At 43.5% G+C, this 72,089-nt stretch overlaps 1 protein-coding gene across 2 annotated transcripts; it reads right to left on the reverse strand.

Annotated features, from left to right (window-relative positions):
- Window positions 1-16,960: 16,960 nt before the first annotated feature.
- CTTNBP2NL (CTTNBP2 N-terminal like) lies at window positions 16,961-56,557 on the reverse strand. Of its 2 annotated transcripts, none has more exons than XM_005303552.5 (5): window positions 56,408-56,557; window positions 43,000-43,107; window positions 25,561-25,791; window positions 22,439-22,546; window positions 16,961-21,512 (listed from the first exon to the last, which is right to left on the reverse strand). In XM_005303552.5, exons 1-5 carry the CDS (start codon window positions 56,507-56,509, stop codon window positions 20,040-20,042), a joined length of 2,022 nt encoding a protein of 673 aa, XP_005303609.3. In that variant the 5' UTR covers window positions 56,510-56,557; the 3' UTR covers window positions 16,961-20,039. The 2 variants fall into 2 exon arrangements, with proteins under 2 accessions (XP_005303609.3, XP_005303608.1); XM_005303551.5 differs by lacking the exon at window positions 56,408-56,557 and adding an exon at window positions 52,178-52,429.
- Window positions 56,558-72,089: the final 15,532 nt, after the last annotated feature.

Here is a 72,089-nt window from a genome sequence, read left to right on the forward strand (position 1 = left end):
GCTGGGGGTTTATTAATTGCTGCTTTAGCCTGTTCTTGTGTGACAAAAGATTAATCACCTAGCAGAACATGTGCTGCCTGTGAGGCTCCTGCAGATGAGAGACAGCTGTGGTGAGAGCAACGTTACGGGGCTGGCTCAGCTGCTGATCTGTTTTTCTAACCACTGTGCCTGGGAAGTAGTTGGCCGCAGGGCTGGGTTTGCTGCGCCAGGGATATTAAGCGCAGGGGTGGCGAGCGTTGCCAGGGCTCTGAGGAGCGACAAAGAGTGGACCCTAGTCATTAGGGCCACAATGTTCAGAAGGGCTCAGAGTCAGCACCCGTCATTGGAGCCAGATTTTCAGGGGAGCTCAGCGTGTTAACAAGATGGCCTCTAAGGGGAATGGTTCTTAATTCAGCATGTCCCCTTTCCCCAGGGGGCCAGTCCAGGATCATCCCTCCCGGAACATTCTCCAGTCGGTGCTGTCCAGCCTCAGATGAAATGGTGCCGGCATGTCTGTTTCCAGTGGGAGATGCAGGCCCCCCCACAACAGAGAAGTTGAGAAATAGGGGTTTGCCAGTACTCGCGAGTGTCTTAACGACTGCACTAAGGGATATTCTGATGCAAGTTGCTCTTTATCTCTGATTGAAGTGGTTCCACTTTAACTAAATATTAATTGAGCCAAAGATAGCATCTGGGTAATGCTATTGCCCAGTCAATTGGGTATTCAAACAGCCTCCTGCCTGCGAGCAAGGGATTTGGGCAATGAATTGCTACCAGTCAAGACTAAGTGCTGGCCTAGGAAGTAGTCTGAGGGGGTGCTCCCTTACTCTTGTCGTAGCTCTACTGTAATTCACTATTAAGTGGGCCAAGGCAAGACTCCCTTCTGAGAAGCTGCCTGTGGTCTGGTGGTTGGGTTAGACCACCTGGGATGGTAGAGACCCTATTTCAAGTCCCCTGTCTGCTTTTCCTGTTGGGAGCTGTTCCACTTTACTTAACTAGGAATTGGGGCAGGCAAAGGGTTAGGATCACGCTATAGTCCACCGGTTGGGTACTTGTTTAAGGAGGTGGGAGATCCTTGGATTTCCTGGTTCAAATCCTGCCTCTGCCCCTTTAGATGGGGTTTGAATGGGGAAATCCCATCTTCCAGGTGACCAGGGAGGTGGCAGACGCCTGTTTAGATCCCTTCTCCTTCACGGGAGCCATTGTCTTCCTGGGAAAAGGAGGGGGGCCCCACCTCCGGTGGGGGGCTGGGTGGGTAGGGGTGGTGAGGGGTCCCTGGGAGGTGGGAGAGCCCTGTTCCAATCCCTTCACAGAAGAGGGACTGGAACTGGGATCTCCTACTGCCTGGGCGGATAACTGGCTGTGGGGGGCAAAAGAGTGAGTCACTTTTTAATAGTTCATTAAAAGGAAAGCTGAGTTAGCAAGATGCCTGCTCCAATATCTTCTTGCCAAGGAAGAGATGGGACTTAAACTGAGGCCTCCAACATCTCAGGCCACTTCCTAAACCACTGGACCAGAGAAAGCAACTTGCTTGAGTCACTCGCTTTCGTCCTATTAATCTTTAATTACAAGTGGACCCACTTCAAAAGTGAAGGCTGAGGGACCTCCCACCTCTTATCCCAGAGTGTAGAACTGAACTGTGGTCTTTAATATTCCAGGCCAACACCCAAACCACCAGGCTATAGGTGGTGTCTTGTAAGGGCTCTTCTCCAATTAATATGTAATTAAAGTAGAAATCCCTTCTCATTAAGCAAAAGGGGGAGTGAACCAGACTCTTTCAGAGCCTAGCTCTGAGCAAAAGAAAAGTGATTTCTTCCCATTCCAAGAACAAGCGTGAAATATCAGCTGTGGTGTTTCAGTAACCTAACTACAGGCTGTCATTTATAAGCCTACTCCCACTACCTACAGTATGAGTAATTCTGAGGGCAAAGAGCAGAAACTCTCAGTCATGGTCACACATCAAAGATGACCCAACTGTGGCTTTATAAATTAGAGCCATTCTTTTGAATTCATGGCATGGACACACCTGATCTAACCCAGGAGTTAATGAAAAACCAAGCAGTAGCTGAATCAAGTAGGACTTGTATGCCTAGCAAGATCTGCAGGTAGGTAAATGCAGGTCGACCCAACCGCAGCTTTTTCAGAGTCAGCAGCCTCTGTCTTACTGGTATCTTTATTGTACAATGGTAAAAAGCAAGTATCGCTGGGTAATGTGCATTGCAAGTTGTTTGCTAAGAATAACCAAATAAGTGAGACACTTCCACCAACACTGGCCTCCTTCAGGCAGCATCTGAAATGTGCAAATTATCAGTCTGGTCTTGGTATCGTCATGTGTCCCCTGTTAGCAATGGATGGGTGATAGATAGCACGGAACATCATGGTGATCCAGAAGCTATCCTAAGCTTGGTGCAGCAACGGCCTGAGGGAACCTGTGCAACAAGGAGATGTCACAGAGAAGATTTGGGGTGCTCCAATGGACCCCATGGCAATGAGTGTAGCAACAGAATATTGAGCACAGCGGACAGATTCTGATGCTTTAACCACCTGCAAACTACCAGGACTATTTTGGGGAGTTGGTATTGCTCAAAGGGGTGTTGTATTAGACATGCAGTAGCACCGAGTTCGATGTAGCAACTCCGTGAGAGTACAGGGTTATACTTCGTTATTCACGCAAGACATTCTACAGCCCTTCCAGTAAGAGTCATTACTGTTCTAAGTAGCTGACATGTATTGTCATTGTATTCACTGATAGTAAGAAGTTAATTACAGTTGTGCCATGTGTGCTTTAGACATGTGTCTCGGGCCGAGCAGATAACATCCAAACTATCTGTTTTATCTGCATAACTTCATAAAAAAATAGACCAACTTCTCACCTCAGTCCATTCTACAACTAATGACTAGTATTTTGCTGTATAGCTGGGTAGCCAACAAGCTCATACTGTCACGTGCCTACAGACTTCTGCTTTAGCCAAAGGCAAAACAAGTACAGGAAAACGCATTAAAATACATCACCGGGGGCTATATATTTCCCAGACTGCCCAAAGCAGTACAATTACACAGTTGCCTTACCAAGTGTATTTAGAAGCTTTCTGCTGAATTTGGTCAAAATTAAACTGTGTTTCTATGAGTCCTGGCCCTTCCTGTGATTTTATTTATTAATTTTTGACTGGATGCCTGATAATGTTTAAACATGACATAATATAGAGAAACTGCAACACTTCCAGCATCTCCATCCACCCTGGGGATGACACCAGGTATGTGTCTACTCCAATCTGTGGGGGCAATGAATTTTTTCTAGCTGATGGGTATATGTGGGCCTGAGCCAATAGAAGGGACCACTATGATCATCTAGACAGACCTTCTGCATGACACAAGCCCAGAGAATTTCCCCCTGTGATGCCTGCAGGCTGCAGCAAGTCCGCAGCTTCTGGTTGAGCAAGAGTGTATCTTTCAGAAAGGCATTTTTGAGCTGTCAATCAAAGGGAACCTGCACCCCCTGACCAACCAATCCAAAGCAGCTGTAATTCCAAGCAGACCCCCCAGATCAGTGTGGGACCTTTGTGGTCCCTAGGACTTTAGCTGTCTGAGCAACTTCTTATTGGGAGCTGTAAGGCTAGGAGGGCAGAGAAGCGACGAGGCACCCAGTCTGTTACATCCCATATACAGGACTGCAGGGGACACAGGCCAGGTGAGATGTCAGTAAATACTGATCTCCTCTGTTCCCAACGCTGGGCATGTCTGGCAATCTCCAGCAGGATGTGGTGCAGTCTAAAGGCTAGTTCATTCCCACATGCAGCTCTGCACAGCGCTTCTCAAGCTCTTTATTAGTAGCATATGGGGCTGCGTAATTAACATGTAAACAGAACTTTGGACCCCACATGAAACAAATTCCCTTTTGTTTTCAGAGCAAGATGAAAAATATCAGACTCAGCTCTTCAGCTGGATTCCTTCTCGCTCAGTCCCAGAGTGAGCCGCGCGGCCCGTGGGAATGTGGCAAAGCAAGCCAGGAGACGCTGCAGAAGGAGAGCCGCTCCAGTGGCAGGGATGGTGGTTCTAACATGCTGGAGCTCAGGGGGCAATGTTGAAGCAAAGTCAGACAGGTTTGATTCAAATCCCTGCTTTCGCCTCAGATGCACTGCTCAACAGGTGTTCAATCACAATTCATGGCCACACACACACACACCCCCACTCCGCCCCCCCCGGATTGATCAGCCTATTGCAGCTTATCTCAAACCAACTCCTAGCGCAGGGGCTGCCCCTGGCTACCATGAACCAGGCCCTCGCCTGTGCATTCACTGTCAAGAGCATGCCCAGCATTGCTCCCAGGGACTAAGGCAGCAAAGGGATGGTGGTGGGGTCTCACCTGTTCAGCCAGAGGGGTGGCATGTGGATATTTCCAAGGTCCCTATTACCTAAGAGAGGGATGTTTGGTGCAACAGGGGGCCCTGAGTCATGATGGATAGGCAAGAGTGGCATCCACAAGAAACCCAGTACAACCTTTTCCATTCTGCTTGCAAGAAATTCTCCCCCCATCCCGCTTCCCCCGTCCCTTCCCTCCTCACCACCACCCAGTCAGCACTGATTTGCTGACACCCTCCCCCACTGATTCAACCGTAGCGGGAGGTTACTTTTTTCTGGCATTGACAACTGATGATGAGGCAAGTGCGTGAAGTGACAAAAGGCCTCGGAGCGGAACATGGAACCTAGCGAAGGCCCCCTGAGAGAGGGGAGGGATTTAAGCAAAACTCGGCCTTGTGGCATGTTGCTTGTGCTAAACATCACCGCATGGAAACTTTTTACACCACCACTGGGTGTTTGCAGACTTCAAAGGGGCAACCCAGGCCTGACTCAATTGGGGGGAGGGGTGGGGGTTGCAAAAACAAGCCTGGTACACAGGCACCAAAACCTTTTCGGTGAGAGCCGGACGCTACAGAGTAGGGGGAACAAGCTCCTCCCTCTCGGCCACAGTCGCCGGCTGAACCGAGGAGCTGTTAAGACAAATGGGCTGTCTAAGGGCAGACAGCTTCTCTGCTTGTTCATCTTGAGGAGCTGCAGTTTTTCCTAAACATACATCTTAGCAAGACTGCATGCCCAGTGCACGGCCCATGCCCATGCCCAGGGATGTATGGAGGGGGAGCTGCTCTGTTGTCCTTCACACTCATTCAAGTTCTACGTGAATTTTGAATATAATGTAGTGGCAACAGCCCGTTTGTGGATGCTGTCTGTGAACGGGGCCATTGCCTGATTTGATCAGACCTGGAGGCCATCTAGCCCAGTGTCCTGTCTTCCCCACGGGCAGCCCCAGCTGCTTCCGAGGGAGACGCAAGAACCCTGCAAGAGGCACATAAGGGATAACCTGACCCCACTAGCTCGGGGCTTGTTCATGCCCTGAAGCAGGAGGGTTAGATACCCTCCAATACTCTTGTTTTCATTTACTGTGGATAATGAGAACACACACTGTAGAAGGGATCGAAAACAGTGTCCAATCCATGTTTAGCTCCAGCTAAGCTCCTGGGCTCACTCATGTCAGCGACAGGGATCTGCCTTTTGGGAGGGAGGCTCCTAGGCCAAATGGGTCATTTTGAAGTGACGGTGTCCCAGGAAACCCACGTCCAAATGACCTCAAATTTACACCCCAAACTCCACTGCCAAATTTTCCAGTCAAGCTGACGTTGTATGTGGATTTTGGAGAGGTTTGTAAAGTAAATGGAAACCCTTTTTACAACCATGATGATGGGAGTCACTAAGGCCCTTCCATAATGGGTTAGAACATGCCATCTTTATGGGACGCTAACTGTAGGGAGCTCCGCCTCCTTCAGCCCCGAGCTGCACAGAACTAGGGCGGCTCAGCTCACAGGCGGCCGGTCTCAGAATGCCCTTTGGTGCTAGCCTGGGTAGCATTTGCCTCCCCAGCACCCCAAGAATCGGACTGAGTTGTGGGTTGGAAATACAAGTTTCTCCTCACTTCTGCTGCCTCCTGTCTTCTGGGTAAGGAAACAACAAGGAGAGTCCCTTCTTCCAGCTGCTCTCCTCCCCCTGTTCCGGGAGCCCAGCCTGTGCACCACCCTCCTGCATAGCAAGGACTGAGTTATATTGGGCAATTCACCCTTCCTTAGCTGTTCACTGATCCTGGCACGAGGACCAAGGTGCATGAAACCCTAGCTGGCTACAGCAGGCCGCTGTTGGACCTGAACGAATCCGCTTCCTATTCATTGCCACAGCCCCTAATTCTCCTGCCTCCTTTTCCAGCCCACTGGGGGTGAAGTTACCGACCCCCAGCCTCATTTGGAAATATTACGGTTAGATTTTGCCTGGGCCCGTGTAATTAGTTTTGTCAATTGAGTTACTAGACAAAAGGCCCTGGCATTTGGTTAGCAGGGCTGGGCTGGGGGAGGACGTCGTTCTGCTGATTTGGTTACAGTTTCTCTTAGAATTGTAATGATTATTTTGCTGACAATAGAGTCAACTGTAGCAGCTGATTAGAGAATTCCCTTCCTCATGGAGGAAAGCTGCCATGTGTAAAGAATGGAGCAGTAACTACTCCAACACCCACTCGCCCCAGTATTTTGTAGTGCAACAGGTGTGCAGAGCACTGCCTAGAAAAAGAGAAGCATAAAGTCCCGGCCCTAATGAGATTTCACAAGCATGGTACCTAGAGGAAGATGGCATTACAGCACCTTGGAATCTACTCACAGAGAAAGTATCATGGGGAAGTAACACCGACTCTAAACACCCTGATCCTTACTCAGGAGACTTGCACTTCAACACAACCTGACCAGCGGAGATCAAAGGACAGGCCTGAACCCAGGTGCCCCTGGACTTTGGCGTTCAGATTGGGAATTGTACTCTTCAGCAATTTGGCAATTCCGGCTCCAGTCATGGTTGAAAAGGGAAAAGAGAAGATCTAAATGTTTCACCCCCCTCTGAATGGTTCAGACCAAGCCAAGTTCACTTGTACAGATGGTAGGAAGAAGGATGGGGATTAGTCGGAGTGGAGGAGCCTTCTCTCATTCCAAACCAAGAAGAGCCTAACAGAGAGAGATTGGGAAAGACAGGATAAAGAAACCAGGCTGGGGTGGGACAAGGATGCCATTCGCACCGGCAATCAATGCTGAAACTATTCCTCCAAGTGCATAGAAAGTGCTGAGCCAGGAAAGAGAAAGAGAGAGAGAGAGAGAATGTGTGTGTGTACACATACGTGTACACAGGCCAGAGCCTTGAAGGGACTTATGCAGCTGGTGGCGAGAAGTAATTGAGAGAAGCCAGCACATTTCTCTATAGAAAGGGTGCTGGGTACCAGACCTCTCAATTCTAGCCCAAGATCCGGACTCTGACTCAAATTCCAAAGCCAGAAGGAAGCCCCTGGCAAGATATTTGCTGCAAAATATCTGCTGCGTCATTTGAGTATTGCACTTTTTATACAGTAATAAATCCATCTCTGCCAGAGCTCAGGATTTCACCTTGCCCCATTGATCCATCACGCAGCATCTAACGTTTGCAGATAAATCATGGTCTGTAGTTGGTTAGCTTCCCCATAAACACAACCGCAGTAATCGCTGCCACATGGATTTGGGACCTGACACTCCTGTGAATGAAGAACAAGCCGATGTGTGTGGCTGTGCAAGTCTGCCCTCTGCTGGCCTGAAAATTTTGCACACAAGCCCACATATTCATACAGATCTAATACTCTGACTAATGTATCATTAGTGCCCTCTGTAGGGTGAGCTAACGCAGGGGCTCTCAACCTTTCCAGACTCCTGTACCCCTTTCAGCAGTCTGATTTGTCTTGCGTACCCCAAGCTTCACCTCACTTAAAAACTACTTGCTTACAAAAATCAGTCATAAAAATACAAACTGTCACAACACACTGTTACTGACAAATAGCTGACTTTCTCATTTTTACCATGTAATTATAAAATAAATCAAGTGGAATATAAATATTGTACTTACATTTCAGTGGATAGTATCTGGAGCAGTATAAACAAGTCATTGTCTGTATGAAATTTTCATTTGTACTGACTTCGCTAGTGCTTTTTATGTAGCCTGTTGTAAAACTAGACAAATATCTAGATGAGTTGATGTGCTCCCAGAAAGGCCTCTGGGTACCCCCAGGGGTACGTGTACCATTGGTTGAGCACCACGGAGCTAAAGGGACAGTTCTGTCTGTTGCCTTGTGGGAGGTGAAAGCAAGGACCTCAATTTTTGCTTCTCCACGGTGTTTGTCAATATACATTTGGAGACTGGCCTGCACAAAGCAAATGAACACAGTTCTGCTGTCATTGTTATCAGCATCTGGTGGTTTGCAGGGCACTTTGCAGAGTGGACAAGGTCCCTCTCAGAAGACGCATACACAACACAGTGAAATACTGCAGGGTCAGAGGGCAGCAAGAGTGTGAACCTATTGGGTGCTGGGAAGTGGGCCTTATGGGAAAAACCTGGGAGGTGGGCGGTTGCAAGCCCCAGGATGAGCAGAGCCTTAATCCCTGTGGATTGAGGAGAGGTTAATTAGGGCACCTGGAGCCAATTAAGGCCCTGCCAGAGACCTAATAAAACCCCCCTGCTCCAACCAAAAGGAGAGCTGACTGTAGTTTGGAGAAGTACTGTTATTGACTGGAGGAGTAGAGTACTGGGGGAAGGAAACGCTGCCTGAGCTGAGGATTGAGAGAAACCCTGCCCAAGGGGAAAGAGGGTAAGAAGACTGTGAAGCTGAAGGGGCTGGGACCTGGGTCCCTTCCCTGCTCCCCTTCTGTTCCCTACTAGAGCACTAGCAGAGCTGTTGATGCCCAAGAATAGGGGTAAGAAGCAGCACCCTGACCCACTGCACCAAGGAAAAGCATAGGACCACCCCCTCCCCCAATAGTGTCAGCCATTGGCCACAACAGCTAAGGAACAGAGGTTAGGAAGCAGCAAAAAGCCATTGCAATATAAAGCCTTAATGCAAACGTTAACAGACAGCACTGGGTTGCTTGGCTTTTTCCTCCCCAGAGCTGTGGCTGCTTTGTGCTCAGTCACTTAGCTCCTATCAGCCATTTCAATTGATGCCTTCTCCTAAAATGAGTCTGGCTGCTTTGTGCTCTGCAATGTGGCTTCCAGAGGAGACCAACAAGGAGAAGAAAGTCAGATATGTCTCCCATAGGAAGGCCAAGGGCAGCAGAACCAGGATGTCCAGCCAGGGTTTGCTGTTAGAACAGGGGTTTTCAAACTGGGAGTTGGGACCCCTCAAGGGGTCATGAGGTTATTACATGGGGGAGGGGGTTGTGAGCTTTCAGCCTCCACCCCAAGCCCTGCTTTGCCTCCAGCATTTATAATGGTGTCAAATTAAAAAAATATTTAATTTATAAGGGGGTGGGGGTTGCACTCAGGCTTGCATGTGAAAGGGGTCACCAATACAAAAGTTTGAGAACCCCTGTGTTAGAACATGGCATGATCTCCTGAAGTAGGGGAAGCTGTTTATCAAACAAGGCTGAGCAAATAACTGGGAAACAGCACTTAGGGCCCAATCCTGCACTGGGTGAGGGAGCAGGAGACCAGTCTAGCTAGAGGGGCTGGCTGCAAACTTACATTTGCAGTATTAGAGGGGAAAGGAGAGGAAGCAATTTGATCCAGGGTTGTTCATCCTCCGCAGTAGCATTTCCTATCCTACCCCAACCAGATAGCGTTGGGGATGCACAGCCTGGGCCGGCCGGCGTCAATAGCAGTCAGGCTGGGAGCAGTCCGCTCTGTGCACCACTTGGTATCAAACACCACGGTGGCAGCTCATCCCAGCCTAGAACTAAGGCTTGGTGTAACAAGAGCCTCTTTTTAAGTTTAAGCTCCTCCAACCTCTTTGGTCTTTTTGTCCCCAAAGCGCACGGTGCAGTTTGTGCTGCAGGATTCCATCCTGACCAGGCATCCTTCCCAGGGAGGATGGCCAATTAGCCTCAGGACTGTTATTTATGGAAAAGCTGCTCTCTAGTGGAGGCTCTAGGGAACATGTCAGGACAAAATAAAAATAAACTAACTGCCGTATCTAAGTTCCACTTGGGGTTTCAGTTGGGTCTGGTATGTGGCACTTCCTGTCGTGAATGAACTGTGGGGTGTGTTCTGGGATAATGCCACCTACAAACCTGTGGGAAGTGCTGTGAGATGCAGGGATGAAATGTGGTATTAACAGTGTATACGCTGGGCAGGATTAGTTATGTCTACACTGAGAGACACAAATCCAAAGAAGGTGCTAGAAAATAGATTTGGCTGGGAGTGGCCTACTTGACTTGCCTACAGCCCTATGCTGGCTGACAAACCTTTGATCTCACCCCAGAATGACCTGTCTATGTGGGAAGGTTTGGGGAGTTTTGAAAGCAAACTTGTCTTGATGTGGTGGTTTCTCTCATTGTAAAGAGTCCATTGATGGAACCAGTCCAGGCCTCCTAGAGGGAGGGAAAGACGCTGCATTACCGAAACCTCACTGTCACACTCATGGGGTCTGATGCCTTGGACCCCTAGCAGTGCACCAAGCTTGTGCTCTGTCCCCAGAGGAGAAAATGGGAATAGTCCTCAAGATTTGAAACCTTAGAAGTGGGGCCAGAACTGATGGATTAGGGCAGAGTGCAAGTGAGGTGGTCAAAGGTGCCCGATAAATTACATTAATCTCACTGCTCTCCCATTCCCTGCTTGGATAACATAACCCTGCAAGCACAGAGCTCAATGGAGACGTCTGTGGTACCTTCCTGAAATGGCACCTGCCTGGGAGACTGGAGGGCAGCCTCCACACTGAGCACATGGACACTCCTGAAGGTCTGGCAGGGTGGGAGGGAGCTCTTTCCATGGCCACTCAAGCCTGGCCTTCTGAAAAAGTCCTATTAGAGAACAGTCACTTTCCCTAGGCAGCCTAACCAGCCCTGCTGTAGCATCCTGTCAGAGACCAGCGGATCCTCAGTCTCCTCTTACACTCCATGGGTTTCATTGCTATAGGGCTTTCCAGAGTGGTGATCTCACTGACAGGGCTGTTAAAGCAACCAATTACAAAGCCACTTACTCGCAGGCCCACACGCACTCCCAGTGGGTCCAAACCATCTCCTATTAAAGATAGGGGAAGGGCTCCCATTGCCTTCAGTGGTGGGTAGAGGAGGCCCTCAGGGGAGCTGCCCTTTGTTCCTCCCTGTGCTCCCAGAGCACACCCCCTCTTGTACCATGCCACTCGGCAGCTTTGCAACAGCACAACACTGGCACATACAAGTGACATGAGGCCAGCAAAGCCACTCCTATGTGGTTTCAGAGTAGCAGCCGTGTTAGGCTGTATCCGCAAAAAGAACAGGAGTACTTGTGGCACCTTAGAGACTCTCAAATATATTAGATCATAAGCTTTCGTGGACTGCAGCCCACTTCTTTGGACGCATAACTCCTATGTGGGAGAGGGTACAGGCAATGGTGGCTGGACATGCAGAGATGATCTGAGAGAATCTGGAGCTGCTCCTCTCCCCACCCACCCCCAGTTGGTGGGAGCAGTTGCTAAGCATAGGAGCACAACCTGCATGAGGAAATCTAGGGGTAACCACCAATAGCTGGAGGAGAAATCTGTTTCCCTTTAGCTTTTTGGATGGGAAGGGGTAATCTCATCTTTCCGGATAGTCAGCACCCATGTTCCAAGCCTCTTTGCCTCACCCATCATCTCCCTGCCACGGGCCTGTTGTATTTCTCACTTCTCCTCCTCCACTGATGGCTTGACATACCTGGCACAAAATATTCTAACCCCTGTGTCCTGCCCACTGACCTGCTGCAGCCAGCCACAAGGGATTGATGCGGGCAATCAACATTCACCCTCTAATTCCTAGTCCTAGACTGGCAAAGGAGGAGAGCAAAGCAGCCATGGGTCATACTACACATCCCTTTTAAGTAACCCAATTAAACACTGGATCAGACCACTTAAAAAAAATTTAAGCCTCAAAACTCAAATCACTGATTATCTCACTCAATCCCACTTTATAAACCCAGGTTCATTCTGTAGATTATGCATCAATAAGTAACTTTAAGATTGAAAGCTTTGCAACTGTGAAGAGTTTGGGTGGGGGAGAGGGATAGCTCAGTGGTTTGAGCATTGGCCTGCTAAACCCAGGGTTGTGAGTTCAATCCTTAAGGGGGCCACTTAGGGATCTGGGGCAAAAATCAGTACTTGGTCCTGCTAGCAAAGGCAGGGGGCTGGACTTGATGACCTTTCAAGGTCCCTTCCAGTTCTAGGAGATAGGATATCTCCATTAATTTAGTTCAGACTTGCATTTGGTAACAATTATTGTGTTCTAGTAGAAGGTCAGGGCCCCATTGCGCTAACTCCTACAACGACTCCATGTCCTAAAAAGCCTAAACTCTAAATAGACAAGTCAGACCAAGAAAAAAGCACATATTGTCAGTTTTCAGATAGGTTCTCTGTGTTGCAGCTCCCCGAGTGACCCACACAGAGTCAGTGGCAGAATTGGAAATGGAACCCAGATCTTGAGTTCCAGGCCTGTACTGAAGCAGAAGAGCACCTTTTTCCTAGTAACATGACATGTGTAGCTGGAGGAGGAGCAATGAGAGACCGGACAATACCTCTTAAAAGGTAAACTGCTACCCCATTTAGTGCTGTTGCTTGCTGTGTAAGGTATATTAACCTACCTCATTTCACCACAAGGTGGTACAAGTGAGCTGCTCTTCTGCTGGCACTAGCTAGTTACCTATATAGAGGAAAGAAAAAAGTTATTGTGAAACTATTTGCAGACATGCAACAAGTTGCAAATTCATACTGGAGACATGTTAAACTTGATACAAACGCTGCTACAAGCCGGAAGGTTTCAGGCGGGGCTGGGAGCTAAGCTAGTCTCTCATATTTAGGGAGGAATTTTGGCAGCAAAACTCACTGCTGAGCAAATCATGTTTTCCAAACTATCTAGAAAGCCTGATTTCATGTGCCACTGTAGGTCACTGACTGTCGCTGCACCTCAGCATAGCTAATGGGGCCAGATTGGTGTTCTTGGAGCCACACAGCAGGTACAGCACAGGCCATAGAAGGTCTGAATTCCCTTCTCTGATCAGAGCTCACTTGGTTGAGGCTGCCAACCACTGTCAGAATTGTGACCCTTTCTGAGGTGTGGACACTAAGAATTCCTTCCCAGGTAGTGCACCAACTAGCAGGGTGTCTGCTTGTTTACTTGTAGATGTATAAGGGAGTGGAGCAAAACCCTGACACCCCTTGCCCTCTCTGCTGTGCAGTCAGTGCACTCAGTATGTGCTAGCAGCAGAATGCTCATCTCCTCCTACGCTGCGAGGGCAAACAAACAAGACCCATCCCCTAACTCTAAGCAGCCAGGCTAGAGGGGGTTCTCTCAATTTTTTTTTTCTGGTGGCCTCAGAGTGCCACCACCACCTCTTCCTGGTAGCCTCTCTAACAATTTTTTCCCTAAAATTCCTAATTAACTTTAGGAAACAAATAAATATGCACAGACATGTCCAAATCAGTGTGATTTATTTAGATTCTTGCAGACTTGATAATAAAAATGTGCAGTTGCCTCTATTCTTTACTGCTCCTAAACAGACACACACATAAGGTGCTTTGCATGGGCTTTTTTGTTGTCTTTTTAAAGACTTGCTAGCTAGCAAATCTGCTACTGTGAAAAGTGAGTAACAAATATACAAGTATCACTTTTCCTAGATTTAAGCAGCCCTGGCAAGCTAGGGGACAAATTAAGCCCTGGAGGGGAGGTGGGTAGGGAGAGGGGGGGTGGGGGGTGGGAGAGAGAGATGGATGCTGGAGGAGGCAGCAGGGGCCAGGGATGACATGTGGGGGAGGTGACTGAGCCTGGGGCCAGAGCCCCAAACCCTTGTGGCTGGGGGATGGAGCCTGTTGTCACATGGCCAGAGCCTGCACACCCCGCCCACCTGCTCTCGAAGGTGGGGATTCGGGAACTCTCCTGCAGTGTTTGTAGCTCATGAAGGGGGCAGGGCCCAGGCTCTGCTGGCAGCCCTGGGGGAGGGCTGCTGCTTCAAACCCGCTCTAATCACCACCCAGGAGACTGTGGCTGCAAGATTAGCCCCTGGTGGCTGCGATGGCTGCAGTTGAGAAACTGCCAGTGCCACTCAGAGCTACCAGGGGTGAGTTAAAATGGGAGATGAATAGGAGCCTTGTCTGTCAGAGAAACTGACTCATTGCTTCTCACTGGCGGAAAATGCTGCAAGCAGGAACCAAGGGCTGGGTCTGGATCCTGGGAGCCACACTATGTTGCAGCAGGAGAGGTAGGTTGGGTTAAAGCCACATGTCAGGAGGTGGATGAAACTCGCTCCCTTTTGATACTTAAAGGGTTTGTGGGCATTCCAGGCTTGGGTGAGGGCCCTGAGCATCCCAGCCCCACCCCCACTAGGGAGTGTGTCAAACACTCGTTTAGCAACTCCCACTGGGGAATGGGCAGGGCTCTCCCCTCCCAGGCCTTGGCACCAAGGACAGGGCTCTTGACAGGGAGGAAATAGCATTGGTTGAGTGGCTGCTATCCTAACTATACTAGGGTGGGGCCAATGTGGGGAGACTCCTTATGAGCAACTCTTTCCCAAGCCTATAAAGAGAGCAGAGCATGTGCTGCTTCCCAGGCTGCAAAACCTGCTCACTAGGGCCTGATGCAAAGATAAGAAAAGTGACTAAGTAAACATGAGCATCTCTAGAGCGCTCCTGGAGGCTGGGCACAACTATAGCAGGAAAGGCCCAAACACACAAGCTCTTTGGAGCAGAGGCCATCTTTTTGTTGTGCTGGGCTCTTTACATATGCCGTAGAGCCCAATCTCTGTTTGGGGATAGGTACTACTGCCTCACTGTCACCAGGTTAAATGAAACTAAAGGGGGCGGGAGGAGAGGAGTTTGCACTGCAGCTTTGAGGGAGAAATCTCCCCATTTGCTCAGTACAGCCTCCAACTTACTTGCATAAGAAGTGCTTCTCGCTAACATCTGTGAACTGTAAATATCAATTAAAAGGTTACCTGGAACGGGAGCTTTCAGTCCAAAGGAGAGCAAAGTGTGTCATAAACACAGCTAAACAGACATTGGTGAGGAGTGTTGCTATAATATCACTTCAGTGTGTTGCTCTGGAGGGGGCTGTATTTCAGTGCATCAAAGAATCATTCATCCAGTGGAAGCTGCAGAGGGAATTTCGGTCAGCAGAATGCAAATATGTGGTCTAGAACCTTACCCCAGGCTGCTGGGTTCACACCCTGTTCATGCTACAAGACGCAGGAGCATTAGTGCAGCAGCACTTGGATAGATCTGAGTATTTCTAGGGCTTCTTGCTCGCTGAAATGCTAGAGGGCTATTGAAAGGGACAGGGTATGTGGATTTACTTTTAAATCTCACCTGAAAGACACCACCTCCAGGAGCAGAGGGTGTCCTAATGTAGCACACGGCAATAGTACAGTGGAAGGGCTGCCTGCAGAATTCCTGCTGCTTCCCAGCTGTGTTTCTACCAGGCCTGTCCAGCCACCTGGATCATTCCCAAGTACTCTCCAGCCAGAGGCTGCTGAATTGATGGGATCATGAGTGACCTAACAGAGCTGGGGCCCGCTGGTCAATGGTGCTAATGCTACTGTGGCCATCTTGCACCCGTGAGACACTAGTAACTGGAGAGTCCAGCTCACGGGATCTAGGACAACTTTCCATTTTACACAATGGTACGCTTTGTAAGAGCAATACTGGAGTTGAGGCAGAACAGCAGCATTCCACCCATTTTGACAGCATTGTCCAGTCGAGAGGGCACTGGGCCGGCAGGTAGTCCCAGTTCTGCCTTTGACCAGCTGTGTGACCTGGGGTGAGTCACTGACCCAACGTATTGTCTCTGTATGTTGTAAGCTGTTTGGGACAGGGACTGTCTTTAGTGTGAGCTTGTCCCTAGAAGTTAATATAGAAATAACCCACCCAGAAGATGCTGTTTCTAGAGGACCTACATAACTACAATGCTTTAAAATGTCAGAATCTTGGGGGTTAGTCATGGCAGAAATAGCGATGAACCAACAGTCTGTAAGAGCGTTTAATCACTAGGCAAGTGATGGCAAAATATGGCTTTTAATACGCCAGCATAAACAAGCACTGACCGGAATGACCACTAGAGCAGCACGTGTGGTTCAGTGGCACAATTCTCACAGTGCATGTGGGAGACTCCTAGGTTCAATTCCTGGCCAATGCAGAGCTGAGTGTTTTCAGGAGAGAAGGGTTATTGTGACGTGGGCTGTGGTGTGCCGGACACAGCACACAGCTTTGCATAGACTGCTTGTTTAGACAACACTGAACAGCTGACTACCCTCTAATTCCTGCTCTTTATTTTACACACAAGAAGTTGCCCTCCAAGCCAACGGTAAGTGTATATAATGATGTAAAAGCCCATTATTAAATAATGCCTGGCATCTCTCCAGCCTTTTGAATAAGGTCATATTTACAACTTGCCATTTCAAAAGGCACTTGCAACTTCATGTAAAACTTAGATGGACTCCAAAGCATCTAAATCCTGCAGAGCAGACTTAGGAATATTTTCCCCCAGGTGTAACTTTCCAAAATGACCTAAGAGAAACCATGGATTTCATACCCATGTCTAATTAGCATAGCTCACAGTAACTTTTGTATTGAAGGCAAACAGTAAGTATAGAGATATTCAATATGCTGGTCGTTTAATAGAATTGAACAGAAATGAAACCCATATAGATCAAGCCATCCTATTAGATGCAAAGATGACATGGTAAGTGTCTTCAGGAGAGCTAAAATTGCTGTAGTGTGTACTTTAGGCAACAAGATACCTTTAGTTTGGGGAGCCACAATCTTCCAAGTGTCCCTGCTGCACAAGCAGGAGGCTCCAGGACATCTTCCTTTTGATACTGTGTAACACGTTAAAAAAAACAAGCATTAATGATCAGAGACAGCTCGATTATCCCCAGGTGGCATTTACAGGTACACATCAGGCCATGAGAGCTTAGAATAAATTTTAAAAATTTTCTTGCACAATAGTCAGATCTTAAAAATAAAATACTTTATTGATAGTATGAATGTTAAACATGTTTAATGCTGTCAGCTATAAAAATGATTAAAGACTTCCGCTTGGTACATTTGGCTTTACAAATTTACAAATGTTAATGAATACTAGTGTATGCATTTTGCACTTCATTATAACCCCATCAATGTCTGCTTATAACTCAGATGTGAATCATAGAAGAAAGTTTTAATTGCTTCCACACACAGACTCTACATCAAATTTAAATACGAACCCTAAATTTCTTATTGGATTAGCTGAATCCATTTTAATAGTTGTGCTTAGTTGAAGATAGGCTACTAGCAAAAATACACATTTTCTCTTGCATTCCCCCTCCCCATATTACATTACAGAAGAAATACAGTATTCAGTGCATTTCCTAAGAAATAAACGTCACTATAGTATATATCTCTCTCTAGAGTCGTCATAAAGAAATGGTACATCACTACTTAAGATTAGGGTAAAAGCAAGAAAACCAGTTAGAGCAGTTGTTAGAATGATACTCTAGCTAAAATCCATTCACCCACCAGTCTTCAGCTGTTACTCTTATCAGGAGAAAAATTTGCTGTGGTAAGATCACATTTTAAATGTGCTTTCCCAAGAGTTTCTACCTATTTAGCTATAGGGTGCTACTGTTTTTCTTATTCTTGGTGTATGGACAATTGAATAGGAACTATGGTACATACATCTATTTAGAAGTTTATAAAAACATATCTAACCATCTCCATTGCATTATACCAAAGACTATCATATGGGTCATTTTTCAGCTTGGAAAAGAGACAACTAAGGGGGATGGGGGGCAGAGATGTGATAGGTCTATAAAATCATGACTGGTGAACAGTCAAGTGGTGTTGACTCCTTCTTGTAATACAAGAATTAGGGGGTTACCAAATGAAATTACTAGGCAGCAGGTTTAAAACAAAGGAAGTGTTTTTTTTTTTTTTCCACACAGTCTGTGGAACTCTTTGTCAGAGGATGTTGTGAAGGCCACAACTATAACCGGGTTCAAAAAAGAACTAGGTAAGTTCATGGAGGATAGGTCCATCAATGGTTATTTGCCAGGCTGCACAGGGATGGTGTCTCTAGCCTCTGTTTGCCAGAAGCTGGGAATGGGCAACAGGGGATGGATCACTTGGTGAATACCTGTTCTGTTCATTCCCTCCTGGGGGAAACCTGACATTGGCCACTGTCAGAAGACAGGATAGTGGGCTAGATGGACCTTTGGTCTGACCCTGTATGGCTGTTATGTGTGGAGGGGTAGAAAAGGGTTGGTTAGGATACCATCTGCTAATGCAGTTCAAGAATTAAGACTCAGAGCTGGAAGAGACCTATTATATCATGTATAGGAGTGCATCCTCCCAACCACTGCAGGAATCTTTCCTAAAATAAAGTATCAAGTGCTTTGTTTAGATGTGTGCTGAATAACTAAAACAGAGGAGCAAGCACCCAACTGTGGGAAACACTACTCCAGGCTCTATGTTGCTGTAGGCAGAATGGCTAAAAATGGCCCGACATCAAGCAGCAAATCTAAGTTTAGGATCAGTCTCGTAATCTGTGCCACTTGGCATTTGGGATACACACTCATTCAGGCTAGATTCCAGACTAACCCTGATCTCTGTTCTATTTATCTTGTTACATTTAGTGTCCATTACTGTAGTGTCATCACACACTAGACTCTGCTGTCCTATTTGGATGTGAGTAGCATAGGTTTGCAGTGAGGGCTGTAGACCTAGCATTTACTTCACAGCACAGGTAAAAGTTATTGAATCTGTTGCAAACTGAACTCCAAAGTCAGGCAGACTTTCTGCCCCCCCCCCCTTTGTCTTTTTTAAAAAAAAACCTGCTCTTATTTTATAATCTTAAGAGTGTATTTCCACCTTTTCTTTATGAATTATGGAGAACTTCAATAACATAACCAGACTAAGATTAATATATGCATTGTGTGTGTAACATGTACATCGGTGCATCTATCTATACATATATGCATATTTATATATGAAAGTTAATAATTTGGTTCCACAGCTGCAGCCACTGAGGCTAGCAGGATCCTATAGCAAACTGCTCAGTCTGACATACAGTATTGTTACAAAGTAAGCAACTTAAGTTATTGCTTTTGATTATTAGTAAAGATCCCATCTTACTGTATAGAATGACTAGCGATTTCTCTTTTCAAGTAATAGCAAGATCCTTATCTCACAAGTTCGACACACACACAACAGTAGATTGCTTGAAGAAGTTTAAAATCAAAGGTGAAGCACCAGGAATGAATCCTTAGCCATTTAACCTACAGCGAGACATCAATGTGGGAAATTAATGAACTGCAGGAAACTAGCACCCTGACTGTTTAACGCTGTCACTGTTTTTGGACAACTCCAGTGGAAAAGAAAAGGGATTGGGTTGCACAGAGCTAAACAGTAGGACCAAAAATCTACCCTAACATACTCGTGTGCATCTCCTCTGATGTCAACAGGAACTACATCCTAACAGGACAGCAAAACTGGGGCCACATTGTGGTCACCTTTGAAAGATTTTCATTCTGTAGCATGTTGTTTACAAACTTGATTTAAGAACAATTGGAAAGGATTAAAAAACAGTGCTTTAAACATTCATGATTCATAGAAGAGCTGTTATTTCTGCGGTTAGATGGTCCCTTTTTTGTTTTGTACAGAAAACCACATTCATATCACAGGCTTAGTTCAGGCACTTTTTATACAGTGTTCATCTGGAATAAAAATCTGCACAAGGGATTTCTGCATAAATTAAAATGAATGCCTCAGCCCCATTATAGTTTGCTAGTCAGCTCCCAGCACATTTTCTTCCCTCCTTGTTTCATTTGACTGCTGACATGAGACACCTTTAGAGGCTAACTTACAGCTCTATAGTTAAGGTTTATACATCAACATAAAATTTCCTACCTATTTTTAAAAAAAGTACACTAAAGGAATTATACAGACCCATTCTGCTACTACCCAAATAAATAACGTGGAGTGGATAAAACAGTGTCTCTTAGCTCTAGGACGCTAAGCCATGGAATGCTACAGTCACGTTTTCTAAAGATTAGCTATTCGTTGGCAACAGTATCTCAATGTCTTTACCGTTGGCTACTACGGCATTGTTAGAGCAGCTACTTGCCAAGTCCATGGTGGCACCAAGAGAGGATGCCTGGGAAGGGGTTTTGGTTAGTGGGGTAGGAGTCGCCGGGGACTGAGCCAGGCCAGGTTTCTTTGGAGGAATAGGTGGAGGGTTCCCTCTTTCTGCTCTAGGGATTGTTGGGGATTTAATTCCAGGAGACAATGGGCTCAGCGGGCTAGAAACTTTGCCCGGGCTGGACTCGGTTTTTGGACTTGCAGCGTTGGCCAGATTCCGATAGTCTGTGCCAAAGGGCGAACTATTCGGAGAGACTGGCTTTATAGGTCCCTGCTGACTGGTGAATCTGGAAAGAACCTGAGTGACTGTGTTGCGGGCTAACTGCTTGGCAGTGGAGTTGTCTGCAAGGGTAGGAGACAAATCCCTCGATGGTGGGCTCTGCAGCCCACTCGACTGATGGTCCTGATCAGCTTGGGACTGGAATTTGTGTCTGGCAGCATGGAAACGTTGGTTGATCCCCACCTGATAGGACGACTGGTAACCAGGGCTATTTCCTGAAGCTCCTACCAAACGTTTAGTCAGAACTGGGGACGAGCATGGAGAAGATGTCAGAGATGAGGCAGCTGTGCTGCTGGGAGAGAGAGATGTCCCACCAGAAGGAAGCTGTGGGATCATATACACAGGAGATTCTGTTCTTACAGGGGAACTTCCATTCTCAACTGCACTTTCTGGGACTGGACCAACTGGCTTCTCTCTCAGCAGTGCCTGGTTCTCTGCTATGTCTGTCTGCACTAGGTCACCACTTGTTTGCATGTCTGTGTCACAGTGCCCATTTGCTTTAGCATAGGGATGGGTAGGTGTGGCAGGGCTGGGAAGGGCCATGTGTGCAGTTATGCCTGTATTGCCCAGATTGGTTCTGTCTGCCTGGGAACTTTCTGTCTGGCAAGACACAGACCTCACCAGTGGGCTCTCTGTTTCTATACCTCTGGACATCATTGAGGGGTTTTGTTGTGAGTGCTCAGCAGGGTTGGTGCCCTGGCAAGGAACCTCCAGTTCTTTTAGGGCTTTTTTCAGGCTCTCCACCTCTTCCTTGAGTGCCTTTGTCCGGTTCTCTTCTCGGTTCAGCTTAGCTCTCAGCTGTTCTCTTTCAATGTCGAACTCGGAGAGCTGCTTTTCCACCTGTGCCTCCATCTGCAAACCCCGCTTCTTCTTGGAGGCCAGCTCCTCCTCCAGCTTGCTCACTTTGCTCCTCTCTTTCTCCAGTTTCAGGCTCAGCTCCCCTGCCTTCTGTCCCTCTTCCACTACCTTGGCTGTGGCTTTCTTGCACTCCAGCACAAGCATGGAGGACAGCTGCTTGTGGCGTGCCCGCTCCTCCTCCAACTGGCTCGACAGCTTCTTCTGCTCTTTTTCAAATTTTTTCACTTGGGTCCTTTCGAATTCCAGCTGGAAAAGAAGACAGAAGGGTTCTCAGAAGGAACTAAAAAGCCTCCCATGTGCAAATGAGGTAACTTTCAATACCCCAAACAACTAACGTGGTAGAGCTGCATATCAGATTTCCTTATCTACCGGAGTTCACAATCCTATATTTTGCAGCAACAGAGGGCCTTCACTAACACAAAACATAAAGCAGCATGGGTCCCTGTTCCACTTTAGGTGTCTGTGAGGTCACCAACTCTTGCATGGCTAACAGCTCAAATCAGTTCTTGGCATGTACATGTAACATTAGCATTACTGTACCACTTTATATAGTCACTGATGGGAAATTTTCAGTTGTTTACTTTTAGTGTAATATATACCCATGATCTAGCATACAGAAGTTTCCCTTTTACTGGTTCTGCCTCCCCACCCCCTATTAATCTGCTTTACAATGCCATTTAGAAACGTTTATGGAGGTCTAAAGTCTAATGCTATAGCTTTCTATTGTTCTTGAGTTACAGATAAAGCAGTAACATGAATCTACATTGCTGTGGCTCTCTGAACAAAAGTATACCAATTCTTCCCCCTACTAGTTTGGGAGTTCTGCACCAGTACTGCAAAGTATCAGAAAGTCACAGGGTGTGACTCAGAGTGTTTTGTCTTTAAGTTCAGCTTGCTTCCTGAGTTCTTTTCCGTTTTAAGGCTGAAACAAGCTTTCTTAGCCTGTGAACATTTTAATCCATTTCACACATGGAAAACTGGGTAGGACAAGCTGGTATTTTACATGTGGTTGACAAAAGCCAAGAACTGTAGAGAGTCTTATCCTTAATATTTGATATTCAGGTACAATTAGACAAATGTTCTGCTACATCACCCAGACTTAGTGTATCTGTGGGTTCTGAGAGCATTCAGCTTTCTGTGGGGAAGGCTAATTATTAACTCCCAAGGCGCACCTGCTGAGTCAGCCGCTCCCGCTCCTTCTCCAACATGTAGGTGACATCATCTCCTTCAGCAGTGTCTTGGGCATGCCGCTGCCTCTCTTCCTCAAGATCCAGTATCACCTTCCAAACACAGACACTTTAGTCATCTTTTTATAGAAAAGCATTTACATCCATGCTCAGAAAGGTGTTGTGTAAGAATATAAATTAGAAACCCACTCTTCATGTGCCCTTATTTTAGCCTTCAATAGATAATTTGTATGTTTGTCTCCAGTTTGTAGCGGAGCTTTAAAAAGTTTGAAAAGAAGTATTTTCCTCTCATAATTTATTACTGTTTAGCTGGTGCCTTGATAGGATTTACTGACAAAGTCATTAATACAAAAAACCAGCAGCATATACACAGCTTCATCAGTATGTTTTTAGATATTGGTTCAAGGGAAATTTGCATTATGAGATGCATTTCTTTTACTCCTGGAGGAATTCTGCACCACTGCGCATGCGCAGAATTTATATCTCCCACAGATTTCTTTGCTTCCCTGCAGAAAAATGATTTTCTGACAGGGAAATAAAGGGAAGCCACAAGAGCAGTCATGTAACCCTTCCCAGCAGTATATTTTGGGTGTCCAGGGCAGCCGGCAGAGAGGTAAATCACTGTGGGGTGGGGGACAGGACTGGGGAAGACCTGGCTGGTGGCTCCCACCCTGCACCAGGCTCAGCTGCTAGTCCTGGCTTGGCTGGGGAGGACAGGACTTCCTCTTTTCCCTGCATGGCAACTGGGGTGGGGCCAGACCCACCATGTTCTTCCTTTTTTCCTATGGGGGATTTTCTTGGTTTTCCTATAGTTTGCATGCAGAGGGGGTGGGACTCAGTTTCCCTAGGTGCTACGGGTTTAACGAGGTGATAGGAGAGGGAGTTTGTTGTTACAGAGGACCAGCGAGGGAACTTGGGACCCCAGAGTTCTCCCCCAGCTGCAGAAAGCTCTGCAATCTCCACCACCCCCATCCCTCCTCAGCTGCAGGGGGAGGGATCCCTGTACAGGGAGCTGCTCCACCATCTGCCCAACCCCCATGCAGCCAGACACCCTCATACCCTCCCACTGAGCCTCACACTCAAACCCCCCCAATGAGCCCCACTCCCCCTGCCCTGGGGTGTTTCTGGGGCAGGCCCAGTCCTTGTGCTGTGTCAGGGTTGGGTGCAGCCTCACCGCTGAGTCTGTGTCCTGGGGGAAGGAGCTGCAAAGTGATCTCCCACCTCCCTGTAGCCAGTGGCCTGTGCTCCCCAATACCCTGCTGGAGTCTCCACATTAATTTTACAAATAAAGTTTGCAGAAGTTTTAAATATTGTGTGCAGAATTTTTTGGCATAGAATGTCCTCAGGAGGGCCTCTGCTGCGTCCTGGGAGAGATTTGAAACTGGCAGCACAAATATGCAAGTCTGATTTGACAAAACAAGTTTATTTTAAAATAACTCTAATTTGTTCTACCACTTGAAACAAAACTGCCTGCTATAAGGACCAGTCAAGAAGCGCCTTCAAATTCTACCCTGAATTACAATAACTGAGATTCCATTAACTCAGCAGAAAAATCAACACACAAACTTCCCAGTTGGATACTGCAACTCTGCAGTATGTCACGATCAAAATTCCAGTTCTCCCAAACACATTCACCAAGAACTGAGCATTTACTCAATCCTTCTGACAAAGTCAGTTTCTAGACATCTTGCACAAACATATCTGTGCGCCTTATGGGGAAGGGCTAATTTGGTTTTAAAAAGTGTTCATAGCCAAATATATGGCTGAAAAAATGAAGTAATGTTTCCTATTTATTCTTTCAATGACTTACATGTCAAATTACTTAGTAAGTGGAGCAAAGATTACTTCCAAATGTCTTCTCCACACACACTGCCTCAGATCTAAAAGTCAAGCTGCTTTCTGCCTTTTACATCGATGTAGTAAATATTCTGCAATCAGAACTGCTTCAGACAGTGGTGGTATTAATGTAAAAGGCAGACTAGAATCTAGCTCGCTGTCTCATAGCTAATACAGCATACAGGAGTAAAAACTTACTTTAAGTCTTATAGGCCAACATCATTAACTAGACACAATGGGCCCATTTTTTCTCTCTCTTACTTCCAAAGGGATTACACCTATTTGCATGAGTGCTATGACCAAGGTTTACAGAATCAGGCCCCAGCAAGAAGTGACCTTGTTGAGACGGAGCCATTTTTAGATAATGGCTTTTAGTTCAGATCAGACAACAAAATTCGTATCTACTACTTTTGTTGCCGCTTCCCTTATTTTACTGTTTGCAGTGTCTACACTGGTAGCAAATATTGGTTTGACTTTGTTTGGAGAGGAACAAAAAAAAACAAACAAGCCTGGTTGACACCCTTCCAAAAGCTGAACTCTGCAAACTAAGTACCCCGAAGGGCAAATAAATTAAAGAGTCGTGAGATTCCAGGTCAGTGGAAGTTCTTGTTTGTCTTCATACTTATGTGCAGCTTTCCACTGTAAGCCAGATAAGCACAGCTCTGGAGAGTTGGGGCCTCCAAAGACAGCATGGCCAGAGCTTTTACTGAGTGTGCCTTTACTATGCATTCACGCCAATTTGGGAGATGGTTAAAGCGATATTAAAAAATACCTAATAAGCATGAAAAATAGCCCTTGCTAAACAATATTTTGGGAGGAAAAAATGTGTACATGTATTATAAAAGTCTAAGGAGAAGCTGCATTTCCACTAGTACCTACCAACCAATTCTATTTCTCTTTTAAATAAGCAAATATAGACCATTCAGTTAACCCACAGACATAGTTCAGTGCTGCTGGGAACTGGCAAAGCTTTCTGGGTGATGACATGTAAATGAAGATTATTTTCATACTATACTTCCCCAATCAGAGTAAGCTATTTCCTCCCTATATTTTCCACAGATCTCCCATTAATAGAACAGCAGCACATGTACCTTCTTTATTAACTGTACAATATTGACCAATTAACGCTTTTTAAAGCTACAAAGTAGGACTGTTTAGCAACTACAGGAACTCCTTTTGCATTTAACTTTCACTCTTTACCACACTAAAGCCAACAACATGTTCCTAAAAGTACATTATTTTTAGTGAGTTGTACAGAAATTAAAACCTACCTTTCTGTGCCTGCTTTCTGCAGCAGCTAGTTGAGAGAGCATTCTTTCCTGCATATTCTTGCAATGTTTCATCACTACTTTTAGGATAGACAAAGGATTGGAGCAAACTGGTTGCTTTTCGCCATGATTTCCCACCTTCAGCATCTCAAAATCTCTCTGCAGAGCCATTAATGGGTCACTGATGTTGTACTTTCCATAGCGTTCTTCAATGAAAGTGTTTCTGTGCTGGGCCTGAAACATATAAATATGTATTTCAATTTATTTAAAAGGTGGTAACAGAAGAATCATATGGAAATTGACAAATCATTTCTAGATAGAGATAAAATACGATGGGGTATTTGTTCTGAGATGTAGACATCCCTGCTGCTTGGCCGCAAGATGTGATACAGACCTAACTATCTGCTAGAGAGATAAAAGTATCTAGCATTGCACGTTTTTTCCTGGTGAAAGGTGCTGGGTTAACAGTCCCAGAGACTAAAGAGCTCTACTAATCCATAGGACAGATAGACTAGAAGCTGGGGCAAGCAATATAGCAAACTTCTTCACAATGACCGCACACGGACATCTAAATGGGTGATTAGTGCAGCCTCCATGGCCCATTTAGTCCTTGCCATCTCTGCTGATGCTGATAATAAGGGAGCCCATAAAGGTCATGGTTTTTGTGGTGAATGCACTAGTCCTTTGAGACCTGGACATAGTCCAAACAACTTATTTCACAGCCCACAAAAAGCTATCAAATGGCCAGAGGGCACACAGTCAATGCTTAAACAACTTTACCTCCTCATGCATCTGGTAGACCTGGGTAAAAAAAAATCCTTCCGCCAAACAGTTACATTTCACGAGGTTTTATTTTTAATTGTTGCTTGGAATTGCATCAGAATTTTTTGACAATTTTTTTTTTTACCTGGGTTGGATTTACACCAACAGTAAATATAGAAGAGGCACCAGTGTCTGACGATCAATCCCAGGACTAGCCAGTTTTCCAACAAATAATCTTCTAACTGAGAGGCCTTGTCTACACTGGCACTTTACAGCGCTGCAATTTTCTCGCTCGGGGTATGAAAAACTACACCCCATGAGCGCTGTAAAGTGGCAGTGTAGGCAGCGCACCAGCACTTTAACGTTGCTAGTGAAGACATGCCCTGAATGAGGAGCCATCGATCCTTTAATAGGAATTTTACATAAAGGGGACCACTTGTACGTCTCTAACTATGGTGAGGACCAGTATATGCCATCCATCATGGTATAGTTTGAAGTTAATACAGAGCAGGCATGGGGTGAGGAGTGTTTTAGGGTTTGTTTGTTTTCTTTTTGAGTGCTACATGGCTTACATGAAGTGTAGATTTCTGAATATGTTTATTTTACCAATCACCATGCCTAGCGAATCATTTTAAAAGATCAAAACTGACCTCCCCCACAAGATATAGGAAGAGAAGCTAGTTTCACAAGATACATGGCAATGTGGTACCGGGGGCAGCATGGGGGATTGGGTCTGAAAGTACAAATTAAGCACAAAACTCTGTGACACTGCAAACCATATACAAGTGAGCCAAAGTGCAGCCCCAAAAGCATGACATTTCCATCTCTAGTTCCCTTCCTGCTAGAATCATTTCAGTTGAAGCTACTGATTTCCATTTTTGCTTTCCCCAACAGGAAGCCACATGCAAGAAAAGGAAATCCAGCTCACAATGCCCATGTCTTTTCACTGTAATTCAAATGCCAAAGAAACAAGAGGATGATCAATACAAGGATTCTTTTCAACTGAAGAACCAAAGACCTCCTCTCCCCATAACGACCCCCAAAGTTTGCTCATGTTAACTGAAACCAGGTCAAGGTCAAAGCTGCTTGTTTTGTAAAATTCACTGAACTGCGTTCCCCTCTAAATGAATGTGGCTGGAACAGGAGATCAGGCATCTGAACTCCTAGGTTCCATTCCTAGCTCTGCCACTGAAATGTTGTGTAACTTTGAACAAGTCTCTTCACCTCACTGTGTCTCAGCTTCCCCTCATATACGAAAGAGATAAACTTTGGAGACAAACCCTAAGTAGGAGTGTGTTCCACCAGTGACAAAGAAGAAAAAAGAAGCAGCGGGACAACTGCAGACTTCGAAACTTACCCTGATAAAGCTTCTGCCTCTCAGGGGCAGAGGTTTCACTGGCATTCATAAAGTCTCAAAAGTCCTTGGATGCAAGGTATCAGCGGTGCTGAAAAGATACTACTGCTTTACCAGCTCCAGAACGCAACCACTGGCAAGGGAAGATGTGCCCTTTTCTAACATCATGTACTATACTGATGCTCCCAACCCTTCCCCTGCTCCACTGGGAAAGGATGCAAAAAGGAAAGGTTTCATAGCCCAAATTTTCAACAAATGCCCATGCTGGTCTATCCCTACAATTTGTTATATGTATGGGGAAAAAAGTGAGGCACATCCCAGCACAGATTCAGAGAACACAAAAGCTCTCTACATAGAGGAAATTCCACTTCACCAATTATGTCATGTTTTGACTCATAATCAACACCATTTGCTCACTCTGGGACAGAGATACTGAAAGAATCACTATTCCAAGAAACTGAACTCAGTGGAGCAAATGTAAACAAGGAGGCCTTTTATGAACAGTTTCTGCATCCGAGGACAAAGGAAGGAAATATTTTTTTCAACTTTGTAACAAACTCTGGTGGTCATGCATTTGCTTAACTACTAAAGTTCAAGCACCAGCTTGAAAAGGTTGAATGTTACAGACAGCATTTGGACAACTGAATACTGAAGATTTATCCATCTGAGGACTGACGTGTGTAGGACCAACAATAATCCCAAAGATGACAACTTCTTTATACACAAAAATTACCCCATAAAAGGAGTTAGTAAGCATCATTATGTTACTGTTTATGGCTTAAAAGCATCTGATTTTAAGCACTGATTACAACAAAGATCCAATAGGTCTTCCAGTGTCTCTTGATGGAGCTTACGAGGTCATTACAAGTAACTCAGTGTCTGACTTCATTAGATTTTTCACTGGTTCTTAAATCTAAAAGGAGGCTTTTAAAACTCACAAGCATTACCTCAACCACAACAAAGATTTTAGAAGAGCTTGTTCAGTGGGACTAGCTAGCAAGTTGGCACACTGCTCTGAACTCATCCTCTGATTAAATCCCCACCTCCTACACACAAACCACAAATACCTTTCGCAGCTGCTGTCTGCACTGTACTGGAACAATCACACTAGCTATACACCACTAAAAAGTATCAGAGCCACCACACAATACATTCAGCATGCTACGGTATCCACACACCAACTACTGAAATTAATAGAGCCAGCAAGTCCCAGGTCTCTGGTGTCCCAAAACCTCTTAAAAGGAAAGACAGTAAATACTTAATCCTCCGACTGAGAGATTTAATAATTTAGTGATGTTTCACTGGAAGAGCAATTTTGTGCATCCTCTCGGATTTCTTGGCTGTAATATCATAAGGACATTCACATTAGGCAATTACAGAATTTCACTCCAGCAATAACCTATAGATCTATAACTGGTCAGCAAACAAAAGTCCTTAAAATTCTTTCACCCAGGTGCAGACTAAATGAAACAAAGCATCACAAACAGCCTAATCATCCAACAGTCATTTCTTTCAATGACAGACACGAATTAAGAAGCCCAGCACACTTGGTAACCCATAAAAAATAAAATTTGGAACCAACCATTGCACCACAGAATGTTTATCGGGAACCTGTCATACAATGTTGCCTCTTCCCACTGCTTTGAACATTTACTAAAAAAGTTCAAAATAAAATATATAACACTCAAGGAACAAGTTTAAAAAAATGCAAAGTTACATATACAAACACCTTCCTCCTCTGTTAAGAATTAGAATCAAAGGCACATGATTTCAATTGCAGAATAATGAGCAACTGCAGGCATAAAAGAAAAGGTGCGTGATGGTGATGAGGGGAGCTGAGATTTTCAAAAGCACTCATTGGCCTAACTTTGCTCTGACTGAAGTCCATAGGAGTTTCACCATTGACTTCAATGGAAAACAGGCCAATGCTGAGCACTTTTGAAAATCTCACCCCAAATACTCCCATCTCAAGATACAGTGCTATGATGTAAATAATTAAAAACACAAACCTGGCATTCAGTGTAGCAAACATACCACTCAGATGAGATGCCTTAGGGTTATCAGTTTCAGATTTGATACATTTAGACCAGTGTTTCTCAAGGACTGGTCCGTGGACTGGTGCTGGTCCCCGAGATTGCCCTGACACAGGTTAGGAAGGTCCCTGGTATCAAAAAGGTTGAGACACACTGCTCTAGACTTCGTAGAACCACACGTACTAATCCTGACTCGGGGCAACTCGGCCCTTCATCCTTCCAAGGATAGTAGAGTATCATGCATTTTCCTGGGTATAGGGCTGTTAAGCAAGACCTTTAAACAAAAAAAAAATCTTGCCTGCTTTTTGCAAACAGTAAAAAGGTCATATGGGCAATTTTAAGAGTAAGGGCCTGTCCCAGTGCCCTTGGCCAAAATTTTCCCTCTCCAGAGGATTCTGCAGTGTGTTGAGAACTGGTTGGTTTCTGCCCACCATCCCAGAAGTGAGTGAATTTCACTGGTGCTGTTCTGTACATTGTTTGCAAAACACTGTGGGATCCACAGAGAGAGAAGTCACTACATAAAAATAAGATTGTTATAGTTTTCTAGACTCAGGGAGAGCATGCAGAACATATGGCTTTGCAACTTGAGAGATGCGGCCCTAACACTGCCTTCTGTGTAAGAGTGTGTGTTGTAGTTTTATACATAAGCATGCACACATCTGGGTATCTTTATGTACATAAACACATCAGTAAGCCATACCAAATTAAATACAGTAGCCTTTTCAGAATTAATAGAGTTTTTAACACTCATTCCACACAGCAGTGACTCTTTGTTGAGCCTGTTAAATGACATACAGCTGTTGGAGGATAGGGAAAAACAAGATATCTACCCAGAATACAGAATGAAACGTCACCCTAACACTCTATTGTTTCAGCCTTTCACTTACTAAAGAGAAGTAAGGCATGACTAGTAAGTAGCACAAAATAAATGTTTTCAGGACACATTTTAGGTAGAAAAGTTAGGGTTGGTTAAAAACAAAGGGAGCGAGACTTTCAAAACTCAATATGGATCACATTTCCATGAGTGTTTTTTTAACATTCCAATAAACGCAATTTAAAATGTAAGCATCCCCCCGCACAGCTGGAAACCCGGACATTACAGCTTTGGGCCCATGCATGAGAACAAGAGTGAGATTCTCTAGAAACAAACATGAAACTGGCCAGTCTGGATAAACTATCACATTGAAACAGCAAGAATGGCACCAGGCTGGAGTTTTAAAGTTACTTTGGTTGCAATCATTTAAGGGGGATTGTTTCAGAGGCACAAATGGGAGTTGGGACCTAACTCACTTTTGTGCCTTTGCAAGTCTCCCCCAAAAGTGTTACGAATACATTTTCTCTCTTGACAACATCCCTTTAGAAGCAGATTCCTTCATCAATTTTACAGTCTTGTCTATACTTCTCTAATCACATGGCTCCTGTCTAGCATGGAATCAGAAGCAAACTCTTTTTCCACAGAAGTGGACTGTGTGTTAATTTACATGGATGGACCCAGCGGGAGGGGAGACACAAAAATACCCAACCTTCCTGCAAAAGGAAAAAAAAAAAAAAAAACCACACACACACAATCTCTCTCTCTTTTCAGTAAGAGTTAGGGCAGTAGTTCTCAAACTTTTGTACTGGTGACCCCTTTCACATAGGAAGCCTCTGAGTGAGACCCCTTCCTATAAATTAAAAACACTTTTTAATATATTTAACACTATTATAAATGATGGAGGCAAAGCAGGGTTTGGGGTGGAGACTTATAGCTCGTGACCCCCCCTGTAATAACCTCGTGACCCCCTGACAAGTCCCGCCCCCCAGTTTGAGAACCCGAATTAGGGACAGATATCCTGGAATACTATCTTGTAGATGCAATCAATAGCATTATCTCCTGTCCCCACCATCCCTCGCTTTCTCCTCTCCCCCTCCCCCCGCCAACACATACACACAATAAATACTCCACCCTGTTTATAAACCTTCCAAAGTGTATATACTTTTGTATCCAAATATGTATGATCAGAGCTTAAGAGACCGCTGTGAGGAAGAGGAAGGAAAAGGGAGTGCTGTCTTGGATAAATGTGCTGCCAGTGGTTTAAATGAATCACAGGAAAAAACTAATGGATTGATTTGTTGAATAGATAAAGGGGAAAAATCCTCAATTGTTTCTGAAGCACTACAAAACATGAGTAAATCAAACCCAACTACAGTTGTGTGGGAACATTTAAAGGATCCAAGGACTGGAAAGCCTTTCAATAAATTAAAAAAAATTTAAACTGGCCCAGCTGTTTTGATGGACAAGCTGTTTTCTCTTTTTAAATTGAATCCAACCCTGGAGTGGTTACACACTACCACAACAGAAACTCAGAAATAAATTCCAGCTTCAAAATAGTATTAACACTTCTAATATTATAAGCACTTCTGAAAAAATTTACTCCTAGCTCATTTCTCTCCAGGAAAAGCTTTTCAGAAAGTTTTGAACTGGCTCCATAAGGCATTAAGAAGGGTCCCTCCCCTCCTCTGTCAGTGTAACTTAACACCCAGTCCACTTATGTGGAAACAAACAAAACCAAAACCCAAAATCACCAAACAAAAACCAAAACACACACGCATGGTGTGTCTTTATATATGATTTTTGAGAGGCCTGAAACTATCCACAAAGCCTCATTTTTCTCCTGCTTTCAGGCATCATAATGCTGTACATTTTGTTGAATCAAGCTGGGGTGGTTTATTTCCTGTCTGGGAAAGAACAAAAAGTTCCTCCTTGTTACTTTGTGAGCAATTAATGATTTTCCTGAACTGGAATCACTAAATGAAACTAAGCTACCTTTCGACAGTTCTCTCAAATCTAACTATCATCATACAAATACAAGTCAGCTAGGCATAAATATTTAACCATATACGTCTAGACAACACAAAAAACATAACTAAAAATACCACACAACACCCACCCACTCTCAAGAAATATACAATGCATTTATGAGTTTACAAAACATGTCAATTGTTTCAGCATGATGCACTAGCAAATACAAAGTCTATAGAAAGATTATAATAACTGCTACTTTCAGTCTGTTGCACAGGTGACACCACTGGAGATATGGCTGAACAGATAAATCTTGCATAGAAAATTTTCAACTTAGTCCCTCTAAAATGAAATTGTGATGCAGGCTATGTGCATTAAATGACACAAAGCTGAGAGTTATCTGGTGGCTTATGTCACTGACTGCATCTGGTCTTTTAGTTTAAGGACACAGCCATTCACCTGGACACCTGAATATAATGTACTCACTTCCAAACGACTGTCTCCTTTTAATGTGGAAGTTGTTACTGGGGTTTGCATATTTATGTTAAATAAATATGCAAACTCAAACAATAACTAAAGTCAGCTGTCCAGGCTATTCAACTATTCTTAGAGGAAAGATAAGATTCCTAGGCAGAAGAGGAGAAAACATTTGAAGAAGCGGATGCTCCGAAGGAGAACAAAATTCAGCTAACTGGAAGACTAACAGCTACTCAAAAATAATATTTCAGATTCTGTTAATGAAGATGTTGACGCACACTGGGTGCTGCAGTAACTGGCTGGCTTTGTTCAATTTGAATTAGGGTAATTGACCACTGCTAGTCTGTTTTGAAAAAGGGTAATTCTGGTTTTATGGAGCAGAAGCAATATTTGGAACAGTAAAGAGATGTTTAGTGTGCAGATAAGCAAACTGATGGCTCCACTCTGCTAGGAAAACGCTATTGTTTTCTCTGGGGATTTCCAGGGTACTCAGGGCCGAATGTTTCCCACACAATATCCTTCGGCTTTCTTTCTTAATGCTCTTTTTACTCAAGATCTGGCTGAGACAGAACATTGCATCATGGCCTCTCAACCATCCTCAAACTTCCTTTACTGAACCACAAGGCATAAATTAGTGGGACTTTCCAACACAACCTTTATTGTTTGGACAGAGAAAGGGGAATGTATATATAGCATTTAGATTTTAGTTATTTTCACATTAGGGAAAACAGGAATAGTTTTTTGAACTGTTTTAATTTCATTGTATTTATCTGGACCCACAATTCCCCAGCAATTTAATCTGTCCTGAAGTTCCTCCTTTAGATGATAGAGAATGGCATATTCTTTAAATAGCTTCCCCTGCATTCTTGAACTTCCTTATTACTTCTTTCCCCAGAGACAGATGTTAGAAAATAAAGATAAGCTGAGGTCACAGTATTCAGGGGTGGGGATTACGGACTTCGCATTAAGCAACCATAAAGAATCAACTCCCTATCCTTCGTCCCACAGCAGCTCCGTATCTAAATACTGAACATGATTTTGACCAAAAAGCGGTTGCTAATAGATATTTTAAGACAGACCCAAAATAACAAGGCTTTAACCTCTTGTTGTAATTGGCTAGTCAGTAAATCAGATCTCTATTGAACCAATATAATAGCATTATCGATATTAAATGAAAAAGCCAGCGAGTTAAGGTAGCCCAGGCTTTGCTTACATAAAGGTTATGTTGCAGTTTGCAAGAAACCTCAGGGATGCTCCTAATGCACATGAAATGGAACAGACTACAGCTTCTCTTGTGTGTAAAACTGAAGTGTAGCCTAGAGACTACAAATCCCAGCATGATCCTGGCCTTCCAATTGATCAAGATGGATCACAGTAGGCTTAGAGTCCCTGTACTGAAGATGATGGCCCTCGTGGGCTGAACTGGGCCCACAAGCTGCACTTTGGCCATCTCTATATTAAAGAAAACAGAATGTGAAGTTGAGACTGTCACACAAAAAATATATTCAAGTAATAACACAGAGGGGAGAAAACAGTTATCTAATCATATTCCTTGCTCAGAACTCGCCCAGTTACTGGGCAGGTGGGAGGCAGCACATTTTATCATGATTTATCGGTGAGCAGGTCAACTTCTTAATTGAAACATTAATGAAAGTGAAATTTTCCTAAATATATACAGAAAAAGCTGTATCAAATATTGTAATTCAAGGGAACAGAGTACAGCAGAAGCCTGCTAAATCCAAGCATTTTATAATCTGCTCAAAAAAGAAAAAAAATTATCAGTTGTCTTGCCCCTTCTCTTAAAGATTTAGTAGCTGCTGTAGTGGGACCTTACGGTACTGGACAGAAAACTCGGAAATATAATTCAATTGACAACTGAACAGTTTGTTTTGGAATGCATTATCCGCACTTTATTGTTTGTTCATCTATTTGTTCACTTGCAAAATTCAGTAATTCAGAGACTCCCAGTCATTAATGCTAATTAGCCAGGTTCTACTCTGCTATGAAAGAGCTACAGCCTCAAGCAAGAACAAGCCTGAAAGCTGCTTCCTGTTTTCTGATCTAAAAGCAAACAAAACTTCAGTTTTAATGAATGGAGAATTCTGTTCTCAAAAAAGAGAAAGGGAACAAAGCACTCTATAAATGTCAAGAATGATTGATCTAGTTTATTTGAATGGATTCCTTTCACTCATATGATTTGCTGGATCTGAGAAGGATAATTTGGGGCCCTACTCATGCAGTCCTTTCTACATGGCAGTCTTGCACAAGAAAGGACCACAGAAATTGGCCCTTAATGTTAAATTGTGTAAAGTGATTCTAAACATTTCTCATCCCCAAAATAGCTGCTACCTTGTTGTGTGTTTTAAATATAATCAGGTGGAAGAGGGAGCAGAGAGTCCTGGAAAAGAAATTAAGATATGAAGGTGAGATTACAGTCTAATTTGGAACAAGATGCAACAAGCGAGATTAAGAAATAATTGGAGGGAAGAGGCAGGAGGGGAAATCTAAGCCAAGAGTGATAGTAATAAAGTCACAATCACTCACCTAACTGGCATGCATAAATTGACTGTTCTAACTCATTTGAACATATTTAAAATAGGATCAGCACATCCTAATTCAATTTAGTCCTGGCTGATTTCTTGCAAGAGTTCTAGCAGAAGGTGATCCTTAGAAAGGGAGGGTGGTAGCCTCTTGAACTTGTTCAGTAAGGCTCCCCACATGTAGACAGCAAGATGGAAAAACATGCAAAGGCACATTTGGGGGATGCACGGAGAGGCAAAGGTAAGTAGGAACTTGAAGATAAGGCCATTGTGGAGAAACTAAATGAATTCTTTGCATCCGTCATCACAGCTGAGGATGTGAGGGAGATTCCCAAACCTGAGCCATTCTTTTTAGGTGACAAATCTGAGGGACTGTCCCAGATTGAAGTGTCATTAAAGGAGGTTTTGGAACAAACTGATAAACAGCAATAAGTCACCAGGACCAGATGGCATTCACGCAAGAGTTCTGAAGGAACTCAAATGTGAAATTGCAGAACTACTAGCTGTAGTCTGTAACCTATCATTTAAATCAGGTTCTGTACCAAATGACTGGAGGATAGCTAATGTGATGCCAATTTTTAAAAAGGGCTCCAGAGGCGATCCCAGGAATTACAGGCTGGCAAGCCTGACTTCAGTACTGGACAAACTGGTTGAAACCATAGTAAAGAACAAAATTGTCGGACACATAGATGAACATACTTTGTTGGGGAAAAGTCAATATGGTTTTTGTAAAGGGAAAGCATGCCTCACCAATCTACTAAAATTCTTTCAGGGGGTCAACAAGCAGGTGGACAAGGGGGATCCAGTGGATATAGTGTACTTAGATTTTCAGAAAACCTTTGACAAGGTCCCTCACCAAAGGCTCTTAAGCAAAGTAAGCGGTCATGGGATAAGAGAATAGGTCCTCTCATGGATTGGTAACTGGTTAAAAGATAGGAAACAAAGGGTAGGAATAAATGATCAGTTTTCAGAATGGAGAGAGATAAATACTGGTGTCCCCAAGGGGTCTGTACTGGGGCCAGTTCTATTCAACATATTCATAACTGATCTGGAAAAAGGGGTAAACAGTGAGGAGGCAAAATTTGCAAGTGATACAAAACTGCACAATGTGAAGAGCTACAAAGGGATCTCACAAAACTGGGCGATTGGGAAACAAAATGGCAGATGAAATTCAATGTTGATAAATGCAAAGTAATGCACATTGGAAAACATAATCCCAACTATGCATATAAAATGATGGAGTCTAAATTAGCTGTTACCACTCAAGAAAGATCTCAAAAAAGATATATTGGAATTGGAAAAGGTTCAGAAAAAGGCAACAAAAATGATTAGGGATATGGAATGGCTGCCATATGAGGAGAGATTAATAAGACTGGGACTTTTCAGCTTGGAAAAGAGACGACTAAGGAGGGATATGATATAGGTCTATAAAATCATGACTGGCCAAATCCACCTTTTTTTTAGCTTGTTTTGCCTGTAGTCTTTAGAATACTGGAATATTTGAAACTGTAACATGACCAGTGACACAAAGTCAAAACCCACATCAAAATGGGTTTCTGCCTAGTTCCAGCGTACTTCTGCAGCGCCAATACACAGTTAGCATTAAAAAATCATTTTCGAAAGTCTGGAAAGACATCTAAATGGTAGTGGTGGGGAAACACACTGAACAAGAGAAAACAACAGCTTCAGAATGATCAGAGGATTTATCAGAAGATGCAATCAATCAATGGATGCTTGTTTCAGCTCTTAAAGTTTTGACACTTATTCCTAGCAGATCTATTCGTCCCATTTATCCTGTATGCATTTCAGTTAACTAAAGTTCTCTTACCAGGATTTCAGTCCATAACGGTTGGATACTGATCTTAGCACACTTCTTCAGTGTTTTTTCCTGTAATATTTTCTACTTGTCAAAATAGGAGCATATAGACTGGCATACAATTTGCACCATGCTACTTTACATATGTTTAAAAATATTGTCTTTTTTATTCAATTAAATGTTTCAGAATAATTATGACAGTTAAAATCAGTAAATATAAGAAGAAAGAGCTGTAGATCCCAGAGGCTTGGGCTGGTTTTGGCTGTAAATTTTCTGCTGCTCAAATTCTGTCTTGCTTCTAGACTAAGTAGCTTTGTGATTTTTTTCTCTAACATACGTAATATGTTCATAAGGATAACAAAAGTATCCTGCCAACATTGAGTTCAACTCCAGCCATGACTGTACTAACTCTAGCTTCTGGGATCGAGGTACAAAACACTGCTAGGAGACCTACAATATTCCACCACCTGCTCCACGAGCAAGCCAGATGGAGAAGAGAGGGATTTTCATTTCCCCATGGGTAGTACGCTGGGGGAACCACAGTGAAAACTAATTTTGAAGCAAAGTTTTTACTTCTCTTTTCCCATTAACTTCAGTTTTTTCTATACTTTTATTTTGAGGAGGGGGGGAGAATGTGGGAGGCTGTGAATCACATTACAATTGATCCTTTACTAGAGCTAGGAGAGTCATTAATTTGATTACTTAGTCACTTTACATTAGGTGATCGCCATGAGCAGATCATAATTTCATTTAATTTGTTAATTATTCAAATGTACTTGTCAAATTCTTGGTTGGTTGGTTTTATGCTGTATGAATTGGTCACAAACACTTCACTACTGGTTAAATCTCCATTTTAATTATTGTTACTCATGCCATTATTTGAATGTACATACACTGAAGCCATCTTACCTTGGGTCAGCCTCTCCCTTGCACCCTATCAAAAAAATTGCAGGAATACAGATCTACACTCAAGTACAAACTAAGTGTGTTTGCAGAACATTACACAAAGCTTGTGAGAGAGTAACGGGTGTCCTGAAAAGCAAAAACACTGTCTGGATGCAAAAAGAAAGTTCAACAGAGGCCTTAAGATACAAGGTTTTTTCAGCACACAGTATTTTTGTGTGCTCTGAATTGGATTGAGGCTAGTGGGGCATCTGAAAGGCTAGTTAAGTCAGCAGTGCAGGAAGGCAAGCAATGTACCGTTCCAGTTTTGAGATATCGGAAGTTGTAACATTACAAGTAATGACAACCCAACTTGAAGTAACCTTTAATATTGAACATGGTCACATTTTACTATTTACTTCAATAACCTGCCAGCTCCATTTCCTCCTTTCTAATGTTCCAGTTTCTCTAACTTCAAAATTATTGAACAGATAAAGCACATTTCATCTAATAATAAAGGCTTTTCCCACCATATCTCAAAGGCAAAAAACTAATATTTGCTCAGTTTTTTAGCCACTGGAGCCATGAGATTTCACACTATGCATTACTTAGTTTATCCTTTCATCTTAACATACTGTTTGCTGCGTGTGTTTCTGAAGAGGTCTTACCACGTAGCACTATCCTCTTGGCCACACCACCACCATAGGTATGCAGGGCTCAAAGCGGAGCAGAAATGTAGCATTTTTGCTGCACTGTGGGGGGAGGGAAGCCTGCATTCTCTCATTTCCTAGAGAAACCTATTACTCCAAGGTATATCCACTTGTACTACCCCAAACAATTACTTCTCTGCTTCCTTGGTGTTTTCCCTCTTCAAATATCTGTAGCCGGACGGCTTGAATAAGATGGCTGCCCCAAACTGGGAGTTTAAGGAGAATTTTCTACACTTGGTAACTGCTGCAGGTCACAGTATCTTGTGAAAAATTAAATCCAAGGGAATAAGATGGATGATGAAGTGGAAGTTCCTTCACAAAGAGAGTCTTTTTGTATATGAGAAAACTCCTCCAAACAATCCCAGAGATTTACACCTGCACAACTGAGGAGGAGAATAAAAGGAGGAAAAATAATGAAGACCAAAAACAATCCATTCCTAAAAAAACATGTGATGTGTCAGCTACAGAATAATCATCACTGATAGCAAGATCGGGTTGTGCAGAACTAATGCGATGATGGCCTGACATACAAGGCAGATCCCAAATCTTGAACCAAGCCAGATCTCATTTCAAATCAAAGGATCCGGTGAATGGAGTCTAATAGGCAGCTTTCTTTTCTATACAAAATTAAATCCAATTTCCAATCATCTAATGTAATATAGAGTGGACTGCAACATTGCTAGCTTCTTTTCACTTCATTCATGCTGCCCGGTGCTGAAGCCTGGAAAGATAACTTTTACCTAAACACAACATGTGCAGACTAAACACAACACTTATATTTGATAACATTTGGCACTTTCTTATCCAAATGCTTTCTTAATTATAGCTGTGGTTTCTCTGGGTGTTCTCCTTATTTGGGGGAAGAGCTTTAGAGAAGACAAAAGCTGCTTGCAGTAAATAAAACTAGACTAGTACAACAAAAGCAATCTTTTATGAAAACATGTGCAATAACTACCTAAACATCTGTTACCAATAGAACCAGAAGGAATTATAATGCACAGCACAGCAAGGATAGGCTGTAAAACTAACTATTCATGGGGTTCTCTCTTTGAAGCATATTGGTAACCTTCAAAAGCAGACAGAGCTACAGTTAGTTGGATTTGTCACTTAGTTTTGGATGTTTTAAAATGGATCAAATGCAGAGGAACTGAAGGTAGATCTTTCAAGGTACTACACATGGAAGCTGTTTTTATTTGCCACCAAACATGCAGCGTCCATGTTAGGCTGCAGAACTGTTCCATTGGTATCCACTGTAAACGTGTGTGATGCAAGAGAACTATAGTGTGAGTACAATACTATACAAACTTTTAATAATGGTATCTAGGCACTATGGTGGTTAGTTCCTTAAAAATACATATGAGCAGATACAAGCCCATATGGTGAAAAATCAAAGGGAAAAGGAATGGGGAAGCAGCGTAAAAGGGTGGACGTTACCAGAGGGGGAACAGAAAGAGAACATTATGAGACAACATATCACATTATCTTTGAAAACTCATGGCGATTGGGGGAGGTCCCGGACGACTGGAAAACGGCAAATATAGTGCCAACCTTTGATAAAGGGAAGAAGGAAAATCTGGGGAACTACAGACTGGTCAGCCTCACCTCAGTCCCTGGTAAAATCATGGAGCAGGTCCTCAAGGAATCCATTTTGAAGCACTTGGAGGAGATCAAGGTGATCAGGAACAGTCAACATGGATTCACCAAGGGAAAGTCATGCCTGACCAACCTGATTGCCTTCTATGATGAGATAACTGGCTCTATGGGTATGGGGAAAGCAGTGAACATGATAGATCTTGACTTTAGCAAAGCTTTTGATATGGTCTCCCACAGTATTCTTGCCAGCAAGTTAAAAAAGTATGGATTGGATGAATGGTGGATAGAAGGCTGTGGGAGGTCTAGATTGGATATTGGGGAAAACTATTTCACTAGGAGGGTGGTAAAGCACTGGAATGGGTTACTTCGGGAGGTAGTGGAATCTCCATCCTTAGAGGTTTTTAAGGCCCGGTTTGACAAAGCCCTGGCTAGGATGATTTAATTGGGATTGGTCCTGCTTTGAGCAGGGGGTTGGACTAGATGACCTCCTGAGGTCTCTTCCAACCCTGATCTTCTATGATTCTATGAACACCAAGAGCCAATGTCAGAATTGTTGCATGGAATTTTGCAGTTACCATAGACTGCACAGCATGCAAGAGAAGCAGCCCAGAGCAGCTTTTCACACATACAAATCAACAGAGGACAGCATTGGAATAAAATTGTGTTCAGACAGCAGACCTATATGACTATCTATTCCATATTTAGCTTTGAGATAGATTAATCTTTTGCCACACAGCTAGAAAGAGATGAACCACTTGCACTAGCTACAAAATACATACATACAAAGTACAGACCATGCAAAATGACTAACTGGAATTTTAGCATGGCCCAGGACAGGAATTATGAACCTAGCTATAAATTCTATGTCACTGTCCACAAGTTACCAGATAGTCAACCTTCAAAAACTTCTCTAATTTTTTCCCCACAATACTTTTACCTCATTATCCCCACACCCCCACTCTCCCATTTAATATTCCCTCTCAGAAGAGAATAGATGCATTTTAAAACATTCCCTGAAGAACAACAGATCAAGATTGCTGGATAAAATGGAGGTGTCAGCGCCATAGCTAAGAACACCTCATTGAGAACACCCTGTTCTCTGCACTCTCTCATTTTAACCTGCATGCCTTGGATAATTGTAGCTGCCCTGATATAACAGAGAAAGGCAATCTCAGTTATACAGGACAAACAACACAGGTCAAAATCAGCACCTTCAACCACTGCCCGGAGACAAACAGGAAACCAATGCAAATAATGGAGTAATGAAGAACAGACATAATGTGATCCCTACAAGGGCCAGCTGAAGTTTGAGTAGTCTTAAGGTACGGTTTCCTCAACACATATCGAGTGCATTGCAGCAGACAAACTGCAAGGGGATAAAGGCACAGATAAGGATGACAAGGTCCTGCATCCGAAAGAAAGGGATGCAATTTTCTAGCCAAATACCGATAGAGAAAACACTACTACTGGTATAGGCCATCCAGATGCTTCTAGAGAGAGATCAGGACTTCAGTCTGTGACAGAGTAACAAGTGATGAATCAATTACCCCACCGAAGGGGCAGATGCAGTTTTGCAATTTCATCTGGTTGCTTGCCTCTCTCCAGGAGCATTAATTCCATCTTATCAGCGTTGAGTTTCAGCTAGTCAGCCTGGATGCAAGCCCCAAAATCAGCGACATTTCTCCACCATACTGTCCAGCTCCAACAAAACAGCACTGTGCATCACTCACACAGGCAGCGAAGGCTGTGGCGCTCCCTTTCTTTTCTAGCAACTTAATATACACGCTACATGAAAGAAGGGTACAAGAACACTCTGCAGGCTGCCTAGCGTGCACATAAACAGCACTGTAGCTGCGGTAGCAATGCCAGCAGCAGCTGCGCCTCTGCTTCCACTAGCAGTGCTACCATGGGCAAACTGCTATTTATACTCCTGCTAACTTGCTGAGAGCTAGCGTGAATGTGTGTGCACAAGCAAAGGAATCACAACCCCCGCCTGAAGTGTAGATGCAGCCTTACTATCCCATTGGGGCTATGTTATTCTTAGCATGGAACTGGCATCTGCTTCTTAGGAAGCAGTCACCCCTGCCAGAGAGATTTTGAGAGCTGATCTTCTCTGCTGCTCTGAAGAGTTTTGTTACTGAAGAAACAGGAACATGTGAAATATTTAATTAAGAAGTTTAAGACTAACCCTTTTAATTCTTCCTGATAAAGAATCAAGAGCAGTTTTGTTATAAAAAAGGAAGTACTGACATTTAAAATGCTCTCTGCACTTAAACACTGAACTGCTTGCTTTTGCAGCCAACTTTTTGGTAACGAATTCCAAGATATAGATCAATATACAGCATTGACTATCTAACACTGCTGATATCCAGTGTGACTGTTTAAAAAGTAATAAATCATTGCTGCTAAACCCCACCTTGTGATACAGGCCTTTGGCAGAACCTACAGGAGGATGGTAGCATTTCTGACTCAATTACCTTACTTACAACATACCTTTAAGGCATCTATGACAAGATCTCTTGCTTCTAGTTCTCCTTCAAGAATACTAAATAGCGTCAGTAGTTCTGGTTTGCTGAGCTTTTCCAGATTCATTCTGAATACCTGAAAAACAAAAGTAATTAGAAAAGAATTAGTTCAATAGATGTTGCTCTGAACAAAACCCAACGGTGATATTCTAAGACCCAGGAATGCATAACCTTCATTGAACTTGGAAACTTCAGACCTTTTAGTTTTTCAAATTGCAAGCTGTATTGTCAAACAAAGGAGAAAACACACACACCAATGTTTTCTTTATGACCTCCATAACTAGTTGCAGAAGATTGATTTTTCACCTTTTCCCAGGGGTTCACAAGCATATGCATACCCAGATGGTGTAGGCAGAAAATAAGTGCTAATGTACAATATTCACTGAGCAGCAGCCAAAATTAACAGGAGGGAGAAGTAATTTTTTTTTTAAATCATGCTACTGTGGATTATAACCATAACGCTGCAAATGTCCCACTAAGGACTTAATCATGGAGCCATACTTCAGGCGTATAACTTGTAGGTTAAAAATGGCTGCTTAAGAACAATACCTTTGCAGTCCAAATTGATCCATCTACCAGAAGATAAATATTAAATTTATAAATTAGCATTTCAAAGCTACATTGTACCTTTTGAGCCATCCCTAACGACCTCTCCTGTGGCACACACTCAAGTCACTCCACAAGGTTAATGCCACAGAAACATACACATACGCAGAACTCTGGTTTCTATTCTCTCTATGGAATTTCTTCAGCCCATAGCAGCTTGTGAAATACAATTTTAAGTTGTACACATTAGAATGCAGATCCAATACTTCTGGATACTGGATTTTAATTAAGAGCAACAATAGTCACATCATATGTTTTAACAAGTCTATGTCTCTACGGTGGAAGCCTAAAATACTCTGCATTGAACATGTATAGGCTGTGAAAAGTCCTAAAATTACAACCCATTCTTGCACATATCCTTCAATGCAAGGCAACAACAGTAGCAGCTAAATGTGTCAAATTCATCCCAAGCTTTTGCCACTCTTAACACTTGCTAAAAGTCAAAAACGTCATGGGATGCATGAACAGACTTCAGTTTGTTATATGGTGCTCAACTGTGCTAGCAAAAGATGGATTTACCCACTGGATGTTTAATTTTTAACTTTTGTTTAGACAAATATATGCAGCAGAATGGAATCCAATGAAACCTACTACTCTAAAAGTCACTACTACTTTGCAGGTAATTTGCATAATTGTCTTGTGTAAAGCTAAGCAAATAAAGCCATGTTCAATCTTGTTTAAGCAGACAGAAGGTGGGTGAGGTAATATCTTTTACTGGACCAACTTCTGTTGATGATAGAGACAAGCTTTCAAGCTATACAGAGCTCTGTGTAGCTTGAAAGCTTGTGTCTTTCACCAGAAGCTGGTCCAATAAAAGATATTACCTCACCCACCTTGTCTTCCTAATATCCTGGGACCAACACAGCTACAACACTGCAAACAAAAATGGATTATTTACGCTGATGAAGTTTTCCAGTTTCTGGGAAAAGAAAATTGTCTTGCTCACCCAGCAGAGTAACAACCTTAAGTATCCTCTCTACACTTTAAGAGGAATTTAAAGTAATGATCTATTCCTCCCCTCAGCATTAATCAGAGGGCACTCCAGCTATGAAATAATATTCTTGTTTCACTCAAAGTCCAGTGTGAAGTATTAAAGCAGCAAAGTTTCAGCAGAGCCGTACAACTTTTTTACAGGGCTTTTCTGGGTAGATTTACACTGACATGTCTAGAGAGTCGTCTTAAATGAAAGCATAGCTATGGCTGTTTATGGTACTGTGGTTGTGTTAAAATGCAATGTAACCAGCCATTAAAGAGCTGTCAGCATAGCATGTGTTCAGTACTGCAGATAAATGAATTTACTGTCTGAGGGGAAAGAAGTGTGACTGTATAATAAACAGTTTGGTAAACCTCTAAATGTCTGGTTTCATGATTTCCAACAAGACCAGCCAGCCATAAGTTGGGGCCTTCAAGACAGAGGAGGAAGTAAGTGGTTCTCCGAGTAGCACCAGCATGATGCAGGAGAAAGTTTAAATTCCCTACAGGGAGGGAATTCCCTTCTGACAAGTTGCTACCCTACTTAAAAGCTGTGAATACTTCTAGGCAATTCCAACAAGATATTGAGTTCCATTTCTACACTGGACAATGACTGAGTTAGAGACTACCACCTCTTAATTTAGTTATGAGTAAACAAATCAATACGAACTTTACTGCTCTGGCTTAACAAACCCACTTTTGTTTGACTCACTGAAACACGTTTTATTTGTACTAAAAAAAAAATCAAAAAGGGGCATGACCTGTTGCTTAAAAAACAAAACAAAACAAAATCACAGCTATAGGAGTCTTGAAACTGCCAAATAAGTGCCTGGAAAATTCTCAACAACAAAATCCCACCTTCCTGCTTTGTTCATGCAAGTTGGTGAACTGCCCAGCATTATTTGCTTCCAGATACTACACTGATGTTAAAACACAAACTAAAAATATTCAAAGGTTTTCAGAGAGAGTCTTCTTAAATGAAAGCATAGCTATGGCTGTTTATGGTACTGTGGTTGTGTTAAAACGCAATGTAACCAGCCATTAAAGAGCTGTCAGCATAGCATGTGTTCAGTAAATGATTAAAATTTTGAAGTTCATATTTAACTCCACACTTACAGCAAAGGGAAGTCAACTGGATTTAAAGCAGCCTTTTTTCTTGAAGAGCAAGCAAATACAAATAATAAGGAAACTAAAGGAGAACCCATTTCTTTTCACGTGAATACTTCCCCTGAAGGGCAAAAGTTGAGGCCATTTCCACTACTGTTCACAGACAAAAATTCTTTCTACCCTGGGTCATCTTTGTAGAACTAAAAGCACTGAGATAATAATCAGATTCAGGACATTTTACAGTCGCAGTTTGGCTTTAGATGCTTTGATCTCTGCTGCAAGTGTTCTTGGAAGAGGGCTTTCTGAACCAGCAAATACATTTAACATCCATGGGTTCTGGAATACAGTCCCCACATTCAAAATTTTAATTAGAGTTTTATAAGAATTGTTGAGACTTGCCAGGAGGGTAAAGGGAAGACTTCTTTAAACAAGAGTGGACACTTAAGAAGAATTTAATTTGGCCCAGCTTTTTTAAGATGAAACATCTGAATTATTTTGTCATTTTCATTTCAAAACAGAATTTAGAGGCAGCACATGCAGTGTATAGCATATTACAGCATTGTAGAAAAAAATCCCAACCCATGCCTCGAAGTAAAAAAAAAACAAAAAAAAAAAAACCAGCTATATTCAGGACAAAGGGGAAAAAAAATCAGAGGATTGGTTGGAGTCGTGAAAAACGGATTTCTTCAATGAACAATATATTTGCTCTATCTTCATTACCACTAGAGTTGGGTGACTAGTACAATTTCTCTCTAAATATCTGTTTGAATATTTAAACAAATATGCTTTGAGTTCACTCCCCTGCATATTTGTTTTCCACAAATATGCTAAGAAATTAAATTACTTTGCAGGGATGATCACAAAAACAGTAGATTTTAAGCCAACATTTGAAGAAGGCAAATTTGAAATTAATGTTATTCTCATACACTCAAGTAATAACACACCATCCATTTGAGCTGTGCATCCAAACAAACGTCCCAAAATTCAAATATTGAAAAACAGAAAACTACTTCCAAACAAGTTACAGACCAAGTTATCTTCAGGAAATTACTCAAATCATTTTGAATATACATTTACAAAAACTAATCTGTTCCCATGCAGTTTTAATCCTTAACCAGTAAAGTCTGTGGATTCCCAATGAACTTAGACTGCTTATATGCCCATTTTCAGACATTTGAGCACATTCTTGAGACTAAGTTTGGCACATGTTAGGAGACATACTTGTTCCCTAGTCTCTTTCTGAGCGTAGTGTTACTTGGCATTGTCATCTTGCATTAAGTGGCTTCAAAAATATAAGACAGTTTTCAACCACATTTATTCCAACTGCTTCAAGTAGACTTTGCTGGGAGGTCATATTCAGGTGCTATTGTCTGAGGCATATTCCAACCTATAAATCTGAAACAGGAACCACTTGTAGACATGATCTGAATGTCCATAATACATCCAGGTTTGTCTGCAGGATATTTTGCAGAGACTAAATCATTTAATGTATTCTTACTTTAGTATAAGAGATTTCATGGAGTTTAAAACCTAACTATAAACTTTTGCACAGGAACCTGGATGTTCCTCCACCCCTAGGACGGACTTTCAATATGTGCTCCATCTGCTGTATAGGCTGGCCGGCCATGAAGCCAGAATCTGGAATATTCCAGGGTTTGCCAAGCCTGGAAGGCTGTGGATAAGATTCTTCAAGAGAAATGCCTTTATCAGAAGAATCAGTAGAAATCTAAAAGCTGATCTAAAACTTTTTTTTAAAAAGCAACTAAATTCATTAGTGATCTAGTGTATTTTATCATAATAAAGTTAATATTTTCCATTTCCATAGTCATCAAAGGAGCCCAGTGAACCTTGCCCGTAGAAAGCCTCAGCTCCTCTGTGAGGCATGCCTCACCTCCATTTTACAGATTAGTAATTCAAGACAAAGTGTTTTCCCAAGGTCTCTCAAACCGTGGCAGAATCAGAAAGACAACCCAGAAATCCACATTCCTAGTCTTCTGCTTCAACCACCAACCATGCAGCCTCTTGTACTCAATTTTACCTCATTATCTACACTTAAAATTTCTACTGCTTTTCCAGTTTAGGAGACTCATATTTGTATAAGCTTGATTAGATTCCCATTTCACCAAGACATTGCGTTCTTAACGACTATTCTGTAAGTAGACAATTGCTGGAGAATTGTAAACTGACCAATATACTTTTTTAGAGACACAGTTGTGCAAGACCAGAAACAAGACACCTCTTCTCATGCCTGGAATTGTTTGATTGACAATTATGTTACTTCTATGCTATGAAATCGCTAGCTAGTTAGAATAGCTATTTTGTACATCGCAGGAAGAAAATGTGTAGTGCCATTTATAAACGGAAGCAGAGAACAGAATCATAACATCCAAAAAGCAACTCCCATCACTATCTAGAATTAATTTTACAGGTTGGGACCAGGGTAGGGGATATGGCTTTGTTTTCAGTTTTTAAAATTTACCATGCTTAAGTAGGCACTTTTAAGTTTATGAACTGTATGATTGCCATGGACAGATTTTAAATCTCAACATCCTGACTGTCCGCCCAGGAAATGCATGACTTAATTTTAACAGTGGGTCAGTTCTTGCACAGACTAATTTATGAAGGTTAAGACTGAATCAGTATTTACAGGAAACAGTATCAAATCATATTTTGTGAGATGTTCACTATTAAGTTGTATTAGTTCAGTGAAGAGAAGACAAATTTAAAATAAGACAAATATTTTCTTTTATCAATGAAGAAAGCTGATATTTTCCCCTGTAATTTTTGAGGTCCTACAGGTGGCAAAACTAACTGCACTATTCTGAACATCGATTTTCACACTGAAAAAATGGAAAACTAGCATCTGTTTTATCAGCAGTACATGGAGAATTATGCTTATTTCTGCATTAGCTCACATCAGCACATCCTCTGCAAAGCTGTGAGAGTTTCCTACTATGGTGCATTTGCTTGCCACCACTGCTCACAAACTGGATTTAAGTACAAATAAGAGGGGAGTTCACAGTTGACCATTACCTGCAGCCATAAGCACGGTGGCTATCCAGTATGTTCTAAGTCAGGGGTCGGCAACCTTTCAGAAGTGGTGTGCCGAGTCTTCATTTATTCACTCTAATTTAAGGTTTCGCGTACCGGTAATACATTTTAATGTTTTTAGAAGGTCTCTTTCTATAAGTCTATATTATATAACTAAACTATTGTATGTAAAGTAAACAAGGTTTTCAAAAGGTTTAAGAAGCGTCATTTAAAATTAAATTAAAATGCTGATCTTACCCCACCAGCCTGCTCAGCTCGCTGCCAGCCTGGGGTTCTGTTCACCTAGACCAGCAGCGGGATGATCAGGGCCTGCGGGGCCGGGACCCCAGACCTGGGGGGGGGGGGGGGAAGAAGGAGAGTGTGTGTTTCAGGGGTCAGGGCAGAGGGCTGGGGGAGGGGGTTCAGGGCAGAAGGCTGGGGTGTGTGGGGGGGGTTTTCAGAGATCAGGGCAGAGGGCCGGGGGGGGGGGGGTGCAGGGCAGAAGTCTGGGGTGTGTGGGGGGTTCAAGGGTCAGGTCAGAGGGCTGGGGGGGGTGTGTGTGTGCAGGCCAGAAGGCTGAGTGTGTGTTGGGGTGTGGGGGGTTCAGGGCAGAGGGCTGGGAGGTTGTGGGGGGTGCAGGGCAGAAGGCTGAGTGTGTGTGTGGGGGGGTTCAAGGCAGAGGGATGGGGCTGTGGGGGTGCAGGGCAGAAAGCTCGGGGTATGGAGGTGCAGGGCAGAAGGCTGTGTGTGGGGGGGGATGCAGGGCAGAAGGCTGAATGTGTGTGGGGGGGTTCAGTGCAGAGGGATGGGGCTGTGGGGGTCCAGGGCAGAAGTCTGGGTGTGTGTTGGGGTGGAGGGGTTCAGGGCAGATGGCTCAGGGTATGGGGGTGCAGGGCAGAGGGCTGGGGGTGTGTTGGGGTGTTGGGGTCCAGGGCAGAGGGCTGTGGGTGCAGGGCAGAAGGCTGAGTGTGTGGGGGGTTCAGGGCAGAGGGATGGGGCTGTGGGGGTGCAGGGCAGAGGGATAGGTGTGTGTTGGGTGTGGGGGGTTCAGGACAGAAGGCTGGGGGCATGAAGGGTGCAGGGCAGAAGGCTGAGTGTGTGTGTGGGGGGGTTCAGGGCAGAGGGATGGGGCTGTGGGGGTGCAGGGCAGAAGGCTCAGGGTATGGGGGTACAGGGCAGAAGGCTGGGTGTGTGTGGGGGTGCAGGGGTTCAGGGCAGAGGGCTGGGGGTGCAGGGCAGAAGGCTGTGTGTGGGGGGGTTCAGGGCAGAGGGCTGGGGCTGTGGGGTGGTAGGGGGATTCAGGGCAGACGGCTAGGGTGTGTGTGGGATTCAGGGCAGAGGGGCGTGGGGGGTGCAGGGCGGAAGGCTGGGTGTGTGTTGGGGGTTCAGGTCAGAACGCTGGGGGTATGGGGAGTGCAGGGCAGAAGGCTGAGTGTGTGTGGGGGTACAGGGCAGAGGGATGGGGCTGTGGGGGTGCAGGGCAGAGGGATGGGTGTGTGTTGGGTGGGGGTGGGTTCTGGGCAGAGGGGTGGGGGTGCAGGGCAGAGGGATGGGTGTGTGTTGGGGTGTGGGGGGGGGGTGCTCCCAGCCCACTGCCCTGGGCGGCTCATGACAGGGGGCTGGAAGGGATATGCCCTGTTCCACCCCCTTCCCCCAGGCTTCATCCCTACCTCTGAGTCCTCTACAGAGCTGTGTGCACGCTGCCGCTCTTCTCCCTCCCCCTCGCTAGGGCCATCAGCTGATTGGCCAGGGAAGGAGAGGAGGAGGGGCCGGAAAGCACCACGCTGGGGGAAGAAGCGGGGGAGGGGGGGAAGCTTGGCTGCAGTAGAACCAAGCTTCTGCCTCCAGCCCCTGCAGGGGAGAGCGGGGGGGCTGAGTGGGGCTGGGGGCCGGGACCGCGGCAGGGAGCTGCGTGCCACTCAAAATCGGCTCACGTGCAGTGTTTGGCATGCTTGCCGTAGGTTGCCGACCCCTGTTCTAAGTTATCAGAACATAGAGCTAACCTTTATAATTCAAAATGGTAATGCTTTGACCAAAGCCTGTCCTATTTCCATAGCACCATACACTTACAAAGTGCTAATGAACCAAGTCCCTGCCCCCAAAGATATTATTCTAAATAAGCACTTCATAACCCTCCTGTTAGACTATTTATAGAAACCAAAAGCACAAGCTATATAAATTAGTCAGTGCGTATACTGGCTTCCACTTTAATTTTCAACTTTGTGAAGCTCAAGATACTTTGAGATGGTGGACACACCCATACACACACTACAGCCTAACAGCAACAAGTCACATACAAGTAAGTGATAACTGTACTCAGAGCACAGCTCACCCAGCCATGCTGTATGTCTTAATAATGAAAATCTCACAAGACAGATATAATTAAAACAGTATTTTGAAAAAAATGCACTTCCACTACTATGGTTTTAAGACACCGGGTAAAGGTCACTTACGACACCTTGCAGATCACACATGGCTGAACCGATGCACATTTAGAAATGGAACCCGCCTAACCCTTTTATCTTGTGGGATGCTGGTGGGGGGAAGAAGAAAGAACTAAAAGTCAACCCAATGTATTTTAGTGCCCAATTTCACAAGAACGCCAGATGTCTCTGAATCAAAAAATAACTCAGAGGCCATTACACCAATAAATTCCATCGTCTATCTGAATCCTAGCCTGGGTCACTCTAGGCATGTCCTTTATATTGTTAAGCTCCCTAATTTCGCCCCCTCTAAATACTATTCAGAGGACTGTTCCCTCTGTATCCCTGCACAATTTCCCCCCTTTAATACCACACACACACACTCATCCTGGCAAGTAGATTTTCACATGCAAACTGGCGAGAATGGACCGAGCACCTCTATATTCCTAATAAAAAGCTCCACTTATAACAACTTTAAAAAACAATACTTAAGGAATAACAATTAGAACATTACAGTTCACATCCAGTGCAATATGTTAACCTGTGTGAACAGAGAGAGATCAAACCACAAAAACTACAGTATTTAGTCTTATAGAATAAATATTTTTATTGAGTCTGAGATCTGCTACACTTTTAAGTCAGTAATCAAAAGTTCAGAGCTTAAACAAACAGAACTGCTTATTTCTTGTCCCTTTTAGCTCTGCTACGCTTTTTTCAGCAGAAACATAATTTTATACTTGAAAGCAACATTTCTTATGGAACATTTTCTTCTGAGCCTGTTAATATTTCCCTTAAAATAACCTACTTTCCAGCATTTAACATGAAATACACCCACAAAAAATATTAAAAGATATGTTTAAGTATTTAAATTTAAAATTATCTTACAGACATATTTGAAATTGGTTTTAAATTACACCTAATTATTCTGAGCATACAGTGTTGGAGGAAAGGATGAGGGAGGCTACCAAATAATAAGAGTATTTCCATATATTTAATCATGCAAAATACCTGCACAGATTATTATGAAGGCACTAGGCTACATTCTGCTTGTAGTCATAAGTATAAATCTGAAGTCCCCAGCCTAACAGAAGAATCTGGTCCACTGACTCCAACAGAGCTTGATGACATACTCCATGACTTCTAAGGGGCCAGTGTTCTAATCAGACAAGAACCTAACCACATCACTCTTGAAAAGAACACACAGCCGAATACGTAATAGAGATCTGTCAGACAGTTCACATACACTTAAGGATTTGACTCATGTGTCTTGTGCTTTTCCTTGCAACGTCTTACACAGAACAGAAGTGGGCATTTTCCTCTAATGACTGGGGATACTTCCTGTCCTTTCACAGGCTATGGCTACAAATATGCTGGTTTTTCAATAATGCTTCTGTGTCTACAGCTCTGAATAAGCCTCATTTTAACTCCTTATAGCTGAAAAAGGGCTGATATTTTCAGAAGTCCACAGGCGTTCAGATACCGCAGTGATAGAAGCCATACAAGAACCTAAAAGGATAGTTTGGAAATCAGCAAATAAAAATATGCTGTTGTATACACAGAATGTTGCATCTGTGCTTTCAGTTACACTATTCAAAAACAGGCATACCACTCTCTCTAACTTCTTGTCTTTCCGCAAACATATTAGGCAGTAAGCCAAAACCACAACAGAGATTTAAGTTAAAATGAGTAGCATTTGGGGTTATTTTGGAGGTGGGGAAAGGTGGAAGATTTAAACAAAAAGCAAAACAAAGCAACCCCTCTTCCAAAATAATAAGTTCCCCACACCAAGTTATTCTTAAAATATTCTTTAAACTGTGATGACAAACTCGTCCCTAAAATCCCCCTGAACTATATGCTTCTGTTTTCTAGAACTACAAACTACAAATATCACACTTGAAACCCCTGTATATAAAATCCTCCAGTTACATCTCTGGATGGCAAATCTCTTCATTTAAGAAAAAGCAAATCACCTATTCATTTCCACTATCCCCTAATCTCTGTCCTGTGCTGTGCTAATGGTCTGCAGACAAAAGCTCTGGAAGAGGACTAAAACTAAAAGCCAACTAATACATATCTTTAAGTCAAATACAAACACAAAATAAGCCACCTTCAAACTAAGATGCTCTGCACAGACACATGAAGACTTTTTTCTGGCTGGGAGCTAGTTAAGACTAAAACTTTTAAAAAATGCACAACAGAAGCATATTTGTGTTAAGAATGGACTGACCAGACATTTCTGGGGTCAATCATCTCAGGTTAGAGAGCTTTCTTCTAAAAATGAATGTTTAGATAAAGAGCTTGAAAAATCCATGTGTCTTCTTGCCACTATATACATATATGACCTGACACTGTTAAGTTCTAAATACCTACGACACCAACTGAATTCAGATGCATTCAGCACCTTATAGCATGGGGCACTATGTTTCTAGCCCTAATGTTTACAAAGATATGTGTGGTTTACATTTCAGAAGCTGGCAGATTAAATTTTGTCTTCCTGAGTCTGTGCACAGCTCCAGTGACTCTGTTGCTGCTGGAAGCCTTGCTGAGCAACAGCAGAGTAGTTAATAAGACCAAAGTCATTTTCACTGAAGACCTGAGGGTTCTGAATAGCAGCAGAGAAATTCAAGAATCATGTAAATTTCACACTTGGGAAAGTTGAACTGGATGTATGGTGTCATAGTTGTAGCATAAATCCTGCTAAGCAAGGCAGGAGAAGTAGGCCTTGTGTCCATCATAGAAGAGGATCACGCCTAAAAGCAGACTAATAAAGAGAAGAGTGGCAGAGATTTTTTCCTCGCTTCCTTGCAGCAGCCAGGATCCTGAAGCAATATCCTCCCCTTTCTCATTAGCAGGAGTTCTGGGTTTCTCATGGAGGCATTACTCCAGGGCTTGGCCCATAGAGGGGGCTTCCCCACCCTTGCCTTTTGTATAAACCTCTCACTATTAGGCTTAGTTCTAAGGCTAGTAAGTGTCTGGTAAATTTTTGAGACCTAATTAGATACATTTCTGTTCCTGCTTTATTCTGTCAGCAATTCCCTGACAGATACTCTTCATGCCTCTTTCCTCCATTTAGAGAAGAGGGGATTTTCAGAGCTAGTTCCAATGCTGGTCTGTAAAATAGCCAGCAATGGTGTCAGCGAGCGTCTCAGCCAGCACTCCATCCGTTACAGACCAAGGATGTAAAATTTCATGACATCTATTGGGCCTCTGAATCAGAGTCTGTTCTCAGAGAAGTCAAACACTGGTTCATGAATACTGTGCACACAGACCAGATTGTATGACTTGGAGGCACCTAAAAAGGAACTATCCAAAATGACTGATCTACATTTTAAAAAAGATGACCGGATTGTTTGTCAAATCCAGAAGCCCCAAAACTGGTTCATAAGGCTTGTTGCCTGTTTATATCGCCAAATTCATGTTTCAGCAACATGCAAACGAAGACTTGTTAAGAGAATCCACAAAAATATAAAGTTTTTTTTTTTAAACACACAGAAGTTATCAACCTTTTAACTTTTGCTTCAGAGTGCAAATTGTAGAGGAGAAAAAAGGCAAAAACCTTAAGTTTTCTTACCAAAGACTATTAAATATCTAAATAATAAATTAGAGACAGATTATTTAGAAAGGCTTGGAAGATAACAGCTTTAAGTTAGCTGTTGTTTTTGTATTGTTTTACATGGAGAAAAAATAGTCAATTTCAATGTTTTAAAGCCTTGATAGCCCACCTGTTAATGGCTTTACTGCAGGGTGAGGGATTTGTGATGGCCATTTTAGCATCTCTATTTGGAATGACATGTGCCTATACAGGTCTGTTACCAGTTTGTCCCTATCTTTGCTTTGTCAATAGCTGTTGAGGCTTATACTTCCATGTTAAGTATTCTCTGCCTCTTTCCTGTAACATAGCCAGGCCAGTGCCAGTTCAATATCTTCAGTCTTCGAAGATAAAAAACTGCTGCCTTTGTTTGCTCTCTTACTAGTTTGCTTCTCATTTCTCTCCATGGGATGCCACTACGCAACTTTTTATGATTTTCACTTTTAGCTTCTGCTCCATCTTCCACATAAGAACCCACTTCCTGCTAGAGATGTCAAGAACTTTTACTCTGGGTTATTTATTAAAGACACAAAGGTGGACAAGGAAATATATTTTATTCAACCTCACCCACCTTATCTCTCTAACATCCTGGGACCAACTCAGCGACTTCTCTGCATACTTTGGGTTAACACATTCTGGATTTCAAAGACTATATCCAGCCCTGATCAGAGAGATTTCTCTCTACATCTTCTAGTGGTCTGTCTAGTCTAGTCTAATGGACCAAAACAACAGCATCACTACTTCCTCTGGAAGTCCATTCCATGTCCATCTCATTGTTATGAACTTGGGGAGGAGGGGAGAAGCACACACTTCAACGTGAAGAATTCCTTCCTTAATTGCAGCCCATGGGAAACCCTTTTGAATAAAAATACAGTTCTTCCCCACCCCACCCCTTGGTGTTTACATCCTTCAGATACTTGTGGACAGCCCTTTACTCCAGTCTGTTTTCCCATTTCACAATTGTTTGTATTTGCATATAGGAGACATTAGTGAACAAACTCCAGAAACCAAAACACCACTAGGATTATTTTTTGAGTGACACAACTAAGGTACAATAATCATCAAACAAACAAATGCGCACTCGCTTTATACATTTTGCAGGAAATAATTTTCACAAAGGTGTGGATGCAAACTTCTCGAGAGTCTCTTTATAGCAATGCACCTTGCTGCCAGTTTCCCCCGTTTAAAACCAGCAGGAAGGAAATAAAATCTCACTGGTAAAACTCAAAAGGTATCAACACCTGCAAGGGTCTGTGGGACTAGAGCCGGGGGGGGGGGGGATTTCCTACCCCTCCCGCAGCACAGTCCTTGCCCGAGGAGCGCTGCACTTAGGCTAGATGATAACCCAAGACACCGGTTGGAAGTTGGTGCTTTAACCCGGGACACTTTATTTGTTCTCACGGGCGCAAGGTCCCTCCCCCCCCGCACGAGAAGCGCCCGCGAGGAGCTGCTACCTCCCGCCTCCGGGACACCTGGCGCGAGCTCGGCTCCCGGCGCGAGCTCGGCTCCCAGCCGAGCCCGCCCCCGCTGCGGGCGAGGAGCGCGACGTTAGCCCCCAACCGGCGCAGCGTGCCCGCGGGGGGGGTCACGCGCCCCCCAACGGCCCCCCCGGGGCGGGGGCAAGCAGCGCCCCCCAGTGACGCACTGACCTGAGCCGGGCCCCGTCCAGATCCACACCCGCTACCGCTACCACCCGGCCGCGCTCCCCATCCAGGCTCCTCCGCCCGGCCCCGCTCCGCTCCGCCTGACATCGCGCCCGCCAATGGCCGACCCCACCGACTGGGACCCACAGCCAATCAGCGAGCGGAAGAGCGGGGTGGGGCGGGGCGCCGGCCGCCGGGGGCGCCGCCAGCCAACCAGAGCGCGGCGCTGGGAACGGAGGGGCGAGGCGCGGGGCTGAAAATCCCTTTTGTTCGCGCTCCTGGAGGGAGAGTGCGGGGTTGTGATTGACACGTCACTTCCGGGGGTGGAGGCTGAGCTTGCATGCAGAGGTCCTGGCCCGGGGGGGCGCTGTTCCCAGGCCGTGCAGTGCCCGGGGGTCTGGGACCCCCCCAGCCTGGGGCAGGGGAAAGAGGGGGCACTTTCTCTCCCCGCCCCCCCCCCAGTGCTGTTATTTCCCCCTCACATCACTTAGTGTCTGGCCTTTGCTGCTCCTTCTGCATTAAGTTCAATTTCAACTTCACCGCTGCACTATCTGTGCCCCATGGCCTCTACCCCCCATACCATTACTGGTAAGCTGGGCCTGCCCCTCGTGGGTGCTTACCATGTGCCTGATCAATAATTGAGCTGACTGTTGGCATAGTCCTTATGCTGGCGATGCCTGTTTGGTTCCTTCGGGCCAGTAAAGGGAGGGAGCCTGATCGGTGTCAGATGGTGCGAATGAAGCACCAATGCTTGATGGCACCTGCCTCTTCCAGCCAGGTCCTTTTCTTGCAACCTCAAACTTTAGAGGTCAGCCTCGCAAAGGTTTTGTCACTTCTGTCACAGCACTATAGGGTGACCAGATGTCCCGATTTTATAGGGAAAGTCCCGATTTTTGGGTCTTTTTCTTATATAGGCTCCTATTTCCTGATTTTTCACACTTGCTATCTGGTCACTCTACCGCACTAAGACATCTGATTTTGCATTCTGAGCACATATTTAGAGTGTAAGCTTTTTAGGCCAGGTAACATCTTTGGTTTTGTGCAGTGCATTGCAAAATAGGACCTCAGTCATAGTTGGGCCAGGCCCTCTATGTACTAAGTAAATCCATTTAGTCATGTCATTGTTGATGACATCATAGCAGAATTTTCAAAAGGCTTCATGATTCATCACTAATTTACAGCGCTCAGCAGCTGTCCCCTCACTGATCTGCTGCACACCCTCATCCATCCATCTCCTTGCTGTTTGTCCCATGCTACGATGATCCTCTATCATTCCTTCCATAATAACTTTTGCAAATTTCCATCTCTACAGCTGTTGTGACCAAAATACATAAGTTGGCATCTTTTGCTTTCTGCCATCAGGGTTTGCTTCTCTCAAATAATATTTCTAATATAGGCATTCATCCCCCCTCCCCCCCATACAGGAGATAGCAAGAGTTGTTCCCAACACCACATTTCAAAAGTTTCACTTTTCTTCTTGTCAGCAGCATTAATTTATCACAATTCACATCCCTAAATCATTATGAAAAAAATTATGCTTTTCACTAGTCATACCTGCATACATTTTGAAATGCCACGTTTTTTCCACACGTTCTTGAGAAGCCATACTTGAGCAAGCCCTCCCTAGTTGTCTTCCAACTTCTTTGGAGAAGCCTCCTTGCTTTGATATAGATGAGATATATCAAATCAAGGAGGCTTCTATATATAATACCATTGTAGCTTCTCTGTCAATTGTGAGATCTGCTTGGTACTACCATAATACAAAAATAAGATGGAATTTTATTACTTTGCAGTCCTAGTGGACTGAACTTAGACACGTCGGTTCAAATCCCTACCTCTTCCATGGGTTCACTTTGTGATGCTGGGCAAGTCAAAATTTGTGCCTCAGTTTTCTCCTCAGTAAAATAACAATAATGCTACTGCACATAGTGCTTTTTATAGAGTAATAATACCTGCTGCAGAGAGTGTTGTGAGGCTTAATTAATATTTGAAAAGTACTTTGAGATCCTAAATAAGACACCAGGAAAAATTAAAAGTAATAATTCACATTCCCAGGCCTTTTAATCTTTAAAGCATGTCACAAACCTCTAATTAAATGTGCTATTGTAATGCATTATTACTGGAAAGATAAAATTTTCCTTTGCTGCTTAGACAGAATAATGTAACTATTTCTGAAGTGAAGAAAATTAATGATGACAGTGACAACATAGAAATTGCCTTCACTCTGAGCAGCATCTTTCCTGTTTGTTTGTTTTTAAACACCGGTTATGCAAATACTACCTCTCTAATAAGAAAGCAATGTAGAGCAGGTGTTGTCTGCAGAAAAAAATCTGTATTTTTGACAAATCCTAATTCTAATAGGAAAAGCACAGGACAAATTGAAAGGTAAATAAGACGAGAGTTTAGTAAGCTCTGTCAGCTCAGTTCCTGGAGCAAACCACTCACTCATTGGAGTTTAAGCCTTTCTTTCGATCACATTAATTGATTCCCGAGAGAGAGAGAGAGTGTGTTCACATGGATTATTTTGTTGTTGTTAAAAGAAGAACAGGAGGACTTGTGGCACCTTAGAGACTAACAAATTTATTAGAGCATAAGCTTTCGTGGACTACAGCCCACTTCTTTGGATGCATATAGAATGGAACATATATTGAGGAGATATATATACACACAGACAGAGAGCATAAACAGGTGGGAGTTGTCTTACCACCTCTGAGAGGCCAATTAATTAAGAGAAAACAAACTTTTGAAGTGATAATCAAGCTAGCTCAGTACAGACAGTTAGATAACAAGTGTGAGAATACTTACAAGGGGAGATAGATTCAATGTTTGTAATGGCTCAGCCATTCCCAGTCTTTATTCAAACCGGAGTTGATTGTGTCTAGTTTGCATATCAATTCTAGCTCAGCAGTTTCTCGTTGGAGTCTGTTTTTGAAGTTTTTCTGTTGTAATATAGCCACCCGCAGGTCTTATGCTCTAATAAATTTGTTAGTCTCTAAGGTGCCACAAGTCCTCCTGTTCTTCTTTTTGCGGATACAGACTAACACGGCTGCTACTCTGAAACTTTTGTTGTTGTTGTTCTTTTAGAAGTACTCCAAATTCTCAAAGCTCAAAATTAGAACAAGAGAAACAAAGCTTTTGTCTAAAACAAAGCGATTTCTAAATCATCCGAAGCAGCAATTCCTTTGCAGTGAACAACTGTAGTAAACCAGTGACTGATCCTTTTATTTGTAATGAGAACTGTGTTCGGGTAAACAGCTCTTAGGGAGAAAGGGACAGATCGTCAGCTGCTGTAAAGCAGTGTAGCTCAGATGAAGTTGATGGAACTATGCTTATTTACACTACCCAAAGATTGTGGGCTTTTAGCTTCTCTTTGTCAACTCAGGAGGGAAACAACTGTATTATTATTTATATTACATTAGTGCTTAGACCTCTGCTGGGATCAGGGCACTGTTATGCTAGACGCTGTACATTCACAGGATAAAAGAGTCCCGGCCCTGCCTTACAGCCCCTTCAAGACAAAGGGTGGGAGAAAGGAATATTATCCCCATTTTACAGATGGGAAACGGAGGCACAGAGCGATGAATTGTGTTGGCCAAGGTTGCACAGGGAGTCTGTGGCAGAGCTGGGAATTTCCTTGGTCCCGAGTCCAGCACTTTAATCACAGGCCATTCTTTTTGTCAGCATGAACTTTCCTCACACAATGAACGTCAAGACTGATACAGAAGGCCCGCCTGTAGAGGTGAAATGGGAGGGCGGTTTCTGCAGCCCATTTAGTCATTTTCACTTCTGCTCAGACTGCCAACAAAGACCCAGTTATCACCAGTCGTGTTTTCTTGTGATGGGGGCATTCGAAAAGGATTCTGTAGTTTTACAAAGAAGCTGACATAAACCTCTAGGATTACGTTTGTCTCTTATTTTCTACAGTCACATCAACTCATACTGTGGTATTTAATGATACTGGTGCACTGAGGTTTTACTTGGAAAGGGGTGTTGTTGTATATACTGCAGTGCAGTGTGACTTATCTCATGATGACTCAAATTCTCATGATTCTTGATGCTGTTTGGAGATCTCAATATCCTTTACAAACACTAATTGACCATGCAGCACCAACCGCTCAAAGAAGCAAGTTCTGCTGTCCCCCTTTTGCAGATGGGTAATAGGAGACGAAGCATTTTTTTGAGTTTTCTTACCCAATACAACATGAAAAACAGAACCCATGAGTGCTCCTGGACTGCCATTTAACACGTAGACCCTATTGCCTCCCTAGGGAGAGTGGTGGTCTCCTGGATTTATGAGTTGATTGTCTAACTCCTTGTTCTCTGAGGAACGAGGGTTACTGCCATCAGTGCAGCTTGCTGGGCAGACCATATTCCCACACAGTAATCAGAACTAGAACTGAACCTTTCTGTGGAGAGTGCTGCATGGTCTCTGATCTCCCAAGGAAGATTTGCTGAAGAATTGGTTACTCACTAGACTCCGGAAGTCAGAGAATAAATCTTGATGACCATCTTTATGGTTACTGTTACACTGACTACATTAGAACATGGGGCTTGTGGGTGCCTATGAACATAAAGTCGTTGAGGCATTTCCTAAGCAAAAGCAACAGCATCTTTAAACAGAAGGTGCAGAGTATAGGGAAGGCTAGTGGTGACAGCAGCTCAGAATGATAACAAAACCATCAGTCTTCAGTGATAAAAGTGACAGAGAAGTGCTCAATTGTACAGTGACAGTGTTAGCAATAACATATATTCTCAGCCATTCTAGACTCCTCTCCCTTATAACTCATGAAGTACAATGTGTTCATTTCTGAACAGAGTTGTTCATGCACAAGTATTGCAGAATACTGCTGTAGGGTTGCCAACCCTCCAGGATTGTCCTGAAGTTTCCAGGAATTAAAGATTAATCTTTAATTAAAGATTGTCACGTGATGAAACCTCCGGAATACATCCAACCAAAACTGGCAGCCCTACTGCTCAGGCTGTACTGTCTGGTAAAAGGTATCCGTGACGTTAACACTTGACACTTCTATAGTGCCTTCCAGCCAGCGAGCCTGTCAAAACCACATAGAGATTAAGACTCATGACCTCTTCCGGGAAGTAGGTATCAGTGTTCCTACTATTTAGAGCTGAGCAAAGAATTGATTTTTTGGTTCAGTGACCTGCATTCGCAAATAGTTTCAGTTGACCTGCAACTGCATTTTTTCGGCAAATAAACTATTTGTCAAAAAAAATTCACCCGTCCTATCACACTGATCATAATCATCTCACAGCGATCTGGTGCTGTCTGTCTGTCAGTATCCATCTGTTGGCTCTTGTCTTATGATTGTCAACTTCTGGGGGCAGAGATCGTCCTTCTGTTGTGTATGTACAGTGCCTAACACAATGGCACTGGGGCCTTTAGGCATTACTGCAATACAAATGAACAACAATAATAATTCCTATTCTGCAGAAGGAGAAATTGTGGCACTGAGTGGGCTAAGTGACTTGCCCAAGGTCACACAAACAAGTCAATATCTAACCTGGGATCAGAACCCATGAATCAGCTCATCAGCAGATATACATAGGTATAGATTCATTGAAGGCAATGGAGCTGCACTCATATACAGCAACTGAGAATTTGGTCTCAAGTCTCCTGCCTCACAGTTGTGTCTTGAATCACAAAACCACTCGGCCTCCCACACGTGCTGTGACATACTAGAGTGGGTGGAAGAATGCTAGAGCTGGGAAATAAAGACTGAGTCCAGGTGGAAGTGAGTGCTGACTGTTTCCAATCGATGAGATGGGTAGGAGGATTTATAGGTCAGGGAGAACAGGTGGGTTGTGAGGGAGGATTTGCAGAGAAGAAATCAACGAGGTGCAGACAAGTTGTGTTAGTAGGGGGATGGTAGTCTGCCATTCCCTGCAGAGACAAAAAGGGGGAAGAGAAAGAAGTTTGGTATTGGAGCAGCATAAATTAAGGAAGTTAGAGCTAGAAACGACTGACGATGTTAGACCACCACTTCCTGTAAGTGCGGGATAGAGCCTGAAAAAGGAGATGTTGTCTATGAAAGTGACAATACATCTCAGCCGAAAAACCAAGCAGCAGCAAGAAGGATGGCTAGAGAAAGGAGCAGCTTCTTCTTTAAATGGTTACTGTGTTCTGAGTGTGAATTATTGAGGTTAACTCAAAGCCAGCATGGAGGCGCGGAAGGTGGGCAGCTCCGGGGGCATTAAGGAATTGGTGGCTTTAAAGAGAAAAGCATTCCCAAGGCTTTTGGAAAATGAAGCCAGCATCCCTAGAAGTGAATGTGGCTAGAAGTGGGTGTCCGTTAGATGTTTCAAAGCTCATTATGAAGCTAATTTTGGTTAATCAATTGGCCAGCCTCTGGGTTCGGTAATGTAAGGTTTGTATTTCATCAACTTACAAAACTATGAGCCACTTCTGAGGCTTTGGCCCTGTTTGTGTGAAAGCAGCTCCATCCTGTGTCAGAAAGCTTGTATTGCACCTTATTCACACTACCATAGTGCGTGCCGAAATGTCCCTACTAACAATGCAGAGTGGGAAAGCTTCCACTGTTATGCCCAGATGTCTCTGGAAGCCAGGTGGGTAAACAGAGGCATTGATTTCCCTGGACTGTCAATCCAACAGCTTTCACCAGAAAGTCACTAGCAAAAAGAAAACTAAAACATTAAAAGGAGGAGGTTAACATATTTTCCCAATAAGTTACAAGCCACTAGAGGGCATGAGATAGGCAGTGAGTGTCCTGTACACTCCAATGCTTTTTAGTCCTAGAAGTTTGTACTTATTTATTTGGTGTAGTTATGTGATCCTGATTACTGTATCACCTGTTCTAGCCAACTTCACACCAGAAGGAAAGCAAACTCGTGGAGTATCACCTTGGTTTGATATTATTTGGTTTATTGAGCAGTGTCCTGCAACACTGTCATCTTTCATATTAGATCATTTTTTCTGGCCCAGGTTATAACCTCCAGAAAATTGTTTTTTATGATGGTGAAGGATGGCAGTGTGAAGAGCGCTTGCTGCATGGACAGCATCCATCCATCCACCCTTGTTGTAGAGTTATAAGGGCACTCGTCAGCTTCAAATAAAACAGAAACCAAGTTCCCTACCTGTTCTTTTCTGGTCATGTTGTTAGCACTCTCTGGAGGGAGCTGAGGCTCTGTATTACTATTTTCATTGTCCTTAAAACGGCCTCACAAAAACATTCACAGAAACAATGGTTGTTGAAACCCAATCTAGTTACAGGGCATTTATGACTAAGAGGATTTTGATGTATGTTGTATCTGCAGGAGGTAACATGATTTATTTTAAGTTCACTCTTGGTGTTGTATGTTATGAGGGAATGTGGTCCAGTAGTTCGAGCAGGGACTGAGCCAGGGCTCCTGGGGTCTAATCTTATCTCTGTCACTGCCTCATTGTGTGAGTTGGGGCAAATCACCTGACCTCTCTGTCTTGGTTTCCCTAGCACCAGAATGGGCACAATCACACTTATCTATTTCTCCAGGCAGTGGAATGGGGTGACGTGAGAACCTCAGATGAAAAGCACCATAGAGGTGCAAAGTATTTTATTATTAGCTTGCTTCCAGGCTAGCCTCCTTGTTCTTCGTGTCCAGCCAAAACACTATGCCCTTTGCAACTATCCATTGTGTATTACTGTGCTAATTACACACCATAAATTTGGGCCAACACAGAGATCTGTGTACAGCGCCAGGAGCCGGTATATGATGGTTGGAGTTGAGATCTCAACCTGGGTTCCTAGTGATGAGGGAGGGAGGTATTGGTCTCAGTGCAAGTGTGAGGGAGGGTGCATCTCTCATGGTGTGCTGTAAGCTTTTGTGCTAGTGCTTGGGTGATGTCATGTCTAGGCCTTCCTAGGGAGACATGAAGGAAGCAAAGAGGGGAATTCGAGAGCAATCTCAGGTTGGCTGGCTTGTTACCTGTCTGTATGGAGCCTAGCAAAATGGGGCCTGCTCTTTGACCAGAGTTCCTAGGTGCTACCATAGTCCAAACAGTAAAAAATAAAACAACCACCCGATTATATCTGAATGAGCAACTGACGTGGAGGAATTGCTTTGCTTTTCAAAATTGGCGGATGTTTTCTGGGTGGCAGCTCCTGCTGGTTCCTTGTTTTTTTTCCTGATGCTGCAAACGTGTTTTCCTTAGCATCCAATCCAATTCTCAGCAATAGAATGAGAAAAGCCACTTTTGTGCAGAATGGCCTTATGTGCACCTGATGATTGATTATCCACGTATTCAGCTCTTACAAGGTCATATCAGCATGAATTATGTCACAGAACATCTGGCACCAAAGGCTTCTCTGTTCTGGGACTTGAAAGGAAGGTTTGGTGAAGCCAGTACAGCTGAAAAGCAAACATCTGGAGAGGGATAATCTCTGAAGTGTCCTAGGTGGTCTCAGGGAAGGAGAACTGTATAATTTTACTCTATAAACCTAGTAAACCAAAGCACATGAAAGAAAAAAGTTTTCTAGCAGCGTCCTTCTGTGCACACATGTATGATATTGCAGCCAAAAAGACAGAGCCTGAACTGTGTTGGGCTGGGTCTCACCAGGAAGATCAATTGTGCTACAGATTTACTACGTTTGATTGTTAATGTGCAGAAATCCCAAAATGTGGACCGGTGCTGATGACACTGGAGGTACCTCTTCAAGGACAGGCTCTCATATGAGCTGCATAGCAAACTTGGGAGTATGACGTTAATGATTTCCAGGTAAAACTATGGGCATCCTCTGAGTTCCATTGAGAAGGTAGCTATGTGCTCCACATGAATAGGTAATATTGCAGGAAGGAGAGAAATCATCCAGCTGCTCTCTTCTCCACAGTCTCAGGGAAAGAAACATGCAGTTCAGGAGGAGTACAGTTTGCAGAGAGACTTCCAGAAATGGAAGGCACCTCTCCCACCCGGGGCTGTTCAGGGAATGCACTGGCCACATCATTCTTACTTAGCATGTATAGCTAGGTCCTGGGCACTTCACAGATGACCTAAAACTGGAGACTTTCATACAAAACCAACCTTCCACACAAACTACCATGTGGCTGGACTTTACAAAAGTGAGACAAGCCATTTACAAGGCACACCTTACTTCTCTACAGAAGAAAAAGGACAGTAAACTATCTAAACTCCTACATGCCACAGGGGGCTACAACAGAGGTACCCTTAACTCACCCAAGAATATTGTTAATCTATCCAACCACACACTTAGCCCAGAAGAGTCTGTCCTATCTCAGGGACTCTCTTTCTGCCCCACCACACACACGATACAGTTCTGCAGTGATCTGGAAGCCTACTTTCACTGTCTCCGACTCAAGGAATATTTTCAACACACCACTGAACAGTGCACTGACCTACAGGAACCCTCCTACCAACACTACAAGAAGAAGAATTCTGCGTGGACTCCTCCTGACGGTCAAAATGACAGACTTGACTTCTACATAGAGTGCTTCCGCAGACGTGCACAGGCTGAAATTGTGGACAAACAGCATCACTTGCCCCATAACTTCAGCCGTACAGAACGCAACGCCATCCACATCCTCAGAAACAACTCTGACATTATAATCAAAGGGGCTGACAAAGAAGGTGCTGTAGTCATAACGAACAGGTCAGATTATGAACAAGACGCTGCCAGGCAACTCTCCAACACCACATTTTACAAGCCACTATCCTCCGATTCCACTGAGGAGTACCAAAAGAAACTACAGCATCAGCTCAAGAAACTCCCTGCTATAGCACAGGAACAAATCTACACGGGCACACCCTGAGAGCCCCGACCAGGGGTATTCTATCTGCTACCCAAGATCCATAAACCGGGAAACCCAGGACGCCCCATCATCTCAGGCATTGGCACTCTTACAGCAGGATTATCTGGCTATTTGGTCTCTCTCCTCAGACCCCATGCTACCAGCACTCCTAGGTATCTTTGAGACACCACAACTTCCTGAGGAAACTACAATGCATTGGTGATCTTCCTGAAAACAGCACTGCTATGGGTACCCGCATGGCACCACAGTATGCCAACATTTTTATGGCTGACTTAGAACAATGCTTCCTCAGCTCTCGTCCCCTAGCACCCCTCCTCTACTTGCGCTACATTGATGACATCATCATATGGACCCACGTGAAGGAGGCCCTTGAAGAATTCCACCTGGATTTCAACAATTTCCACCCCACCATCAACCTCAGCCTGGACCACTCCACACAAGAGATCCATTTCCTGGACACTACAGTACAAATAAGTGATGGTCACATAAACACCACCCTATACCAGAAACCTACTGACCGCTATACTTACCTACATGCCTCCAGCTTCCATCCAGGACACAACACACAATCCATTGTCTACAGCCAAGCCCTAAGATACAACCACCTTTGCTCCAAACCCTCAGACAGAGACAAACACCTAAAAGATCTTTATCAAGTGTTCTTAAAACTATAACGCCCACCTGGGGAAGTGAGGAAACAGATTGACAGAGCAAGATGGGAACCCTGAAGTCACCTACTACAAGACAGGCCCAACAAGGAAAATAACAGAATACCATTGGCCATCACTAACAGCCCCCAGCTAAAACCTCTCCAGCACATCATCAACGATCTACCTATCCTGGAAAATGATCCTTCACTCTCACAGACCTTGGGAGGCAGGCCAGTCCTCGCTTACAGACAGCCCCCCAACCTGAAGCAAATACTCACCAGCTACTACACACCACATCACAGAAACACTAACCAGGGAACCAATCCCTGTAACAAACCCCATCGCCTACTCTGTCCCCATATCTACTCTAGCAACACCATCAGAGGACTCAACCACATCAGCCACACCATCGGGGCTCATTCACCTGCACATCTACTAATATGATATATGCCATCATGTGCCAGCAATGCCCCTCTGCCATGTACATTGGCCAAACCAGACAGTCTCTACGTAAAAGAATAAATGGACACAAATCAGACATCAGGAATGGCAACATACAAAAGCCAGTAGGCAAACACTTAAATCTCCCTGGACATTCCATAACAAATTTAAAAGTAGCCATCCTTCAACAAAAAACTTCAAAAAAAGACTTCAAAGACAAACTGCAGCACTACAATTCATTTACAAACTTAACACCGTTAATTTGGGCTTGAATAGGGACTGGAAGTGGCTGGCTCACTACAAAAGCAATTTTCCCTCTCTTGGTATTGACACCTCCTCAACAATCATTGGGAGTGGACCACATCCACCCTGACTGAATTGGCCCTGTCAACACTGGTTCTCCACTTGTAAGCTAACTCCCTTCTCTTCATAGGCCAGTATATTTATGCCTGTATCTATAATTTTCACTCCATGCATCTGAAGAAGTGGGGTTTTTTATCCATGAAAGCTTATGCCCAAATAAATCTGTTACTGTTTAAGGTGCCACTGGACTCCTCGTTGTTTTTCTAAAAGGACGTGGCACCTGCCCCAGAGAGCATGCAAATTAGATTTTTAAGTGTGACCCAATGAGTGAAGGTGAAACAGTAGGGAGGAGATGGGGCAAGGAAGGACAAGGGTTATAGCAGGATGATCATGCAATGACTTAGTACAAGCTTGGGTATGTCATGGGGATTCAATTCTTTATATCTGTATCTATATTACACATACTCCCTACAAAAGATAAAGATCCTAAATAGGGGACATTATTGGAACACTGATTGTGATTATCAAACACAACAGATTCAGTGTGAGAATAGTTCAGATCTCACTAGTTAAGGGCTGTAGATTGACAGTATTTTGCTTGACAAATGGATTTTCTTGGTATTTTCACAAATTTCATTTTAAACTTCATTCTGTTGGTGTCAGAACTTTTCAATGAACTACACACACTGCTGGAAAAAAGAAGCGAATTTCCTTGTGGGGCTCTGATGCACTGGGCTCTTGCTGGACTGTTCACATTAGGAGACAGGATTGGCCCAGACACTACTTGGTATAATGTGGGTTTTTTGGAATAAGAGTAATTGATTAGGATAGAGAGTTTTCTTTAAGTGTAGTGTTCTGATTAATTCTGTGTACTTCCAAAGTCCTTTTCATCCCAGGAATGCATGGTGTTTTCAAAAGGTCATTTAGGAAGATAAATATCCTCTCCATTTTACAGAAGCTTAAAATGATGCAGTGTTTAAGTGACTTGCTCGTAGGGTGACCAGACAGCAAATATGAAAAATCGGGACAGGGGTGGGGGGGGGGTAATAGGAGCCTATATAAGAAAAAGACCCAAAAATCGGGACTGTCTCTATAAAATCAGGACATCTGGTCACCCTACTTGCTCGAAGTAATAGAGTCATTGGCAGGAACAGAACCCAGGCAGCCTGGTTCCCTGACATCCCAGCTCTAACCACTAGATGCAACCATCTAATATTTTAGAATGTAACCTTCTAAGAGGAAGAATGACTTAGGATGGAAAGGAATATCTTTTAATTAAGGATTTACATACTTCAGAGAAGCAACCTAAACCTGCCTCTAAAACTTTTGAAGCATATCCATCTTTCTATTAATTTACTTTGCTGTAATAACTGAACTGTGCACAGTTCTGCTGACCTCACTGGTGATGTCAGAAGATGGGATGATGAGACTGAATTGGAATTGTTTGTAATTTATGAATACTGTATCTTGACTGGGAAGTATCTATTATATTAATTCATCAGCAGGTTTGTCAGGAAATGCAGCCAGCTAGGCAGGGGGAGGTTTCTGATAGTCACATCTCCTGACAAACACATCAAGGGATAAGAGAAAGTGCCGAGTCCTTCGCTTTGAAGTCCACCTTGGACCGGTTTAACCAGGCTCTAGAGACAGAGGAAACAACAAAGGATTTTGGCTGGATTTAAATGGGAGGCTGAGACTGTTGGGAAATAGACTGACTTCCAGACTCCAGAGGCTGGGGATCTGAGGTATGATAGGCCTATCTAAGGCTTTAGATAAGATAAGACTGTTTATTGTTTTTAAAATCTCTTCTCTTATGCCTTGCCTTGTTCCTACAGTTAAGATTAAACAATACTTTATTTTAAGAAAGCTGTTTTGGATCACTGTCATCATTGGTCATAGCTCCCACAAGGATGAATCACAAGTATAAAGTCTGTTTGGACCTGCCGGGTAAGCCCAGCTGGTACACAGGGTGCTGTAGCTCTAGGTCCTGTCAAGGAGTGGGAGAATTGCAGGATTCTGCCTCAGAGATATGAAGGCTTGAGGCCTAGGACCTGCAGGGGGTGCATTCAGATGAGACCAGAAGAGGGGCTCATCGTGCAGTATGCCTTGAAACTGTGACAGACGGTTTAAGCTTTTGTTGCACTGAAAAAATTAACAGCAAAATACATCAGGTGCCAAGAGAAGAGGACAAAACCGATAAAAAAGCAGCTTTTCAGAAGGTGTCACAAACAAAAGGGAATAAAACATGAATACAAACAATTAGAAAGGAACTGATTTGTCATGGGTGTAACACCACTGAAACAAGACACTAGCTGGGAAGATATCCAGAGCTGCCTCAAATATTGTATGACAACCAGCCTTACGACTGTGTGTTGTTTCTTCCGGCATGTGGGTGTGTACTTCAGAAGGCTCTCTGCATTAGCACAGGATTGTCAGTCTTTTTCCAGAAATTTTGCCACAATGAAAACATTTTGTTTTGTGCTCGTGTGTTATTTCTTTCCCTTCAAACTGGGGAACCATGTAAAACAGCGTAATAAAATCTGCAGGGCTTTTTAAAGGCAGCAGTTATAACCTCACTTTGCTTTTAAAAATTCATCCTTGATTTTAATGTTTGGGATTTGGTTTGTTTTTAAACAAGTCAGCACTCAAAAGGAGCCATAAACCCCTTTTTTTATTTGGCAACTTACTGAGACGAGTCCATTTACAACCGAGGAAATCGGCATGAAGCATTATACAAAAAAAGAGAGGATATAATCACACACTGCCTTACTTTTGTTTTCTAAACTGCGTGTGCAAATAGGGCGAATCCTTTCTGCAGTCTCTCTTCAATAAAATCCCCTCCTGTGAACATTACAGTACCAAAATTACCCGTGACTCCTTCCTTCGTACATTGCATTACAAAAGGCTTTGGATGGCCATTGGAAAGCTGAGTGGGAAGGGTAATGGGGTGTGGAGCTTTTCATTCTAGATCATTGGCTTGAATCTAATGGCCGTTCAGCAGCCAAGGTGAATTAGTTGGTGCAGTCTGTCACAGAGAGAAGGACGACAAAGTCTCAGTCCAGTTGCTAATGGACAGGTGTCCCTAATTAGCACGAGCTGGCAGCCTCAGCAGCCGGGCCAAGGACAGAAAGGACAAAAGGAGCGAACTCCGGGACAGGACTGAAGCACACAGGCTGGGGGAAGATAAATTGCTGCTGCCCACCCTGTGTCTGTGTTGATAGAGGAAATCTGCCTTCAGGGGACAGGCACTTTTCTTCAGCGCTAATTTCATTAATCAAAAACCTGCCTTATATCACATAATGCACATAGGTGGCCAAATGCGATCTCTACCTCTTGCTTCATCTTCCTCAGTGTCTGCTACAGTGGTCTAGTGATTACAGCAGGGGACTCGAATTTAGGAGACCTGGGACCATTAGCAAGTCAATTGACCCGTCAGTAATTTGAGTCACTTAAACGGAATGTCCCCATCTTTAGAGGGATAACACCACTCGCATTTGCCAATTGTGTTGAGATCTCTGGATGAAAGGTACACAATATTATTTGATAATCTTGGATTGTGCTATATTAGTGCAGCTAAAAATGGTACAATTCCAAGGATGCTCTGAGAAACTATTTTCTAATCAGGCAATTTTCAACTTCAGTTGCTAAGCATTCCTCTTTTACTCTCTACCACCCTAGCTGTATTTGAATTGGCTTTCTCAGCACTTCAGTGAGGCTTATCTATATTGTATGAGATTTAACAGCCATCATTTTCTGAAGTAATATAGGAAATGCTTTATTTGTAATGTTTATGACACAAAAATGGAGCATTTCTCCTTTGGGAAATTGATTCTTTTTGTTGTTACCATAGCACTGTTTTTGACATAATGCGACTTTGATCTCATAACTAATATTTCTATATGAAAAAAAATAAAAGATCTCAGAGAACTAAGTTGATACCTCTGATACATAAGAGTATAAACTAAAATGTATGCATGTTTTATACACACACACACACACACACACACACACACAAACATATATATATGTTTATATATCTATATATCTATATCTATATCTATATATATATATATATATATATAAAGAAACAGAGAGAACAGAATTTGCTTTTTGTATCTTGATACTTACATATCCCAGACTATGTTGTTCTTCATACTTAAATATCCCTCAGCGCATTACAATAATGAGTTTGATTCTGGAAGCTAGAGAAGCTGGTTCCAGTATGTGTTCAATAATTGCTCATACACTCAGGTTTGCACAGCACATACTATTTTACATTCATATAATGGGCCAGGTCCTCAAGTGGTGTCAATCAACAGTTTCATTAACTTCAGTGCCAGTGTATACCAGCTGAGGATTCAGTCCAGCATTGCAAGCCCCAGGGGATCACTTTCTCTATAGAATAATTATTTTACCTATAATTCAAATACAGCCATATTTGGGGTGAAACACAGCAGCTGTTTAAAAGAGCACAGCAAAAGTTTCGGACCAGGCAGTAAAGAAAAATACCATATCCA

Source organism: Chrysemys picta, chromosome 4, assembly GCF_011386835.1.
Source record: "Chrysemys picta bellii isolate R12L10 chromosome 4, ASM1138683v2, whole genome shotgun sequence".
Classification (NCBI taxonomy): domain Eukaryota; kingdom Metazoa; phylum Chordata; order Testudines; family Emydidae; genus Chrysemys; species Chrysemys picta.

Coding starts and splice junctions, on each gene's coding strand:
- CTTNBP2NL (XM_005303552.5), bottom strand. CDS start 56,509: ATGTCAGGCGGAGCGGAGCGGGGCCGGGCGGAGGAGCCTGGATGGGGA. Junction 22,547..25,560: donor CAGAAAGCAGGCACAGAAAG/GTAGGTTTTAAT, acceptor TGTGTTTGGAAG/GTGATACTGGATCTTGAGGA. Junction 21,513..22,438: donor GGGAGCGGCTGACTCAGCAG/GTGCGCCTTGGG, acceptor CTTCTTTTCCAG/CTGGAATTCGAAAGGACCCA.